This window comes from Cottoperca gobio, chromosome 1 (genome assembly GCF_900634415.1).
Source record: "Cottoperca gobio chromosome 1, fCotGob3.1, whole genome shotgun sequence".
Taxonomy (NCBI): Eukaryota; Metazoa; Chordata; class Actinopteri; order Perciformes; family Bovichtidae; genus Cottoperca; species Cottoperca gobio.
In genome coordinates, this window is record NC_041355.1 from 14,196,736 (window position 1) to 14,268,824 (window position 72,089).

Consider the following 72,089-nt stretch of genomic DNA (forward strand, 5'->3'; position numbering starts at 1 on the left):
GCAGAGTCCACGGGCCATAAGTTTCATTTATGTTGCCTAATTAGACCTAGTACAGTTTGGTGACCTCATGTGATTACCAGCAGAGCTCCACTCAACTTACACCTGACTAGAGGATTAATCAGCCGAAGTGAAAACACCTGGGTGGGTGAGGAGAGCCTTTCAAATCTGTGCATTATAGATTTTCTTGATTGCTATGACATGCTTAATAAAACTGGGATCATCACCTTCTCAGCACAACAGAAGTCTTTTCTTACAAATGTGTTTTTCCTTTTCATTTGTTTCACACACTTTTCACACCCTTTTTCAAAACAGTTAACATGTCATAGAAAGACCCGCAGCTATATTAGGTTAACAACAGGGAAACATCTACTCACAGCAGAAATGACTTGCATAATTATGAATCTCTTGTGCAAAACACTCATTAACCCTCATCCCTCTAAAAAAACTATGCCCCCTTTGTGTTCTAAGTATTTCTGAGTTTGGGTGAAATTGTTAGTTGGTTCTTTGGTTAAGAGAGAATGTAGTACAAAAGCTTACTCTAGGTCAAGGGTCGGGAACCTTTTTGGCTGGGAGAGCCATAAAAGCCAAATATTTTTAAATGTATTTCCTTGAGAGCCATATATTTAATAAAGTTGAGTTTTAAGCATATCACGTCTCCGAGTACTAAAAGTGCTATCAGTGTTCAATAAATGTGGACCGTGTTTGGCCCTCGACGTAGTCCCAGGTTTTCATTTTGGCCCTCTCTGTGATTGAGTTTGACACCCCCGGTCTACTGCTTGCTTTGCGCAGTTTCTCCTCTGTTCTGTTTCGTGAAGGGCGGGGCTCTAGTGTAGGCATATTTGCAAATTCGTGTATTGTTTTTGTTAAAAGCAAAAACTCACTTGATTTTGTAAGAAGGTATCATAAGCTTTAATACAAATTAGGGTGGCATTTTTTCTGAACATTCTACACTATCCATCCATCCATCCATCCATCCATCCATCCATCCATCCATCTATCTATCTATCTATCTATCTATCTATCTATCTATCTATCTATCTATCTATCTATCTAATCTTGTTTTTCAGCTATCATATGTATTTGTCTATTCATTCTTAGCATGATGGTTTAATATTTCAGAGATTTTTCAACATAGCTCCTAACAAAACAGGAAGCATTGCTATGCACCTGCAAGAACAGACAGGTAAAAGTGGTCACCTAAAATAATTCATCCCACCAGACCTCAGTTTCCTTTAAAGCAGAGAATCTCATGCATGAATAGTGTGCTGCCATCTGTGTTACTATATTTGTTGCCTCGTTGGATCATTTGTCATTTCACAAGCACACTCTCAAGAGGACCGTTGAGGACCAAAGTGTGCATCGATACAGCTGAACATCATGGATCAACTGATGGACATATATGTCAACAAACAGGGACCATCAAGTAGTCTTGGCAAAAGGAAGAGTTTGTCAAAAAGTTCAGAAAGTATTTACGAAAATGTGTTTATCCACACTCTGGAGCAGAACAGAACTGGACCTGCTCTCTCAGGTAAGGAACACTATCAAACAGGCCATGTGTTCACATACTATAACAGGATGTTGACTGCCGGTTCATGCAAATGTGTGATCATTCTTTACTCACTAACACAGGAAATAATATATGTTTTTAAAACAAAGACTAATATCAGGAACAATAATGTGGAGGGTCAAAGAGCAAGAGAGTGAAGGAGAAGAGGCTGGATTGCTCTCATTGGTGTTTTAGCTCAGTACTTCACTAATAAACTTTAAGACTACACCTAAACATAATCGTATATGTACAATAATTTTTCAGCAAAAACTAGATTCTCCGTATGTGGTCTCTTTATACATCCATGTTGTTTACGCATCTCTACTGGCGATAATAATACATATATTAACTGCCGTTATATTCCAAAAGTCATAAAGAAAGCAAATGAAGTACATATAATAAAACCTTGGGGAGAGTAAGTGGATGAATGACCTGGTTAAGGAGTAACCGCCAGTCAGGGACGCTCTAAAACTAAAGCAAATGTGCTCACAACGAGGCAGGGACCATTTCACTGGTCAAAACTACACCTGGCATTCTATTGGTTTGGGAATTTTGACAGTTATTGCACAAAAAAAACGAAGAGCAGAGGAGAAATCCGATAGCAGACGATTCACGCGCGCACAGAAACAACATGTGGGGAGAAGGCCTGAAGCTGGAGCTCAGGAAATCTGTGCAAGCAACAATATATCTGAGTGCAAGCATGAAGTTAGAGCTGAAGCAGAGCAAATATAAGCGCAAGGGACTCAGGGAGTCATGCTCTCAAATTGAAAAACACCCTCTTTAATAAAGATAAGAAAAAAGCTCCACAAGCTTCCTTAAAACACGATCATTTTTAGCCTCTGGTACAATAGTTCCACATTTCCAATCTGGCAACACTGTAAAGCTGAGTCCTTATCATTTAAATCTGACCCGTGGCCCTTCGCCAACATTGAAAGCCCTTTGATGTCGTCCCCTCTCTCCCCCTTCCCTGTCTGTCTTCTGCAATATTATCGATGAAGGCAAACAAAAACAAAATGTCCAAAATGTCTGCTGTAAAAAAGGTGTGTAGCGGAGCTTTGTGCTAATGCTATAGTAAGCATCCAAACATGCTCAAAATTAAATGTTTACAGTTGCTAAGGTATAATGTCTCATTGGTTAGCATGATAAGACCTGATAATTAGCATTAAACACAAAGTACAGCAAAGGCTGATGGGAAAGTCATTAGTTTTGTAGGTATTTGCTCATAAATGCTGGTGGCTCAAGAAAATCAGGGAAAGTCATTTGGATAATGTCTACTGCCTCTCCTGTGGCTAAAACATGAACAAAAATATGTGAATTTGTTGATTTGAATTGATTTCACGTTGAGGATCAAACACATGATAAATACGGACTTCTACCTTCAGGTGCTGAAGAAGTGAAGAAGAGTTCCTGCAGAGCTGCTGCAGTGTGTCTGGGTCTGTTGTGTCTTCTCCTTCTTACTGGACTCGTAACTCTGGTTTGCATCTGTGAGTACTTTATTAGCAAAATGATAAAACACTAAGTAGATGATACTGGTTGACAGTGTTTCTTTTATTTGTTTATGTGTCAAACAGTCACCAAGAGCAACTCTGAGTGGAAAATGGAGATGTTCCTGTTACACAACAGTTACACCAACCTGACTAAACAACAAGACCAATTACAGAGCAGTTACACCAACCTGATTAAGGAACAAGACCAGCTGCATAAAAGAGTTGAAGACATGACCAAAACCATAAATAATCTTCAGAGAAGGGGTCAAGGACAATTTGGGTACAGGCCTTACTGAATCTTCTCTTAATCAATCTTCTTCATGATTAAGCCACTTGAACTACGATGGACAAGTAACATCACTTGAGGCAAGCAAGAGGGAGAGAAGGTAGTGAACTCTTGTGAGGGTGTGGAGGTCGATGTGGTGGATGAGTTGGACTCATGTTGGAGACTGGAGTCATGTCACGTCTCAGGCTTACGAATAATATTCACTTAAAAAATATATGAAATCACAAGCCCTGAATATATTTTTAATTTTTCAATGTTTATGCTTACAGTAATTTATTAAATGTTTTCAGATCATTTTATTTCAGTTATGCCAACTTTTAATCACATTATAGTCTTGTGTCTTAGAAATGTTTTGACTTGGAAAAATATGGAATTTCTTCTGCTGATTAAAATAAATGCGTTAATTTCAGTTATTCATATTTTAATTCTCTGCTTAATAAATATCTTGATACAAATGTTTTGAAATGTTTTATTTTGTTCAATAAACTATATGATAAAACCAACAATTGCTCCATATCCAATATTTCATAATCAATTTCCTACATGCCAGAATTAGTCCCAGAAAGATCAGACTTAGTGTTCATGTTCAGATGAGTTAACTTTGCCTCCTTCTGCGTACACGTGTTGACACAATGCAGCACGAGTCAAGCTTTGCCTATAACTTCCACTGAAACAATTCATCAAGTTAGGTATGCATCTGCTCTCATGAAGGTCCAACATCATCTCCAGGTTTACATTTTCTTTTCCTTATTCAACTGTTCAAATGTTATTCTCTGTGTGACGTAGTTTGTTCTGCTGCACCCTCGGGTGGTGGATGAGTGCCATGACATCCTAATGGAGAACAGCTTCTCCAAACAGGGACCACAAGTGCTGAAGAGAAAGTTGACTTCCTAAAGGCCCTGTTACACATATCCGTATGACAGAAACGTATGCCGGCGCATATGAAAATTTGTCAGAGTCCAAATACGTCCAACTTTTCATCGGATCGGAAAAGTGAACATATACAGATACGCATGTCTAACCTATTGATAGAGTATCACTTACTAATACAAAATGTATCAGACGAATACCCAACGAATGCATAAGATATACAAAAATATGGCGTTTACAAAATATCGGCAAAACATACTGGTGTACGTAGATATAAGGTAAGGTATAAGTAGTATTCGTTAAGAGCTCACTGTGTTACGCTGGGGTGCGTTGTTGAACGCTGATGTTTTGAGCATGTTCAAAATTACCGGACGTACCCGACGTGTGCTTCATAAGATATGCAGACGTTACGTGACGTTAGATATACGTGAATACGGAATACGTATGTGAATATTTACCTACTTAAATATAGTACGTGAATACTTACGTGACTACTTTAGAGGAACGCTAGATATAGGCTACGTCGGCTGACGGTGAATCCCACAGCCGATGTATTGATAACGAGTGGATAACCTATTCCTACCCTATGTTAAGATGATGCCTGACGACGGAGTAACTTATTAAACGTGTTTCTACAGTACAGCTAGCGTTCAGCATTCTAGCCGTTCTCCAGCATCAGCATGTCGTGAACCAGATGGTACTTTTCCAGCTCCGTTGGCCAGACGCTCTGATACGTTTTAAATAGGTAAGTTATAAGCTATCAATTTTTGACATACGTATAATAATTTGTTATGTATGCGTCAGCTACAACACCGCTGTGGAAAAGTTCAACGTATTTGGACTCATTTTTAGCAAATTTTCATATACGCCGGCATGTTTCTGCCATACGGAACTGTGTATGTCCGCCGTGTTCGGCGTAACGTCTGCGTCTTTCAAACGATCACAACTTACCCTTAATTTATATCAACCTATTGCCGATATTTCGTATGCGCCGACATACGTTTCTGTCATACGGATATGTGTGACAGGGCCTTTAACGACTGACGTCATTATTAGGAGGGAAGACTTGTGCTGAATGTCCACTTTTACTTCATTCTCTAGGACAGGGGTCAGGAACCTGTGGCTCTCGAGCCACATATGGCTCTTTCGATGACGCAAAATGGCTCGCAGACAATTTTTAACATGATTAACAAGTAATAAATAATTATACTGTGTCATTTTAAAGTAAAACATTTAGCAGTTGATTTTATTTTTTTGTTCTCAGCTCTGTCTCTGACTGTAGGTGTGTGCGCATGTGTGTGTGTCGGCAGCCTCACCCTTCGCGAAACAGAGCAGAGGAGAAACTGCGCAAAGCAAGCAATAGACCAGGGGTGTCAAACTCAATCACAGAGAGGGACAAAATTAAATACTGGGACTACGTCGAGGGCCAAACACGGTCCACATTTATTGAACAGGATAGACATATTGGATAAAGTTTAAAAAGCTATGGAACATATTTAGGTAGGCTTCATTCTACTTTTATGCAGTCAGAGCCAGATGTTTGCAATCTTTTCTGAGCTGCCAGTTTAATGTTTGGGGTTCTTAGCTGTGGAAACCCTCAGTGAGTGAAGGTGTGCATCAGTGAGACAACTCCTGTGTGGGTTTTTGTTCATCTTCATCACAGAGAAAAGCTGCTCATACAGGTATGTGCTTCTAAACATGCAAAGCATCTGAGCGGCATGAAGGAGGGTTGAGGCATCGTTTCGGGGATTGAAGCTTGGAAACTGTGCAGCGCCCACAGAGTCATACTTTTGCCTTGACTGGGTTACATTTGTCTCAGTGTGCTTTACAGACTGTACAGGATACGACACCCTCTGTCCTTAGACCCTCGCATCGTACAAGGAAAAACTTCCGAAAAGAAACCCCATAATTAAAGGGGGAAAATGTTAGTAAGTTATTAATAAAGGGTCTTGAGTTTTTCACTTTCTAATAAGCCATCAGAAAAAGCTTGTCAATTATAAATAAATCATTAATAAAGGATTCTTATAGTAATCCAATAATGTTGCAATTGTAAATGTTGGATTTCAATAACAAATGGAGGTTTCAACTAAAAGCTAGTGAAGACAATCCTCTACCAAACGATTACACAATTATAATTTAGCAAAACCTTTAAACAAAATACCTCCAAGTAACAGAAAGTCTGCCACACAGCGTACCACATACTGCAGTATCCAAAAGTATCACCACGTTGCACAAAGTAGCATCAAATTCATTGTTATCTTTAATTCTCAAGAGTTTAGTTTATTTTCCCATATTTCATATTTTATTGATGTTATTTGGTTGTGACAATCAGTTTTTATTCAGAATTGTTTCAGTTGTGAACTCAGTTCTGCTGCTAAAGCAAATCTATATATAAAAACACATAATATTATGTTCTGAAGCTGAAACTATAAACATGGATCTTTCTCACAAAGCCGGGACGACGAAAAGCAATAAAGGGAAAATACAATATGAATTTATATTTGTATTTCTGTTTTATGTATGCAATTACTGTGTGATAATTAAAAATATATGATAAAAGTTAAATATTTAGATTTTCTTGTAATAACTGAATTTATTCATTTTCATTGTAACAAGATTTCTTCATGCCACATTAAAATCAAATCACAACACAGAAAACTATGTGAAGAGGTGTTTTACATCAAGCACCGTCTGGATGGGGATCCTGATCTCTTTTTCTGGATGGATCTGGATGGATCTGCATTGACCGCGTGATGTCTGGCTTGCCATAGATATCTTCAGACATGCTGTTTTCTCACTTCACCTAATTCAACTCAGAAGTTCTGCTGAGACCAGTCCGGCTGTATTTTAGCCTTTATATCACCATGCCCTATAGGTGACAGGGAAGTTACAAAAGGTCTCTTGGGTTTTATTAAAGGAAAGATAAAAGAGGAACTGGGCCACATGACACACAATTACTGAATGACTTGGATAATTGCAGTAAACCTGGAAGAGGTGACAATACAAGGCACTAAGCCATCATAACGCCCCATCATTTATCTCTTCTTTGTTTAACTATTAAGTAAAAACCTTCTTGTTTAGTCTACACCATCTATATTGCCAGGGTTATTATTCAGTAAGTCAGAAATACACAGTACATGCTCTATCTGTCTGTTTGTCTGTGTGTCTGTCTGGGTGTCTGTCTGTGTGTCTGTGTGTCTGTCTGTCTTGTCTGTCTGTTGTTGTGGAAGTTTTCCTGCTTTACTCTGGAGAGATGTATATAAAGGTAAATAAATGGTGATAGAGACAAAGTCGTCTTTATGCATTTATTTGAGATCTCAAAGGCACCAGTTCTACAGAATACAACGTAGTCTGTAGGAGGGCACAGTTTGAATGAAGATAACATAGATAATTATACACACTTGTTCCTGCTCAGAGTAAACTTTGTTGGCGGTGCCAGGCTTGGCGTACAGGTCCCCCGACATCTTATGGCTATTACAACTTAACGGTTGCGCCACAGTATTACAAAGTTTGTTTTAATTTTGATATAATAGCTGTGTATGTTTTCTGAAAGAGGCTGGATATCCGCACTGATGACTCCGTATAAAAGAGGAAGAGCAGTAAATCAGGAAGTCATAAGTAATGACTGTTTGGGCCTATTGTTCCCTCTAAATTCACCTGATCCCCATTGACCTTTGATATTTGATTTGTTTTGCATAACCAGAGATAATGGTGAATGTTCAGTGACCATTTATTGTAAACTGAAAAGCAACCATACAGGAAATGCGCCAAAACCCAGACAGGTAGCAATGAGTGGGCTCTCTGTGATTGTAGGGAAAACCCTATAATGTATTGTTAAATGTTTATTTAATCATTACTTTTACCATGTTGAAGAGATTGTAGATGTTGTGGATTTAATATATAAGTAAAATGTAGATAATTTTACTTTAAATTAAACATTTTCCTTCGTTTTTATGTTATGTTTTATGTTGCTTTTGCTTACAATATGCACTTTGTAACATTGTTTTGTGCTGTATAAATAAAGAAATAATTTTAATTTATTTTTAATTTAAATTAAAATGTCCTTTATAATACACATACATTCTAGTTTTGCACACATTGTCTACAATGTACAGAATTGTTTTTTTAGAAAGTTACATTTCCACTTGTCAGGCAGCACACACTTGTTTACTGTGTAATGTCACCAAAACTATGCACTCTGTTATGTTATATATCCCAGCATTAAAGCCTGTGCACATGCAGAGTCCACGGGCCATAAGTTTCATTTATGTTGCCTAATTAGACCTAGTACAGTTTGGTGACCTCATGTGATTACCAGCAGAGCTCCACTCAACTTACACCTGACTAGAGGATTAATCAGCCGAAGTGAAAACACCTGGGTGGGTGAGGAGAGCCTTTCAAATCTGTGCATATAGATTTTCTTGATTGCTATGACATGCTTAATTAAAACTGGGATCCTCACCTTCTCAGCACAACAGAAGTCTTTTCTTACAAATGGGTTTTTCCTTTTCTTTGTTTCACACACTTTTCACACCCTCATCCCTCTAAAAAACTATGCCCCCTTTGTGTTCTAAGTATTTCTGAGTTTGGGTGAAATTGTTAGTTGGTTCTTTGGTTAAGAGAGAATGTAGTACAAAAGCTTACTCTAGGTCAAGGGTCGGGAACCTTTTTGGCTGGGAGAGCCATAAAAGCCAAATATTTTTAAATGTATTTCCTTGAGAGCCATATATTTAATAAAGTGAGTTTTAAGCATATCACGTCTCCGAGTACTAAAAGTGCTATCAGTGTTCAATAAATGTGGACCGTGTTTGGCCCTCGACGTAGTCCCAGGTTTTCATTTTGGCCCTCTCTGTGATTGAGTTTGACACCCCCGGTCTACTGCTTGCTTTGCGCAGTTTCTCCTCTGTTCTGTTTCGTGAAGGGCGGGGCTCTAGTGTAGGCATATTTGCAAATTCGTGTATTGTTTTTGTTAAAAGCAAAAACTCACTTGATTTTGTAAGAAGGTATCATAAGCTTTAATACAAATTAGGGTGGCATTTTTTCTGAACATTCTACACTATCCATCCATCCATCCATCCATCCATCCATCCATCCATCCATCCATCTATCTATCTATCTATCTATCTATCTATCTATCTATCTATCTATCTATCTATCTATCTAATCTTGTTTTTCAGCTATCATATGTATTTGTCTATTCATTCTTAGCATGATGGTTTAATATTTCAGAGATTTTTCAACATAGCTCCTAACAAAACAGGAAGCATTGCACCTGCAAGAACAAACAGGTAAAAGTGGTCACCTAAAATAATTCATCCCACCAGACCTCAGTTTCCTTTAAAGCAGAGAATCTCATGCATGAATAGTGTGCTGCCATCTGTGTTACTATATTTGTTGCCTCGTTGGATCATTTGTCATTTCACAAGCACACTCTCAAGAGGACCGTTGAGGACCAAAGTGTGCATCGATACAGCTGAACATCATGGATCAACTGATGGACATATATGTCAACAAACAGGGACCATCAAGTAGTCTTGGCAAAAGGAAGAGTTTGTCAAAAAGTTCAGAAAGTATTTACGAAAATGTGTTTATCCACACTCTGGAGCAGAACAGAACTGGACCTGCTCTCTCAGGTAAGGAACACTATCAAACAGGCCATGTGTTCACATACTATAACAGGATGTTGACTGCCGGTTCATGCAAATGTGTGATCATTCTTTACTCACTAACACAGGAAATAATATATGTTTTTAAAACAAAGACTAATATCAGGAACAATAATGTGGAGGGTCAAAGAGCAAGAGAGTGAAGGAGAAGAGGCTGGATTGCTCTCATTGGTGTTTTAGCTCAGTACTTCACTAATAAACTTTAAGACTACACCTAAACATAATCGTATATGTACAATAATTTTTCAGCAAAAACTAGATTCTCCGTATGTGGTCTCTTTATACATCCATGTTGTTTACGCATCTCTACTGGCGATAATAATACATATATTAACTGCCGTTATATTCCAAAAGTCATAAAGAAAGCAAATGAAGTACATATAATAAAACCTTGGGGAGAGTAAGTGGATGAATGACCTGGTTAAGGAGTAACCGCCAGTCAGGGACGCTCTAAAACTAAAGCAAATGTGCTCACAACTGAGGCAGGGACCATTTCACTGGTCAAAACTACACCTGGCATTCTATTGGTTTGGGAATTTTGACAGTTATTGCACAAAAAAAACGAAGAGCAGAGGAGAAATCCGATAGCAGACGATTCACGCGCGCACAGAAACAACATGTGAGGAGAAGGCCTGAAGCTGGAGCTCAGGAAATCTGTGCAAGCAACAATATATCTGAGTGCAAGCATGAAGTTAGAGCTGAAGCAGAGCAAATATAAGCGCAAGGGACTCAGGGAGTCATGCTCTCAAATTGAAAAACACCCTCTTTAATAAAGATAAGAAAAAAGCTCTACAAGCTTCCTTAAAACACGATCATTTTTAGCCTCTGGTACAATAGTTCCACATTTCCAATCTGGCAACACTGTAAAGCTGAGTCCTTATCATTTAAATCTGACCCGTGGCCCTTCGCCAACATTGAAAGCTCTTTGATGTCGTCCCCTCTCTTCCCCCTTCCCTGTCTGTCTTCTGCAATATTATCGATGAAGGCAAACAAAAACAAAATGTCCAAAATGTCTGCTGTAAAAAAGGTGTGTAGCGGAGCTTTGTGCTAATGCTATAGTAAGCATCCAAACATGCTCAAAATTAAATGTTTACAGTTGCTAAGGTATAATGTCTCATTGGTTAGCATGATAAGACCTGATAATTAGCATTAAACACAAAGTACAGCAAAGGCTGATGGGAAAGTCATTAGTTTTGTAGGTATTTGCTCATAAATGCTGGTGGCTCAAGAAAATCAGGGAAAGTCATTTGGATAATGTCTACTGCCTCTCCTGTGGCTAAAACATGAACAAAAATATGTGAATTTGTTGATTTGAATTGATTTCACGTTGAGGATCAAACACATGATAAATACGGACTTCTACCTTCAGGTGCTGAAGAAGTGAAGAAGAGTTCCTGCAGAGCTGCTGCAGTGTGTCTGGGTCTGTTGTGTCTTCTCCTTCTTACTGGACTCGTAACTCTGGTTTGCATCTGTGAGTACTTTGTTAGCAAAATGATAAAACACTAAGTAGATGATATTGGTTGACAGTGTTTCTTTTATTTGTTTATGTGTCAAACAGTCACCAAGAGCAACTCTGAGTGGAAAATGGAGATGTTCCTGTTACACAACAGTTACACCAACCTGACTAAACAACAAGACCAATTACAGACAAGTTACACCAACCTGATTAAGGAACAAGACCAGCTGCATAAAAGAGTTGAAGACATGACCAAAACCATAAATAATCTTCAGAGAAGGGGTCAAGGACAATTTGGGTACAGGCCTTACAGAATCTTCTCTTAATCAATCTTCTTCATGATTAAGCCACTTGAACTACGATGGACAAGTAACATCACTTGAGGCAAGCAAGATGGAGAGAAGGTAGTGAGCTCTTGTGAGGGTGTGGAGGTCGATGTGGTGGATGAGTTGGACTCATGTTGGAGACTGGAGTCATGTCACGTCTCAGGCTTACGAATAATATTCACTTAAAAAATATATGAAATCACAAGCCCTGAATATATTTTTAATTTTTCAATGTTTATGCTTACAGTAATTTATTAAATGTTTTCAGATCATTTTATTTCAGTTATGCCAACTTTTAATCACATTATAGTCTTGTGTCTTAGAAATGTTTTGACTTGGAAAAATATGGAATATCTTCTGCTGATTAAAATAAATGCGTTAATTTCAGTTATTCATATTTTAATTCTCTGCTTAATAAATATCTTGATACAAATGTTTTGAAATGTTTTATTTTGTTCAATAAACTATATGATAAAACCAACAATTGCTCCATATCCAATATTTCATAATCAATTTCCTACATGCCAGAATTAGTCCCAGAAAGATCAAGACTTAGTGTTCATGTTCAGATGAGTTAACTTTGCCTCCTTCTGCGTACACGTGTTGACACAATGCAGCACGAGTCAAGCTTTGCCTATAACTTCCACTGAAACAATTCATCAAGTTAGGTATGCATCTGCTCTCATGAAGGTCCAACATCATCTCCAGGTTTACATTTTCTTTTCCTTATTCAACTGTTCAAATGTTATTCTCTGTGTGACGTAGTTTGTTCTGCTGCACCCTCGGAGTGGTGGATGAGTGCCATGACATCCTAATGGAGAACAGCTTCTCCAAACAGGGACCACAAGTGCTGAAGAGAAAGTTGACTTCCTAAAGGCCCTGTTACACATATCCGTATGACAGAAACGTATGCCGGCGCATATGAAAATTTGTCAGAGTCCAAATACGTCCAACTTTTCATCGGATCGGAAAAGTGAACATATACAGATACGTATGTCTCACCTATTGATAGAGTATCACTTACTAATACAAAATGTATCAGACGAATACCCAACGACTGCATAAGATATACAAAATATGGCTTTTACAAAATATCGGCAACATACTGGTGTACGTAGATATAAGGTAAGGTATAAGTAGTATTCGTTAAGAGCTCACTGTGTTACGCTGGGGTGCGTTGTTGAATGCTGATGTTTTGAGCATGTTCAAAATTACCGGACGTACCCGACGTGTGCCTTCATAAGATATGCAGACGTTACGTGACGTTAGATATACATGAATACGGAATACGTATGTGAATATTTACCTACTTAAATATAGTACGTGAATACTTACGTGACTACGTTAGAGGTACGTTAGATATAGGCTACGTCGGCTGACGGTGAATCCTACAGCCAATGTATTGATAACGAGTGGATACCCTATTCCTACCCTATGTTAAGATGATGCCTGACGACGGAGTAACTTATTAAACGTGTTTCTACAGTACAGCTAGCGTTCAGCATTCTAGCCGTTCTCCAGCATCAGCATGTCGTGAACCAGATGGCACTTTTCCAGCTCCGTTGGCCAGACGCTCTGATACGTTTTAAATAGGTAAGTTATAAGCTATCAATTTTTGACATACGTATAATAATTTGTTATGTACAGCTACAACACCGCTGTGGAAAAGTTCAACGTATTTGGACTCATTTTTAGCAAATTTTCATATACGCCGGCATGTTTCTGCCATACGGAACTGTGTATGTCCGCCGTGTTCGGCGTAACGTCTGCGTCTTTCAAACGATCACAACTTACCCTTAATTTATATCAACCTATTGCCGATATTTCGTATGCGCCGACATACGTTTCTGTCATACGGATATGTGTGACAGGGCCTTTAATGACTGACGTCATTATTAGGAGGGAAGACTTGTGCTGAATGTCCACTTTTACTTCATTCTCTAGGACAGGGGTCAGGAACCTGTGGCTCTCGAGCCACATATGGCTCTTTCGATGACGCAAAATGGCTCGCAGACAATTTTTAACATGATTAACAAGTAATAAATAATTATACTGTGTCATTTTAAAGTAAAACATTTAGCAGTTGATTTTATTTTTTTGTTCTCAGCTCTGTCTCTGACTGTAGGTGTGTGCGCATGTGTGTGTGTCGGCAGCCTCACCCTTCGCGAAACAGAGCAGAGGAGAAACTGCGCAAAGCAAGCAGTAGACCAGGGGTGTCAAACTCAATCACAGAGAGGGACAAAATTAAATACTGGGACTACGTCAAGGGCCAAACACGGTCCACATTTATTGAACAGGATAGACATATTGGATAAAGTTTAAAAAGCTATGGAACATATTTAGGTAGGCTTCATTCTACTTTTATGCAGTCAGAGCCAGATGTTTGCAATCTTTTCTGAGCTGCCAGTTTAATGTTTGGGGTTCTTAGCTGTGGAAACCCTCAGTGAGTGAAGGTGTGCATCAGTGAGACAACTCCTGTGTGGGTTTTTGTTCATCTTCATCACAGAGAAAAGCTGCTCATACAGGTATGTGCTTCTAAACATGCAAAGCATCTGAGCGGCATGAAGGAGGGTTGAGGCATCGTTTCGGGGATTGAAGCTTGGAAACTGTGCAGCGCCCACAGAGTCATACTTTTGCCTTGACTGGGTTACATTTGTCTCAGTGTGCTTTACAGACTGTACAGGATACGACACCCTCTGTCCTTAGACCCTCGCATCGCACAAGGAAAAACTTCCGAAAAGAAACCCCACAATTAAAGGGGGAAAATGTTAGTAAGTTATTAATAAAGGGTCTTGAGTTTTTCACTTTCTAATAAGCCATCAGAAAAATCTTGTCAATTATAAATAAATCATTAATAAAGGATTCTTATAGTAATCCAATAATGTTGCAGTTGTAAATGTTTTATTTCTATTAATTCATATATTATGTTGGATTTCAATAACAAATGGAGGTTTCAACTAAAAGCTAGTGAAGACAATCCTCTACCAAACGATTACACAATTATAATTTAGCAAAACCTTTAAACAAAATACCTCCAAGTAACAGAAAGTCTGCCACACAGCGTACCACATACTGCAGTATCCAAAAGTATCACCACGTTGCACAAAGTAGCATCAAATTCATTGTTATCTTTAATTCTCAAGAGTTTAGTTTATTTTCCCATATTTCATATTTTATTGATGTTATTTGGTTGTGACAATCAGTTTTTATTCAGAATTGTTTCAGTTGTGAACTCAGTTCTGCTGCTAAAGCAAATCTATATATAAAAACACATAATATTATGTTCTGAAGCTGAAACTATAAACATGGATCTTTCTCACAAAGCCGGGACGACGAAAAGCAATAAAGGGAAAATACAATATGAATTTATATTTGTATTTCTGTTTTATGTATGCAATTACTGTGTGATAATTAAAAATATATGATAAAAGTTAAATATTTAGATTTTCTTGTAATAACTGAATTTATTCATTTTCATTGTAACAAGATTTCTTCATGCCACATTAAAATCAAATCACAACACAGAAAACTATGTGAAGAGGTGTTTTACATCAAGCACCGTCTGGATGGGGATCCTGATCTCTTTTTCTGGATGGATCTGGATGGATCTGCATTGACCGCGTGATGTCTGGCTTGCCATAGATATCTTCAGACATGCTGTTTTCTCACTTCACCTAATTCAACTCAGAAGTTCTGCTGAGACCAGTCCGGCTGTATTTTAGCCTTTATATCACCATGCCCTATAGGTGACAGGGAAGTTACAAAAGGTCTCTTGGGTTTTATTAAAGGAAAGATAAAAGAGGAACTGGGCCACATGACACACAATTACTGAATGACTTGGATAATTGCAGTAAACCTGGAAGAGGTGACAATACAAGGCACTAAGCCATCATAACGCCCCATCATTTATCTCTTCTTTGTTTAACTATTAAGTAAAAACCTTCTTGTTTAGTCTACACCATCTATATTGCCAGGGTTATTATTCAGTAAGTCAGAAATACACAGTACATGCTCTATCTGTCTGTCTGTCTGTGTGTCTGTCTGTGTGTCTGTCTGTGTGTCTGTGTGTCTGTGCGTCTGTGTGTCTGGGTGTCTGTCTGTCTGTCTGTCTGTCTGTTGTTGTGGAAGTTTTCCTGCTTTACTCTGGAGAGATGTATATAAAGGTAAATAAATGGTGATAGAGACAGAGTCGTCTTTGTGCATTTATTTGAGATCTCAAAGGCACCAGTTCTACAGAATACAACGTAGTCTGTAGGAGGGCACAGTTTGAATGAAGATACATAGATAATTTATACACACTTGTTCCTTGACTTTTTAGTGACTGAGTCATAAACACAGCAGGGGACAGGGCACAAACTGCTGATGACCTATAGAACAATAAAACATCCGTCAATAGGTGATTGATCAGCACATCTGTTATTCACTGTAAACAAGCAATAAACCAAAGATGATCTCTGTTAGATTAGTTCCTTTTGATGTTTGTAAGGTTATCTCCTCCAATCTGATGAACCCAGTCCTGGGAAACTCCATCCTTTTATCTTTGGGTATATAGACATTTGTTTCTTGGAGCAACATAGTATCCTGACCATCTCCTTGATAACAGTTATGTAAACACTAAAACAAATGGCACACCCAAGATTCTTTCTCAGAGAGTTAATCAGTATGTAAATCTAAAGAGAGGACCATCTGTGTCCTGTCTTACAATGCCTCCCCCATTAAGACAAGAAAAGGCAGTTGACCCTGGCTTGATAAGGGAACTTGTAAAGTTGTGCAAATGCATGAAAAGAGAAATAGGCAGATCATCACTTGTAACATTATTAGAACATTATTTAAACAGTAGACATTTCAATTGCTATTACACTGTGTGTGTGTGTGTGTGTGTGTGTGTGTGTGTGTGTGTGTGTGTGTGTGTGTGTGTGTGTGTGTGTGTGTGTGTGTGTGTGTCTGTCTGTCTGTCTGTCTGTCTGTCTGTCTGTCTATCTAATCTTGTTTTTCAGCCATCATATGTATTTGTGTATTCATTCTTAGCAGTGATGGTTTAATATTTCAGAGATTTTTCAACATAGCTCCTAACAAAACAGGAAGCATTGCACCTGCAAGAACAAACAGGTAAAAGTGGTCACCTAAAATAATTCATCCCACCAGACCTCAGTTTCCTTTAAAGCAGAGAATCTCATGCATGAATAGTGTGCTGCCATCTGTGTTACTATATTTGTTGCCTCGTTGGATCATTTGTCATTTCACAAGCACACTCTCAAGAGGACCGTTGAGGACCAAAGTGTGCATCGATACAGCTGAACATCATGGATCAACTGATGGACATATATGTCAACAAACAGGGACCATCAAGTAGTCTTGGCAAAAGGAAGAGTTTGTCAAAAAGTTCAGAAAGTATTTACGAAAATGTGTTTATCCACACTCTGGAGCAGAACAGAACTGGACCTGCTCTCTCAGGTAAGGAACACTATCAAACAGGCCATGTGTTCACATACTATAACAGGATGTTGACTGCCGGTTCATGCAAATGTGTGATCATTCTTTACTCACTAACACAGGAAATAATATATGTTTTTAAAACAAAGACTAATATCAGGAACAATAATGTGGAGGGTCAAAGAGCAAGAGAGTGAAGGAGAAGAGGCTGGATTGCTCTCATTGGTGTTTTAGCTCAGTACTTCACTAATAAACTTTAAGACTACACCTAAACATAATCGTATATGTACAATAATTTTTCAGCAAAAACTAGATTCTCCGTATGTGGTCTCTTTATACATCCATGTTGTTTACGCATCTCTACTGGCGATAATAATACATATATTAACTGCCGTTATATTCCAAAAGTCATAAAGAAAGCAAATTAAGTACATATAATAAAACCTTGGGGAGAGTAAGTGGATGAATGACCTGGTTAAGGAGTAACCGCCAGTCAGGGACGCTCTAAAACTAAAGCAAATGTGCTCACAATGAGGCAGGGACCATTTCACTGGTCAAAACTACACCTGGCATTCTATTGGTTTGGGAATTTTGACAGTTATTGCACAAAAAAAAACGAAGAGCAGAGGAGAAATCCGATAGCAGACGATTCACGCGCGCACAGAAACAACATGTGAGGAGAAGGCCTGAAGCTGGAGCTCAGGAAATCTGTGCAAGCAACAATAAATCTGAGTGCAAGCATGAAGTTTGAGCTGAAGCAGAGCAAATATAAGCGCAAGGGACTCAGGGAGTCATGCTCTCAAATTGAAAAACACCCTCTTTAATAAAGATAAGAAAAAAGCTCTACAAGCTTCCTTAAAACACGATCATTTTTAGCCTCTGGTACAATAGTTCCACATTTCCAATCTGGCAACACTGTAAAGCTGAGTCCTTATCATTTAAATCTGACCCGTGGCCCTTCGCCAACATTGAAAGCTCTTTGATGTCGTCCCCTCTCTCCCCCTTCCCTGTCTGTCTTCTGCAATATTATCGATGAAGGCAAACAAAAACAAAATGTCCAAAATGTCTGCTGTAAAAAAGGTGTGTAGCGGAGCTTTGTGCTAATGCTATAGTAAGCATCCAAACATGCTCAAAATTAAATGTTTACAGTTGCTAAGGTATAATGTCTCATTGGTTAGCATGATAAGACCTGATAATTAGCATTAAACACAAAGTACAGCAAAGGCTGATGGGAAAGTCATTAGTTTTGTAAGTATTTGCTCATAAATGCTGGTGGCTCAAGAAAATCAGGGAAAGTCATTTGGATAATGTCTACTGCCTCTCCTGTGGATAAAACATGAACACAAATATGTGAATTAGTTGATTTTAATTGATTTCACATTGAGGATCAAACACATGATAAATACTGACTTCTACCTTCAGGTGCTGAAGAAGTGAAGAAGAGTTCCTGCAGAGCTGCTGCAGTGTGTCTGGGTCTGTTGTGTCTTCTCCTTCTTACTGGACTCGTAACTCTGGTTTGCATCTGTGAGTACTTTATTAGCAAAATGATAAAACACTAAGTAGATGATACTGGTTGACAGCATTTATTTTATCTGTTTATGTGTCAAACAGTCACCAAGAGCAACTCTGAGTGGAAAATGGAGATGTTCCTGTTACACAACAGTTACACCAACCTGACTAAACAACTAGACCAATTACAGAGCAGTTACACCAACCTGATTAAGGAACGAGACCGATTACAGAACAATTACACCAACCTGATTAAGGAACGAGACCGATTACAGAGCAGTTACAACAACCTGATTAAGGAACGAGACCGATTACAGAACAATTACACCAACCTGATTAAGGAACGAGACCGATTACAGAGCAGTTACAACAACCTGATTAAGGAACGAGACCACCTGCATGGAGTTGAAGACCTGACCAAAAAGTTAAATGATTTTCACAGAAGGCTTAAAGGTAACTATTTGTTTCTTAATTCTGGCAGGCCTAACTTAATAACTGAATCCTCTCTTAACAATTATTCTTCATGATGAAGCAACTCTACCGCCAACAGTTAAGTCAGATATTCAGGCGCGTAATGCTAGTAGCGGCTAATTTAGCCACAAGCAGCGATGAGGAGCAGCTACAGTCGGAGGTCTGGTAAGATCACTTCTTTCCAACTCCACACCAACAGACTTTTTTTTTCATTTTTGTTCTTATAATCTTCCGACCCAACTGATAAATTGACAAAAAGTGACATCACTTTAGGAAATTTATCAGATTTCATGAAGCTCAACAAAATGTTTTATACAACTTTTTCCAAATATTTAGTTTTACTCCCCACGACCCATAAACAGACTTTGATGTGTAAAATCGGTGGAGTTACTCATTAAAGACAGAGAGAAACATCCAATCACAGAGATTAAAATGATATGATTCTAATGGTAGATGAAAGCTAAAACACTAGTGTTAAGAAAACTTAATTATTTCACTTTTGTGGTTTTTTTTAAACAGATCAGTATGGATGGGTGTATTTCAGTGGTAGTTTCTATCACATTTCATCACTGGAGAAGTCCTGGCAAGAAAGCAGAGAGGACTGTTTGCAAAGAGGTGCAGACCTGGTGATTATCAACAGCAAAGAAGAGCAGGTGTGTGTGTGTGTGTGTGTGTGTGTGTGTGTGTGTGTGTGTGTGTGTGTGTGTGTGTGTGTGTGTGTGTGTGTGTGTGTGTGTGTGTGTGTGTGTGTGTGTGTGTGTGTGTGTTAGAGATGTAGTGAAAGGAAAAAAGAAAAACGGATTGAATGTAATGTCACAGAAGTGGATGACAGCATGAAACTGTTTATATTGTAGTTATGTAGATGTCTTGTTCTCTCTACATCAAGGACTATATAACAAGTCTCCGTCAGCATGTGTGGATTGGACTCACTGATCGAGACACAGAGGGGACATGGAAGTGGGTGGATGGGACTCAGCTTACCAAAAGGTTCACATATCATTTAACTTTTCTCTTGTCACGGTTCACTGTGGCAGCCACTTTAAAGTTCACTCACTCTCTTTAGCTTCCTTCCATCATTCATTTGTGTGTTATTAACCCACCAACCTCTTTATACACAACAACATTGTGGGACCCCTGTGATAAAGGGATGATGAATCTTAAAGTGTTAATTGTTAAATATTACGGCTTTGAGGTCTTGAAAAGCGCTATATAAATGTATTATTATTATTATAGTTGCACTGATACAGACCACAAGACTTTAAGCTTCTCTCAGTTAAATCACACACCTGAGATATAACATAGATATTGATAACACTATCTCTATCGATCAAAGAAACATTTTGATTTAGAGTTGTTCTTGGGTTTACATTTAATTGGCTGTCTATGATTTGATTCTTGGTGTGAGTTCTTTAATTAAAAGAAAAAATAAGAAAACGTATTAATTTTTTTCAGCTACTGGGCCCCTAATGAGCCAAATGGACATCAAATCAGAGATGAAGACTGCGCAGAAATAATCAACCATCATTCAGAAAACAACTGGAATGATGACATTTGCCACAATAAAAAATTATGGATATGTGAGGAGAATTCTCAGCATAATGCTCAGTAGCTCTGTATAGGGGTGAGTGCGTGTCTATTAACATATATAGACATACATATCCAGCTTGGTTCGTTGCTTTGAATGTTGATGTTTTATTGTTGTGGGCTCACCAACATCTGACCCTGAGACCTCACCAGGATCTACGAGTGTTACATCACAAGTCTATGAGCTGCTCCACAAAGCACCGCACAGGATCTGACCTCATGCTCCGTCTGCATCAGAGGAACATCAAGATTCACAGTCCATTATCCCTGGAAGACATTCATATTGTACTGGTCTGGAGTTTCTCAATTAACATCCAATACCAAAATCGAGCGCCAATGGAGAAAGTAGTGAACTCTTGTGAGGGTGTGGAGGTCGATGTGGTGGATGAGTTGGACTCATGTTGGAGACTGGAGTCATGTCACGTCTCAGGCTTATGATTAATGTTCAATTAAAAAATATATGAAATCACAATCCCTGAATATACACTTCCTTTTTTTTATGATTACAGTAATTGATTAACTGTTTTCAGATCATTTTATTTGAGTTATGTCTTTTAATCACATCTTAGAAATGTTTTGATTACATTTTCTATTGGAAAAATATGATTAAAATAATTTCTTCATCAGTTATTCATATTTTAATTCTCTGCTTAATAAATATCTTGATACAAATGTTTTGCAATTATTTATTTTGTTCAATAAACTATATGATAAAACCAACAATTGCTCCATATCCAATATTTCATAATCAATTTCCTACATGCCAGAATTAGTCCCAGAAAGATCAGACTTAGTGTTCATGTTCAGATGAGTTAACTTTGCCTCCTTCTGCGTACACGTGTTGACACAATGCAGCACGAGTCAAGCTTTGCCTACAACTTCCACTGAAACAATTCATCAAGGTAGCTACGCATCTGCTCTCATGAAGGTCCAACATCATCTCCAGGTTTACATTTTATTTTCCTTATTCAACTCCCAAATGTTATTCTGTGTGATGTAGTTTGTTCTGCTGCACCCTCGGGTGGTGGACGAGTGCCATGACATCCTGATGGAGAACAGCTTCTCCAAACAGGGACCACAAATGTTAAAGAAAAAGTGACCTCCCTTAATGACTGACGTCATTATTACGAGGGAAGACTTGGGCTGAATGTCCACTCTACTCCATTCTCTAGGAGATACATGTTTTATCTTTTCCATAAGATCTGTGTAAATCACATGCAGCCCTGGTCACACTGTTCAGGGACCCAGAGAAAAGGTTTAATGCTGGGCCCACATTGATCACCCCCATGTGCCGCCCTCTGTGCATGTTGATAAGCCTGCTGCCCCCCAACAGTTACCTTTATCTAGATTTACAAATATATAATTAAGGAATAAATATGAATATCTTACTATGTAATTTACCACTGATACACATTTCATTGGTACATTGCTAACAGGCTCTGCCATGAACCGGCCACATATTTCCCCTCATAAGAGAAGAGGAAGATTTGAAGACGTTTTTTTTACAACTTTCACGTGTTGTTCCTTCACTCAGGCTGTGATATGAGCTCTTAGATTTTCCTGCTTTTTTGCTGTCGGAGCCAAAGCGATCTTAAAAAATTAATAACAGCCCAAATAAGCATTCAGTGGTAGATGATAGCCTACTTTTATTTTTTAATGAAGTTAAATATATGTTTCATGAAACTCTAATGTGGTCTGTGATGATCGGCCTTCTGTGCAACGACAACAACAGGTCTGTACCACTAATGATGCAATAACAAGTGCTTTCATTAGTTTTATTTATATATAGATAGGCTATATAAATAAGTATGTGGATAATGGTGAATGAGATTCGCCTCCATGCCCACAATATGTCTCTGCTGCAAATACTGTGAGTTACATCTGATCAGGGACGTGCGGACAGGGGAGGCAGAGCCTCTCATGTCATCGTGAAAAGTAAAAATAACAAATATTGATAATATTAATATTAATAACAAAGCCTGCAGCCTGCAGACAGTATCCATGCTGCAGAGACGAGCAGGTGAGACATTTGATTCCAGCGCTCTCCTGCTTCTGCAGACCTTCCGCAGAAGAGGAAGCGAACCTTCGTGTCTCGTCCTTTCAAACCTGCAGAACATCCAGCTGTCTCAAACGTGGCCCCCAGGCCCCCACTGCTGCACTGCACGTTGACAAACCTGTAAAGATACAGAACCGCTCAGTGGAGGAGTACCAGCAGCTCTACTATGAAGTTGTGGATGACATGCTGAGGTATGTTGTGTCAACAATCAATCAGATAATTAACACATTTTCCAATCACTGAGAAATATATTGCAAAATGTTTCATTCATCTTTCTGATTTAATTTCTGTGTCTTCTGCTCCTCACAGGTTCAAGAGTGGTCGTCTGCGTCCGTACAGTTTGGATCTGGGACGTCGTATCAAGCAGAAGCTGTGGGAGAGACTGGACGGTCCCACCTTGACAGAATCAGTGGATGAAGACGGACTGGTGCTGGTGGACGTTTCCTACTAGGTTGCTGTCTATCCTCCTCTTTATGACCTGGATGTTTCAGGAGAGCCAACTCCGCCTGTCAGCTATCTGCAGGCATAGCCTCCACCTGCAGATTCCTGCATACAGCTTTAGCCAAACCTCCACCTCCAGCCTCTATCATTAACATACAGCCACCGCCTCCACCTGCCGATTAAGGCATACAGCTGAGACAAAACCTCCCCTTACAGCCTCTGTCAGCAACCTGCAACCACCACCTCCACCTGCAGATTCTGGCAGAGAGCTGCAGCAAAACCTCCACCTACAGCCTCTATAATTGACCTACAGCCACCATCTCCACCTGCAGATTCTGGCAGACAGTTTCCATTCCGAAGCCTCCACCTTCAGCCTCTCCCGGCAGCCTGCACGGCCAGCTTCTGTCCTATTGCCATGTGAAGACCTCAGCAAGGATCGGAGATACACACACAACTATGATCTTTCAGTTAACATGCAAACACATTTATAGCTGTCTGGACAGATAGTTTAAAGCTGCGTTTCTGTTTCTGTTCTGTTTACCTCTTCTTCTTTTACATTACATTACAGGTCATTTAGCAGACGCTCTTAACCAGAGCGACAGTCTCCCTGGAGCAACTCAGGGTTAAGTACCTTGCTCAGGGAACAATGGTGGCAGCCCTGGTATTGAACTCACGATCTTCTGGTTTGTACTTCTTCTTCTTCTCTAGACCCTGTTGGATTTCACAGACTTCAAGATCTACCAGAAGATGATCGAGGGCTGTCAGGATACTTTCCTTCTACACAAGCTGTGTACCAGAGATGCTTCTTCCTCCTCCCCATCCTGCACGTTCACCACCAACTCCTTCTCCTCTCCCTAACTGAGAGCAACCCTCCCTATCTCAGTTCCACCAGCAGTTTCTCACCAAGCAGAGTGATGGAGGTCTGAAGAAAGCAGAGACGCTCCACCTGAGACTTCAGTGCTTTACTTTTCCAGCACACTTTTATTGTTTACTTCTGATCCTTTGCACTGTTCAATAAAGTTCATCATTATCTGCAGTCATCAGTTCAGTCATTTGAGTCCACATGAATTAGCATAAAACGGATTTTTGGGATCTGAATAAATGAGTGTAACTTTGAATGCTGTTGTCTCGTCACACGTTTCTAATTTCTTTATCTTTTCTATTTGAGTTTGCCAGCAGACAACCTTACCAACTAGTTACTTTCTGATAAGTCACCCCTAATGAATGGTTTATAATAATTATTTCATATCTTAGAAATGCTCATGTGTCTCTCTTTCTAGCAAGTCATCATGTCTGCAGCTAAAAATGTGAGTAAGTTATTAATAAAGGGTCTTGAGTTTTTCATGTTCCCTCTTTTGCTCAGTGTTTTCTTCAAGATTGAGCAAATAAACCCATGACAACAGTTAACAGATTTAGAAGAGGTCAAATAGAGGAAGAAACAATTCTGTGGAAATACAACATATGAATCACTAGAACTGAAATATATTTATAATTGTGTAATTCAAAACCTTTGATAGATGCCATTTCTTTATCTCCCTTTTAACTTTGTAGTTATACTCTAATGTACAGAATCATTTAAAAGTCATCTTCATGCAAATATGGGAAAAGTATGAAATGGTATTGAAAATACTGAAAGGGTCCATAGAAATGTAAAAAACCCTCTGTGTTATTGTTGTCATGATTTTTTCTTTGTGTGTGCCAAAAGAACAACTAATCAGAATAACAGCACAGTCAGCAATATTCTCATGTGTAATGGGAGAAGGTGCCTGCATCTCTGCAGGTAAGGGTTTAATGTGACCGTTTTAGGTTATTTTCCACGTATTTTGGTAACAATGAAACTGAAGCATAAAATGAAGCCATGAGCCCAAGTGTAAGGGAATAAAGAGAACATGTATTGATTAATGGTATACATTGCTTAACTTGAAATGTTACTTTACATTACAATTGCACACAACCAAATAAACTATGTGAAATATCTCAATAGTCACAAACACTCTAAGGAAACTGGACAACTCTGTACATGAGACTGCCAACGCACAAAAACAAAAGTATGCATATACTTCTTTATATCAGATTTCAAATTAACAGAACCACAGAGGAAGGAAATGTGTCAATAATAAAATTAAAGTATGTAAACGCACTCCGATTGACTTCTTGATTTTCCCTGTGTAGACTCCAGAAAAGCTTACAATTAGAGAAATGGGCTAAAATAAACTATGTTTTCATTATATAGTTCAACCAAAGCACACACTGAGGCACAGGTGACCAATAATCACAAAGAACAACTTCTCAACCTTTTGTAGATACATAAATCCAAAAAGCATTTTAAAATTAAAAGTATTTTATAATGATGGTGACATACATTTCACAAAAGCAGTAAATTCTCCGCAGACCTTTCCAAACATTTTCTGTTCCCCTTTTCGTGTATACTTCTCTGTTTCTCTAGGGACAGTTAGGCCTATTAGCATGTGAAAAACCAAATGTGTAAAACATGGTCTGTTTGTCTTTTTCCAAAACCTTGAGATCAATCTTTTGGGGTATTATATAACATTTAATTTCCACTTCATCATATCACTCTCATATTATTATTATTATTGTTATTATTATAATTCTAATTATTATTATTACATTATTACATTATTATTATTATTATTATTATTATTATTATTATTATTATTATATTATTATTATTGTAAACAACTAAGTGGTGTATTTGATCAGTTGGTTCATAGAAATGTATATTTACTGTATACATAGCGCCAAATCATAATAAGTAATCTCAAGACACTTATAATTGACATCATGTTAGAATTCTGTCTACTATAGAGAAGTGTGTTTAGTGATTTTACTTTTTGTAAGTTGCTTTGGACAAAAGCGTTAGCTAAATGAACTGAAATGTAATTTCCAAAAACTGTTGGGAATGTGCATTTGTGCAGATCTTGGTGAGTTTTAATAATTGTGCTTTATGGGTCATTTTAATGTGTTAGCTGTAATGTTTTTAACACATCTGGTCCCAGCTTTAGTAGCTTAGATAAAACTACCATATGCACAACTGTTAAATTGTTGATGGCACTCTGTGCTCCAGTAACCAGAGTGAATAAACTCAAATGTTTTAAATGAATCATGATTTCGCTTCCTTTAACACGGTGTGAGCTTGACATTGAACTCTGAGCAATAATTTTAAGAACTTCCTTTTCTTTCTTCTCCCAAATTGCAAGTCTTGGTTATAGTTTATATCTACGACAGGAGACAGATGGAGGGTAGATACAAAAAGCACTCAGAGATAAGATACCTGAAAAAATCTTTGGCAAATGCTTCATAACTGATAACCATCATTTGTTGTGGCACACTTCTGCTTCGTGTCAGAAAACAGAAAAATTTGGCAACAATGTTGCACATTTTCTATTCATGACCACAGCTCAGTGATGACATTTTGTGTTTAAAAATTAAATATTTTTAATTGCTCAGACTCAAAGTGACCAGAGGGCTTATGAAGTATTAGAGAGTTAAGCAGTACACTTTTTGTACATGTAATAGTTTTGTAATATTAAAGAAACAAATGATGAAAAGATTATTCTGCTCAGTTCATTTGTAGAAGTTCATTCATAATTCATAAATCTTATCAAGGAAGACAATTATATAAAAATAACCTTGTCTCAAAGAGTTTGACCCAAAAGTGTAGATTAAACTCTATGACCATTTTGTTAAGTGACAAAAACTTTGCTTTGCGAAAATAACTCAACACAGAATCGACTTTAAAACTAAAGAAATTGAAGGTCTCTTTGACGTGTGAAGATCTTCAACTCCGCAGGTGATTAAGTTCTGGCTGGAGAATCAAATCAAATAATCAAATCAAATGTATTTATATAGCCCAATATCACAAATTACACATTTGTCTCAGTGTGCTTTACAGACTGTACAGGTTGCGACACCCTCTGTCCTTAGACCCTCGCATCGCACAAGGAAAAACTTCCTAAAAGAAACCCCAAAATTAAAGGGGGAAAAATTGAAGAAACCTCAGAGAGCAACTGAGGAGGGATCCCTCTCCCAGGACGGACAGACGTGCAATAGATGTCGTGTGTACAGGATAAACAACATAGTACAAATACAACATTTGACAGAAATTATGTTGTGTTGAAAAAGAGAAAGTATGGTTGAATCCAGGAAAATGTCAATAAGGCTTCCCGGTGTCCAGCAGGACCAGGGCAGCAGGCGCAGCCACGATTCCTGATCCTGATTTAAACTTTATCAGTGGCAACCTGCCACATGAGACACAGAAACTCCGGGGATGATGCCCCGGATGATGAGTTAGTAACCCACATTTACATAAATGCATACAGATAGAGAGGGAGGGGAGGAGAGAGAGGAAGAGAAGGAAGAGAGCAGGGAGGTGTCCCCCGGCAGTCTAAGCCTGTGAAGCGGTCAAAGAATTTAGAATGAAGAAGTTGTTTAAAAGAAGAAGAACATGTGAAAGAAGAAGTGGATTACTCATCAGTGTCATTCTAAAGAAAACACATTCTCCATCTCCATTGTCACTCTCCAGTCAGTGGGTAAAATATGGCGAGGTTTGTCCATAACAAGGAATCTGAGATCACCATGGACTATGTAAATCTACCTGACGCTTCAGCCAGGACTAACTCCCTACACAGCTGTGCTGGAGGGACTGCTGCAGTGCCTGGTAAGACAGAAAACCAGTTTTCAACATTTTAACATTTACCCTAAAAGTTAGTTAAAAAAATAAAAGTTTTAATTTGAGAATGTATAATTCAGAATTCAAAGAAAGATTCAGTAAGAATCCATTTCTCCAAGTGTATGTGAAAATGTATTCAAATATTATTGATCTGTCAGTTTATACGTGCTACGTCCTTGTTTGACTTGCATGTACATAACGTTTATAATGTGCTGCCAGACTTTGGTCTGCACACATTTGAGTAAACTCAGATACAATTGACGCTCATACGGTCATCCCAAAATGCAAACAGCGCAAAATGACGATAAATCTGCTTCTTGTCTCGGGCTGCCGGGCACTTATTACGTGAGTACGTCTGTCTGATTTCTTTTCACAGGGAGAAAACTGTACAGACTGGTTGCTGTGAGCTTTGGACTCCTGTGTATCCTACAAGTTGCTCTCAACATTTCGCTGCATCTCACTATCGGTGAGTGTTTTTTAAACTGTCTCCACATTCTCATAAGACCAGAACATGTGGTTACCACCGCAGTTTAATAATTGCCTTTAAAAGATATTACACTTTATTTGAGTGGTTTGTAAGTATATTTTCTATCAAAATATAATTTTAGATCACTTCAGTGCTTCTGGACAAAATTGTTGATTTAATGTATTGTAATTCTTGACACATGATTTCTCAATGAAATGTTTCTGCTCTTTCAGACGCCAGTTGCACAAACCTGACTCAAGAGACTGACAAGAGGGAACTGATTAACTTTGGTCAGTATTAGGAATGAAATGTACAAATAATGAGTAATGTAATTTTTAATTCAGCATTTAAAGACTGAGGACATGTACATAGAATTATCAATCAATTGATCAGTCAATCAAGTTTGATTTATACAGCCCAATATCCCAAATGACAAATTTGGCTCAGGGGGCTTCTGAAACCTTCTGTCCTTAAACTCTTGCAGCGGATAAGGAAAAACTCACCAAAATAAAATCACTTACCATTTTTATCATCTTTTCTTTGCGCTTTATAATGCATCATTTGTATTCAATTTTAATTAATCAATTCATAATAACTTTTTAAATTGGTAAATTCTCACAATCACATGTGGTAATTCATGCTATATCATGGTTCTCTTTGTTGTAATCCATAACAGATCACTATTTCCAACAAGGCTGGGTGTATATCCGTCCCAGTTTCTATTACATTTCTTATATCAGGAAAACTTGGCATGAAAGCAGAGCTGACTGTCTGCAGAGAGGAGCAGACCTGGTGATTATCAACAGCAAAGAAGAGCAGGTGTGTGTGTATTAATGTGTGAAGGAGAAAGAGTTTGAGGTTAAGAGCGACAATAATTAGTGACAGAGTGAAACATGTAATGAATGTGAGGCCACCTGTGTGGCGGGATTTAAATCAAGTCTATTTCTATTGATTAGTGATGATTACTGTTTTTCTCTGCAAACAAGGATTTTACAAGACAATTCCACAAGAACACGTGGATTGGACTGACACCACAAAAAACAAAGACACGTGGAAATGGGTGGATGGCACTCCGCTGACCAAAAGGTTCACACATTAGTTTTTATTTTCAAATAACATAAAATGAAACTAAAAGTTTCTTGTAGATGTTGAATTACTAAATCAATCTATATTTAATATTGCCACTTAAACCTGTCCATCAGATGCTTCTTCCGTTGTGTTCTTTGTTTAAAGATTATTTGTCTTTTGGTTTCAGCTACTGGGGGCCTGAGGAGCCAAACAATTTTGAAGGCAATACCGAGGACTGTGTAGAAATAAGGTTCTTTGAAACTGAGAACAGCTGGAATGATATACAATGTGGGGATCAAAACTTCTGGATCTGTGAAAAGATGTTAGCTTTATAACTCAACACATTAAACCCTTAATAGTTTAAATTCACTTCATGTTTAATCTGAATGCACAAATTCACATTTCTCAAATCTATGACTTGGATTTTGAATGGAGGAATGATGTAATTACATGTACATTACATTACAGTTCATTTAGCTGACGCTTTTGTCCAAAGCGACTTACAAAAAGTGAAAACAATCATGGATATACAACTCCGAACAGCAAGAATCTTGTAAGTACAATAGATTCAAATAGGTACAATCGTGTAAGTGAACACTGTCGTCAAATAAGCCAGTTTGAAGTGCAACAACATAAGAGCAACATACAGAAACAATAGAATACAAATTCAACTATTAGCTATGAATAAGCCAAACCAATATAAGTGCAACATACAAAGAACAGTTAATCTGTTTCTTCATTCGCCGAGGTGCAGTCGAAACAGGTGAGTTTTCAGTCTGCGATGGAAGGTGTGAGGACTGTCTGCTGTCCTGACATCAATGGGGAGGTCGTTCCACCATTTTGAAGCCAGGATAGCAAACAGGCGGGTTTTGTTTGAGGGATGGCCTAAATGTAACCTGTGTCTGGGTTTTTGACCTCTAGTAATGTTACGGAGACGTTTTCTTTATGACTGGTTCCCTGTTTTGTGTACAGCGCACACATTTACAAATACAGATGTAGATGTGCTCGAGAACATGAATGCAAACAATGCAGCTTTACACGTGTTTTATCAGGAAAGAAATGTACTCAACACATATGTTAAACCTCAATGATACACTCAGTGCATGTAAATGTTTGTTTGTTTACAAGAAAACAATCACACCAGGTTATTTGTATGTATAATGTTACTGAAAAGTGAAAGCAATGCATGGAGTAACCTAAGCTGTACTCATGTCTTTATGGAGATAATAACAACTGAGCTAGACGTATGTTTAAAGTGCTATTTCCACAGATGCTCTAAACCCTGATAATACAATGGATGGCCAATTAATTTACCAACATTTCTACTGTCCTCGTCTGATAATAAATCTGTTAATATGAGTGAGATGATTGCTTGGTTTTATGTTTGGGGAGGAGAGGAATACTAATAACATGTAATCTAGCCTCTGCACAATAAATGGCTTGTTAAATTCTGCGACTTGCGCTGAAGAAGTGACTCAAATGAATCAATAAGCTGTGATGGAATGATTCAGATGAGGGAAGGTACACATGCAAGAGTTTGCTATTGGAAAATAATTTTGAATATTGGGGCTTTTTGTTAAAATAATAATTCACTGAAAGCTGTCGTGGAACTATTCTTCAAATAAGTTCAGTTGTGTAACAGTTTATATGTCTGGTTGCCATTTTCAAACGGGTGTCATGTTGGAAATAGAAAGATTAACGAAGTGCGTGCTACAGCTGAATACTGACCTTCTGACCACATCTATCTTTCAGTCTACAGACAGATAGTTGTATTAACTGTGACATTCAAGAGGTTTTGCAACATACCACAAACCACAATGGAAAGCACCATTGCAGTTGCAACTTATAAAGTAAAGGTGGTCACCTAAAATGTTTCACACCACCAGCCCTCAGTTTCCTGATGATGTGAGAAAAACATGCGTAAAGAGAAACTGTCTCTTTTATAAGTTATAGTTACTCAGTACAAAGTTCAAAATGATGCATTTCAAAAGCAGACACTACAGACTTTGATGGCTTCAGGCAACACAGGACCAAACTGCACCGTCAGTTCAGCGGACGTCATGGATGAGATGTCCATCTATGTTAATGTAGAGAGACCATCAGGTTGTCACAGCCAGAGGAAAAGGAAGATAAACATATCAGAAAGTATTTATGAAAATGTGTCTCTCCTCACTCTGGGGCCAAACAGAACTGGAACTGCACCCTCAGGTAATAAACACATTACATGTACACTACATATTTTACACACAGGCACACACACATTAAAGACTATATCGAAAACTTGTCTCAAGGTTTACAAAAACTTAAAAACAATAATGTGGAGAGAGCCAAACAGCGAGGGACTGTTAATATAGAAAGAAATTACATACACAGCTATGCAGATGTATGCTTGAATATAAAAAATGTCGAATATCATTCATTACTTTTGGATTGTTGAATTTCAATGGGTGAGTTTTGCTCTTTTCAACATGATTACATTCACAAACCCCCCTACTCTTGGTAACTCTATCCAAGCACCTCTTTGTATTTCAGTGTGTTTACTATGAGAAGCTAAAACTTAAATGCTGACTTGACTTTATTTTATTTGACATTGAAATACGAACAAGCAAATGACAAACATTGCATTTTACCTTCAGGTGCTGAAGAAGTGAAGAAGAACTCCTGCAGAGCTGCTGCAGTGTGTCTGGGTCTGTTGTGTCTTCTCCTTCTGGCTGGACTCATAACTCTGGTTTGCATCTGTGAGTACTTTAGTTAGCATGCTGCAAAAACACAAATAACTCAATATTGGTTGATAGTGGTTTTTATTTGTTTGTTTATGTGTCAAACACAGTCACCAAGAGCAACTCTGAGAGGGAAACAAACATTATCCTGTTACACAGCAGTTACAACAACCTGACTGAAGAGAAAGACGAGTTACAGACCAGACACAACAACCTGACTAAAGAGAAAGACGAGTTACAGACCAAATACAACAACCTGACTAAAGAGAAAGACCAGTTACAGACCAGACACAACAACCTGACTGAAGAGAAAGACCAGTTACAGACCAGACACAACAACCTGACTGAAGAGAAAGACGAGTTACAGACCAGACACAACAACCTGACTGAAGAGAAAGACGAGTTACAGACCAGACACAACAACCTGACTGAAGAGAAAGACGAGTTACAGACCAGATACAACAACCTGACTGAAGAGAAAGACGAGTTACAGACCAGATACAACAACCTGACTAAAGAGAAAGACGAGTTACAGACCAGATACAACAACCTGACTGAAGAGAAAGACGAGTTACAGACCAGATACAACAACCTGACTAAAGAGAAAGACCAGTTACAGACCAGATACAACAACCTGACCAAAGAGAAAGACCAGTTACAGACCAGATACAACAACCTGACTGAAGAGAAAGACGAGTTACAGACCAGATACAACAACCTGACTAAAGAGAAAGACCAGTTACAGACCAGATACAACAACCTGACTAAAGAGAAAGACCAGTTACAGACCAGTTACAACAACCTGACTAAAGAGAAAGACCAGTTACAGACCCGTTACAACAACCTGACTGAAGAGAAAGACGAGTTACAGACCAGTTACAACAACCTGACTAAAGAGAAAGACTAGTTACAGACCAGATACAACAACCTGACTAAAGAGAAAGACCAGTTACAGACCAGATACAACAACCTGACTAAAGAGAAAGACCAGTTACAGACCAGATACAACAACCTGACTAAAGAGAAAGACCAGTTACAGACCAGATACAACAACCTGACTAAAGAGAAAGACCAGTTACAGACCAGTTACAACAACCTGACTAAAGAGAAAGACCAGTTACAGACCAGTTACAACAACCTGACTGAAGAGAAAGACCAGTTACAGACCAGATACAACAACCTGACTGAAGAGAAAGACCAGTTACAGACCAGTTACAACAACCTGACTGAAGAGAAAGACCAGTTACAGACCAGATACAACAACCTGACTGAAGAGAAAGACCAGTTACAGACCAGTTACAACAACCTGACTGAAGAGAAAGACCAGTTACAGACCAGATACAACAACCTGACTGAAGAGAAAGACAAGCTGCAAGAGAGATTTGAAGCCCTGACCAAAGACATAAATGATCTTCAGAGAGAGAGAGGTAAGTAGAGAATTACATTTCTGGAGGAACGGGGATAAGATTGCTGGATTCTGAGAAGCTGAGAAGCTGAGCTGTATTGCTTCATGTAGAGCTGGGAGCTAAACAGGCTTAACTTTATGTGACGAAGCAAAGAAGGAGCGTGATGGTAGGAAGAATGGTAGTGAAGGGATAAAGGGTCAAAATATAGTGTAAGCAATGAAAGGTGTTGAAATGAGTGTTAGTGTAAGGACTTAAAGTGGCAATAGAAAAGTGTTTTGCTTTAACTTATCATTATGAAGTAAATGTTGATTGCACAATGTAATGTAATAGCGACACCATCAGGGTTTAGATTGGTTCCCTCGCCTTTACTTTCTGTCTGCCTCCAGGTTGTTATATCCCAGGAAAATGAAGGCTCGATTTACTGCACACAAAGGAAGAGGATCGCGCTTGAGTTGTACCTATCTTTCACAATGAAGGCTGTAGACATATACACTGCATCATTGCTTACCAGAGAGCATTTTGCAAAGAGGCGACTCAACAAAAAAGCTTAACTCAGGTGATGTTAAAAAGCAACTTTTTTTTTATCCATGTATCTTTTCGTTTTATCAGAAAACAATCCTTTATTAGTCCCACAACGGGGAAATGTATCTTGTCACAGCAAAAGAACATATGAAGTAAAAAGGCAGTACACAATAATGAAATAGAATAAAAAATAAATAAAGTACCAAGTGGTTGATAGAAAATAAAGTGAGTATTGCACATGGCAGTGATAATTGCACAGCAGTGGTGGAACAGTCTGTTCTTGGTGCGGTGGTCTACCTCTCTATCTTTCCATGTTTTCATGTTCCGCTCTGCAGAGAGCTGCTTGTTGGGCCAAACTCCGCCGAAGAGCGTCAACTTTATCCAAACGCACTCGTCCTTTCAGCTCGTGCAGTTCGGCATGTTTTGTGCAGTAATGACGCTCGAGATTATTTCTCCTGGAAAGTGCGACATTCCACATCCAGCTTTCTTTTGTGTTTTACACACGCCGTGCTGCGTTCACTGATGTTAATGACAGTCTCGTTTAGAATTGAAGTTTTTTGACATGACGTGACCACGCTCGTGTTGTGTTCAAGGACCCTGACTTTGGCCAGGAAAAACAGTCAGTCCCCCATTAAAACTATTGCCGTCTAGTTTTTTTTGCGAGTGGATTTTGCGTGCGTTTTACGAATGACCTCGGGGGTCGGATCAAATGGCCTCGCTGGCCGTATACGGTTCCCCACCCCTGATGTAAATCATAAAGCTTAGTTTTACATCGATGCCAACAATTTTCAAAACAAAACTTTCAAGGTGAGTGTAAAAAAGGCACAGAGAAGACAATACAGTTTATAAAATGATGAACAATAACGTGTACAAAGCATAAAACATATAATTATTTTGTCCCACTTAGGTTCTTCTGTCTAAAAACTCTACTCACTTGCCCATATGTACATTGAAACAGGTTCCTGCCATTAAAAGATGCCTTCCTAATGTGATTTCAAATTGAGTGATGGCGAATCTCAATCTGTAGCCTGTCGAGCTTTTGTAGACTACTTGTACAGCACATAATGCCATTTACAATGATAAATATTGCAGATTTTTTAATACTTTCTTTATTGTTTTTTAGCATAAGTATAGCATACTACATAAGACAGTACAAAACCATCCACATCCAAGATATAACAAAATGAAGTACATTAAAAGTTGCACACATAACATATATAAATTCAATTAACTACACAAACATGTGGGTAGACTATGTAAGGAAATATACAAACATGTAGGCAGATATGAAAGACTTCCATCCTTCTCCCAACATAGGAACACTAATCATCTCCAAGTTGCTGACCCAGAGTGAGACACATGCAGACAGTTCTTTTAGCCATTTACCAATACTTGGACTGTTTACATTTTTCCATGAAAGTGCTATCATGCGTTTTGCCTGTAGCAGACATAAATTTAAAAATATTTGTTCTTTCTTCCTTATGTTGTGTTCTTTTGGGTAACACCCTAACAAAACAAGCCTGGGCTCCATGCTTAACTTTAATGGTAAAATCTCTTCTATCATACATTTAACCTCTTCCCAAAACGTTTTTATCTTGGTACACTCCCAAACACAATGGAAAAACGTTCCTTTGGATTGTCCACATTTAAAATTAGTGATAGGGTTAGTGGGTTTTTGTGTAAGTTTCTTAAGACTAGTTGAGTACAAATACATGGGAAGAGATAGCTCTAAAAATCGGGATTCCATCTCTCTCCAGGCAGGGAGGTTTTCGTTTGTAAAATAAAACAGCATACTCCTTAGCTGAATTGCCCAGTAGTACCAGAGAGGATTAGGACACGCAAGGACCCCTCTATCATAGGGCATATTCTTCGTGTGCAAATACGTGACAAAACTGTGTGACGTATGCGTACGACGCCATGTTGGCTGGTATACAAATCAACAATGGCGTCTAAAGCGAACAATAATACAACTCTACAACTTCTTCAAAGTATTGTGACTCTCTGGAGTCCTCTGCAAAGGCAAGATTCAGAGAAAAAGTCAAAATTTGCGGCCGTGACCCGTACACGCTAAAGCCGTCGGATTATATTGAGGATTTGGAGTCATTACCGCCGATTGAATATCCTGATATTGTGAACTACCTTGTGCTACAAACGTTGTGGGCAACCAACGCACAAATGAAGGCATACAAGAGCGTAGATGCTTATAATGTCTTTGTTTCTGGCTGGGTTGGTAGTCTTCTTACCAAACCACTAAAAAATGACAGGGTGGTCGTCCATGCCTGTGTAAATCACTCTCAAAGAGCTCGAGATACACCGCTCAAGCCGTGGTTTGTGAGTGAGAAGAGCGGCGATGTTATCCTCGCACACTGTGATTGTATGGCTGGATTAAGCGAAGCATGTTCTCACATTGATGCTTTGCTTTTCGCAAGTGAAGTAGGCTCAAGAATAAGCAAAACAAAAACATGCACAGAAGAAAAGAGCAAATGGCTGCCATCACATGTAAAGAAAGTGCCTTATTTACCAGTCAGCGATATGGATTTTACCTCGGCCAAAAAACGACAAAAAACACTTGGTTGTGAGGTGAGAGACAGCAAAACACCTAGTCAGTCCAGAGGTAAAACGAGAACAAAGCTGGTGGATTCATCGAATGAAGATATTGATACAAAGATACTGAGGTTTGGGCTGCTTCTAATTTTGCTTTCTTGGCAGATCTTTCCTTCGTCCTGCTGCTTCTTGATGCTGCGAGATGAGCATTCGTCCTGATCTTTTCGTGTCCTAATTTTTGTGTTGGCGCCCAATCTGGGTTTTGTTTTATCATAAAGCTTTGCCGCTTCTCCTGGTGACGAGAAGTAAGGTCTTCCAGTGTTCGGGTATATCATAAGCACAAATGTTTAACGTAAACATTGAAAACATAGCTTTAGCATGAGCTCTTACCAGATATAAAGTGGACACTACACACATGGGTGAATTGTGCTTTTTCTTCTTAAATCCTTATGAGTTATGTTGCTAAACCACAGTTTACGGCGTTCGATAGACAGCAATTCATCCCTCTTTTGTGGATCGTTGTTTTTGATGATTTTAGGAAATCTAAAGAATCGTTTCTCTGGGTCACGAGTAGCGTTATTACAACAATTATACACTGTGCACACGTTTGGCATTTTCTTTCAATCTTAGATGTTTAAATACAAAGAAAATTACGAAGCGCTGCGTTGCAGCAACTCACACGTGAACGGCCGCCGTCTTGGTTGTGTATAACATCCAACATGGCTGACTTCCGGGTTGGGAAATAAGCGTGACGTCACATGCACATGATCAATACAGGCGGGCTAAGCGCAAGTGGGCTCGTTTATTGTTCCACAGAAAATTAAAACATTTTGAAAATTGAAAATAAGTTTAGAGGAGGAGGCAGGGGGATGTTTTGGAATAGATACAGCAACTTGGGGAGTATGTTCATTTTTAATATATTAATTCTCCCAATTAAAGAGATCAACATAGGCTTCCATCTATCAATTGTGCTGGTAATTGATTCCATAATAGGCTCGTAATTAGAAATCACCACATCTGTTATATTGGGCACTATTTTTACACCCAAATATGTAAAATGATCTGCAACTTTAAACTGGGAGACTGGTGCAGTCGGACTACTTCTCTCTTTGGAGTTCAATAACATTATGGAAGATTTGGAAAGATTAATTTTGTAATTGGAAAATTCACCAGATTTTCCTATCACTTCTAATAATACTGGAATTGATTTCTCCAAGTCCCTCAGAAACACGATGACGTCATCAGCATATAAAGCTAAACAGTGGTCCCTTTGACCTATAGTTATTCCAGAGATCTTTGGATGAGACCGAACAGCTATGGCCAGCGGTTCTATTGCCATTATAAACAAAAGTGGTGATAGAGGACAACCCTGACGGCATCCCTTGTGGATCTTAATTGGTTTCGAGGTTGTATTATTTGTAAGTATTTCTGCAACAGAGTCAGTGTACAACAATTTAACCCATTTACAAAAAGATTTACCACATCCAAAGCGTTCGAGGACATCATAAAGATATGGCCATTCGACCCTATCGAATGCCTTCTTGGCATCTAACGATAAGAGAGCAGTATCTGGCATTTCCTTTTGGCTATGTAGAATGTTCAGTACCCTCCTAACATTATGAAACCCTTGGCGCCCCTTAATAAACCCATTCTGATCTTCCTTAATCATTCCTGGGAGCAGGCCTTCCAGCCTTTTTGCAAGGATTTTACACAACACCTTTACGTCCGAGTTGAGAAGGCTTATTGGTCTTAGATTTTCGTATCTATTGCAGGGTTTCCCTAATTTTGGTAACAATGTGATCAAGGCTTCTCTCAGTGATGGCGTAAGGATTTCATTTTTAAAAGATTCTAACAACATATTTAAGAGGCACGTTTGTATTTAATATTTAAACTTTTTGTAGATATCTATAGGTAGGCATCAATTGCATCAGAGATCTCTTGTAATGATAATTCAGCTTCCAGACTAGATCTGAATTCTGCTGGGATACTAGGTAAGGTAGGAGAGTGTCTCATTTATTTCTATAGGATCGACTATATTATCTCCCTTATTATTCTGTATTGACATAATGGATCTTTCAATTTGTAATTGTTTAATGCTGTCACGGCCACGCCTCCTGTCACTCCTTGTGTTTTCCCTGTATCGCCTGCTTGTTTCTCTCTCTGTGTATGTGTCTGTGTTGTGGGTGTGTCGCCCCCTCACTCTCCCTTGATTGCAGTTCAGTCAACTCACCTGCTCCAAGCCTCACTCCTGCCATCCATTAACTCATCAACCTAGCAGTATATCAACCCCAGTCTTCAGCCACTTGTCGCTAGATCGTCTACTCAGCTACAGTGGTAGTTTACGGCTCTGGCTGCTTGAATTGTGGATTCAAGTACATTTGCTTGTGTGTTTTTTGTATTAACTCTTACTGGTTTTTGTACTACAGGATCCCTGGCTTCCTGTCCATCCGCCTGCCTGCTACCTGCTACCCACTTCACCCTCTGCCTCCACAAGCAGGATGTTCTCTGTCCTCCGAACCCTTTCCCTGGAAACCCCTTAAATATACCTCCTATCTATTGTATTATTAAGTAATACTTCCCTGCTTTTGGTGTGTGATTTATCTATGCCCCTGACCGATCCTTTGTTGGATCCAATACACAATTAAAATCCCCTGCTATAGGGCGTCCCGGTAGCTCAACCGGTGGCACAGGCGTCCGATATACAAAGGCTTAGTCCTTGCCCACAGCGGCCACTGGTTCGAGTCAGACCTGTGGTGTTTGCTGTATGTCGTTCTCTCTCTCTCTCTCTCTCTCTCTCTCTCTCTCTCTCTCTCCTTTCACAATCTGCACTTCTCTCTCTCTCTCTCTCTCTCTCTCTCCTTTCACAATCTGCACTTCTCTCTCTCTCTCTCTCCTTTCACAATCTGCACTTCTCTATCATAAAGGCATGAAAAAGCCCAAAAATATAACTTAAAAGAAAATCCCCTGCTATGATGTAATTTCCAGTAAATGTTGAAAGCGTATAAAAACTTCAGATCATCATTATTGGTATATACATGTATGTTAACTAGATTCAAGTTTTCTATTAGAGTACCCTGTACAATTAAGTATGCCTTGTCCTTGATTAAATGTGTTACCTGAAATGGTACTGATTTGTGAATTAATGTCATAACACCCCTAGTCTGAGTAGAAAATGTTGCTGAATACACACATCCCGTCCACTTCCTCCTAATTCTAATATCATCCTTTGCCAGTAAATGTGTCTCTTGCAAAAAAAACTATTTTAGATTGCAGACTTTTAACTCTATTCATAACTTGTTTGATTTTTTTATAGTTTTTGCAGGCCTCTGCAATTCTAGGAAGTAAATGTAACCTCCACACCCAATCAATCATGAACTTTGACACAGATTCTGGTCCTCTTTGGATCTACCTACATATGTGAACAGACATTCTCAGTGATGAAGTTCAACAAATCCAGATACAGATCCTCTATCACTGATGATCACCAGTCAGCTGTCCTGCGCATATCCACCTCAGACATTCAACCAGATTTCAGTGCACTTGTTCAAGCCCAAGACAGACTGGATTTTTCTCACTGAACAAGTAAAGTGAACTGAAAAACATCAAAAGCACTTATTGCACTTATTGCTTTTTGTAGAGTCATTCAGTATTGGTTTGTGAAGATTAACATGTTAAAAATAAAATACTGATGTAATGATTGTTTTTACTGTTTATTACTTCTCTAGGAGTATTTTCCTATTTGACCCACTCCACAATTTTATATATTTATTGGAAGAGAATATCTTTATTCTTTTGATTACCAGTAGCAGCTAATCAAAATATATAATGTACTGCTTTTTACAATGGGAGAAAATTAATATTGAGCAGAATTAAGTTCAATTTATTGTTGATTTGGCCCTCCAACACAGCTCGGGTTTCTCATGTGGCCCCTTGTAAAAATGAATTGCCCACCCCTGCTCCAGAGCGTAACATACAAACGTGGAAAGATAGATAGGTAGACCACCACACCAAGAACAGACTATTGCACCACTGCTATGCAGTTATCACTGCCATGTACAATACTCACTTTTTATCATTTGTGCAATATTCACTTTGTTTTCTATCAACCACTTATATTATTTTTTATTCTATTTAATTATTGTGTACTGCCTTTTTAATTCATATGTTCTTTTGCTGTGACAAGATACATTTCCCCGTTGTGGGACTAATAAAGGATTTCTGATAAAAAAGTTGCTTTTTTGCACAGCGAAATTAATTGTGAAATGAATGGGCTGTGTCTTAAAAACAATTGCAGAGGTTATGAGTTAAATAATTAATATGGCCCTCGAAGGATGTAAAAAAAAAGGCCCTTGATAGGAAAAAGGTTTCCCACCCCTGGTGTACAGGGAGAAAAGCAGAGGAGAAAGAACGCAGCCTTGGGGGGATCCGGTACTGATGGTCCCGAAGTCAGAGACATGTTTCCCCAGCTTTACGTGCTGTCTCCTGTCAGACAGGAAGTCTGTGATCCACCTGCAGGTGGAGTCAGGCACGCTCAGCTGGGAGAGCTTGTCATGTAACAGAGCTGGGATGATGGTGTTGAAGGCAGAGCTGAAGTCCACAAACAGGATCCTGGCGTAGGTTCCTGCGGAGTACAGGTGCTGGAGAATGAAGTGGAGGGCCATGTTGACAGTATCGTCTACAGACCTGTTTGCTCTGTATGCGAACTGCAGGGGGTCCAGGAGTTGGTCTGTGATGGTTTTGAGGTGGGACAGGACAAGGCGCTCAAAGGACTTCATTACCACAGAGGTCAGGGCGATGGGTCTGTAGTCATTTAGTCCTGTGGTCCTTGTTTTTTTGGGGACAGGGATAATGGCGGAGGCCTTGAAGCATGCTGGCACGTGGCATGTCTCCAGTGAGGTGTTACAAATGTCTGTCAACACTGGAGACAGCTGATCAGCACAGTGCTTCAAAGTGGAAGGAGAGACAGAATCAGGTCCGGCTGCTTTCTGCCTCTTGAATAGGCTGCTGACGTCCCTCTCAAGAATAGAGAGAGGTGTCACTGTGTCTTCAAATCTCATTGGGACTTACCTGGTTAAATAAAAGTGTATTCATAATAATAATAATAATAATAATAATAATAATAATAATAATAATAATAATAATAATGATAATAATAATAATAATAATATAGTTTGTATGATATAAGAATGCTGTTTTAGTAAAAGAATAGATTTCATGCGATAAGGACAGAGCATGAAACTGATGCTGCAAAGAGTGTTTAAAGCTATTGGTAACTTTCAGAAATCCAATAAAATACACATCAAATAATGCACTTACCACAATACAGGAATACACATACATACAATATATACACAATACACTTTGTGAAAAATAGGTACAGCTCTGGTTTGCTTTTAGCAAACACTTAAACAATTAAACAATGTGCAGATTAAACTTTACATCAACTTTATAGGCCAGTAGTTCATGGTGTTGAATTGACTCTTTTGATGAAAGTAAACAAACTCATATGACGATGCAGTTGTTGTCCTTTGAATGATAAAGCTGAGGAAAGTTTGCCTCCAAGTTCAAGGTACCCAAGGATCTGCACAGGTTACAAATGGAGTAGCAGTCAAAGCTTCAAGTTATGAGTTGAGGAACAAAGACAAATGACTGAAAAATGAGGAAGAAGAGAGTGTGAAAAGGAGAGAGGTGTGGGGGGGGGGGGAGAGTATTGCTGTGTATGCAGAGAATAAAAGAAGAATCGGATTAGAGTTCAGATCCATTTAAAAAACACTTTGACCAACACCTTCATCTCTCTCCAGTGGCTGAAATAAAGAGATGGATTTCCAAGAAGAGCAATCTGATATCTCTATGGATTACGAAAACTTCCATGATGTCTCAGCTAAGAATGTTGCATCACGCCGCTCTGGTGAAGACCGTAAAGTGCCTGCTGCAGTGACTGGTGAGACAGAAATCCAAATTTAACCATTTTGATGTTCAGTTTTAAAACATGGACAACTAACGGTAATCTTATCTTGTATATTAAATTGTAAACTTCTAGGTCATAAAAAGTATAATTACTATTATAAATTGTTTTACATATAAATCATCCACAGAAAGCAAAGGCAACATGAACATCTTAATGTCAAGTGTAGATGTGAAAATATCAATATAAATATATAATAATATTTTTATCTTTGCTTTTGCATCGACCACATTAGTTCATATTTTGCTACCTTCTTGTTTGATTATTATATTTTTTTCAATATAAGTGTGATGTTTACTTTAAACAAATGTTAAAGGTAATGAAGTAGGCTCCGTTTTAGTAGTTTATATATTTTTTATCATAATATCAGACATTAATACATGTTATATTAATCAAATGTTTAGAGACTTTAAGTAATATGATTATAGGAGAGACAATAGTAAAGTGGTCTGCGTTGATCAGCGTGTGTGTGTGTGTGTGTGTGTGTGTGTGTGTGTGTGTGTGTGTGTGTGTGTGTGTGTGTGTGTGTGCGTGTGTGTGTGTGTGTGTGTCTACACAGGTATAAAACCTATCAGACTGGTTATCGTGAGCTTTGGACTTCTGTGTATTCTACAAGCTGTTCTCAACGTGTCCCTGCGTCTTGCTCTCTGTAAGTCTTCTTCATTTGAGCTTCTCACTTCTGTAACTGGAGAGTGCAAATAGTATCCCCCTTGTTCCAGTAATCCTTTTACAAGCTTTTTTAAGCACTTGCCCTGAACGCTTTTGAGAGACATATCACTGTGCATTAAGGTTGGAAAATATGACCTGAAATTTATATCAAAATTAATTTGCACATTTAACTCAATAAAAATGAATGAAACAATATCCCTTTGAACACGTGTACTCACAGTAAACTTCTTTGTAATTCTTTGTACTGAACAATCATTTGTGCTGGATTAACTTTCAACAGTCAGTTGGACATTTTTTAATTAATTTTTTTAAATTAACCATCTCTTTATTTGTGGACATAATCAAATTGTGTTGGTAACCTCTCCACTGGAAATGACAGTTTCACAGCAGAATTCCCTGACTGAAGAGAGAGACGAGTTGAGAATCATCTTCGGTAAGTATGACGATGAAACTAATACAATAATTGGGGTTTTGATCTGAAGGGGAGTACATTAAACCTAATCAGGGCTATATATAGGTGTGACAAGTGTTTAATATAATATGAAAACTCCCATCAGTAAGAACTTAAAGTGTCTTTCTCAGGCAGAACACTGAAGTGACACAAAGGGAACACAACTTTGACTTTTAACAAAGGTCAGGGTTTTGTGTCTGTTAGCCTGTTCCAGAAGTCTTCTGCCACCAAGTGGCCAGAATATTAATCAAAGGTGTCGCCTCGCTCATAGCTCCTATGGCAAGCCGCCTCGCTCTTTAAGATGCATTTTAGGAATTGGGACGTCCTTCAAGATGAAGAGCTGAGATCGATTTTCTGGTCACAAGCTGGAGGAGACGAGAAGACACGGAATCAAGAAAAGAGAGAAGCCCTGTGTATTTATTTGCTCCTGTGCAATGCCTGGATAGCCTGCTGCTGTAACACAAGAATCAAACAAACAATCTCTCGCTCTAACTAACAGCAGGGCAAGAATACACAAAATTTAAATAACATTTTGATCGGTTCTTTTTAAATCGGCTTGGGTTCGGGTTTGCAGAGACAAGGAACATTTTCGTGTTTTTTTCCCGCCTCTCTTCTGCCGGGACTAAAGCGTGCAGCAGCTCCAGGGAAACAGCTTATTGTTGACAAGCCCTCGAGTCTGCTCGGGTCGGAGCAGCTCTAGTTCTTCGTCCTTTGGATTGAGGACAGACAGACTGGCACTACAGTGTCTCACTATCACCTCTCGAGGAACAAGTGGTATTACAAGACAGGATGGGCCGGGGCTAGTCAGTTAGCATGCTAAAATCAGTAGATATCTTTGCAACACAATACATAGACGTCTTTGATATGACGTCGACACTGTTACCTCTTCACAATCTGCTGATAATGTTACTTAATTGTTTACATTTTTTACATTTTAATTCTGGCATATTTTGCACATTGAACCTTTAACACCATAGATAATGGTAATTCTGTTTCAGATATTGAGGCCCGTTGCAACAACCTGACTGAGGAGAGAGATGACCTGAACAGAACTCTGAATGACTTTGGTAAGTATGATGATGAAATAAATAGTTAAAGTGAAATTAAATCCTTGAGCTTTGGACTTCTGTGTATTCTACAAGCTGTTCTCAACGTGTCCCTGCGTCTTGCTCTCTGTAAGTCTTCTTCATTTGAGCTTCTCACTTCCCCCTTGTTTCAGTAATTCTTTTACAAGCTTTTTTAAGCACTTGCCCTGAACGCTTTTGAGATACATATCACTGTGCATTAAGGTTGGAAAATATGACCTGAAATTTATATCAAAATTAATTTGCACATTTAACTCAGTAAAAATAAATGAAACAATATCCCTTTGAACACGTGTACTCACAGTAAACTTCTTTGTAATTCTTTGTACTGAACAATCATTTGCGCTGGATTAATTTTCAACAAAGTCAGTTGGACATTTTGTTTTAAAGTGAACTATCTCTTTATTTGTGGACATAATCAAATTGTGTTGGTAACCTCTCCACTGGAAATGACAGTTTCACAGCAGAATTCCCTGACTGAAGAGAGAGACGAGTTGAGGAGAATCAATTTTGGTAAGTATGATGAGTGTGTGATGTGTGTGTGATATATGAAAAATATGAAAACTCCCATCAGTGAGGACTTAAAGTGTACTTTCTCAGGCAGAACACTGAAGTGACACAAAGGAAACACAACTTTGACTTTTAACAAAGGTCAGGGTTTTGTGTCTGTTCCAGAAGTCTTCTGCCCCCAAGTGGCCAGAATATTAATCGATGCATTGAAATGAATTTCCTGTCACATTTTCAGCCAGTAAACCTTCAGTCAGCTCACATTAAGTCACATGATGCTAGATGACATCTGTGCATATTTAAAGCTGTATAACATAGATGTTGACAAGTATTAAATTAACTACCTATCATTAACAGCTGATTTTATTATGCAAATTATCCATCTATCCATCCTACCCAACTAGCAGAAGGGCAACAATACCCAAAATTTGACCAAACTGCTGAAATTGAGAGCCTGTCCAAATAACACTGCTATTTTATAATCTTCATGTGTGGCGTCAGATTATGAGCTTCAGTTAGCGTCTGTGGGGGCTCGGATGCAGCTAGTGAAAACCGTAGCGCCGTGAATCACAGAAGGCTGGGTCTAACCTGTGTAACGGCAGCAACAGGAAGGTACTGTATGTTCATCCGGTGGGATGTCGGTGCAACTACTAACTACTAAGTGGAGCTCGATTTGACAAGCCCTCATGTCTGCTCGAGTCTGGGCAGTTAACTCACTATTGCCTCTCGAGGAACAAGTGGTATTACAAGACAGGAAGGGCCGGCGCTAGAAAGTTAACTGCTAATTTCAGTAGATATCTCTGCAACACAAAACATAGACGTCTTTTACACAACAGGTGCCGTAACCACACCCCACTGCCGCAACAGGATAGATATAATATATAATAATCCACTGTTTGTGGTTTGGATTGATTGCTTACTTTATTACCCTAAATACAGAATGCTTTTATATAGCACTTTTCCAATCTAATCACTCAAAGCACTTTACAACACATTCACACAGAGTCAGAGGCTACCATACAAGGTGCACATCAGCTCAGCAGTAGGGATTCACACACACTGTTTGAAGATACTGGAGCAATTTGGGCTTCAGTATCTTGCAAGAAAACATGCTGACTGGACAACCACTCTACCTCCTGAGCCACAGCCGCCCATTGAGCTGGTTTGGCAGAAAACTGATTATGACTATGTTTGGCTCCAGCTTCAGTGACATCAGACCATTTTAAGACCATAAAGTGTGACCACGCAGATTGAATAACAAAAATATTTGCTCTGACTGCTCTCTTAATATGTGGTTATAAATATCTACTTTATTTTTATTGAAAGAGAATGTGTGCTACGCTGACATTCGTAAAGAGCATAAGATCCAAACACAAATCATATCAGGATCACTAGTGAGATCATTGTTACAGTTACAAGAAAGCTAATGATACGGTTTTAGAATAAGAGGAAACAACCACCCTATCATTGATAGATTAACACTATAGATAATGGTTATTCGGTTTCAGATATTGAGGCACGTTGCAACAGCCTGACTAAAGAGAGAGATGACCTGAACAGAACGCTGAATGACTTTGGTAAGTATGATGATGAAATAAATAGTAAAAGTGAAATTAAATCCATGTCGCAATTTTTCGTTAGCCTTCATATGATACAGCAAAGATACAGATTTCCCATAGATACCACCTTGGTACTTCATTTGGTATCTTAACCATTTGTTAATTCAGTTTTTCACTATACTCAACAAGGATGTGTGTGTGTGTGTGTGTGTGTGTGTGTGTGTGTGTGTGTGTGTGTGTGTGTGTGTGTGTGTGTGTGTGTGTGTGTGTGTGTGTGTGTGCGTGTGCGTGTAGTGGGTGCAGGAATTCTCTGTGTTTACATAAATATGTGTGTAAGACATGCGAGCATTTATACACACACTCTTTGCTGCAATGATGCCTCCCACAAGAGTCTAGAATAAACAGTTCATGAGTTTGGTCACATGGCACGTGAATCTGTTGAGAAGTTATGCTCCTTTTTGTGATAGACATACCTGTCAACATTGGAATTTCAAAATAAGAGATTGTTTTTGCCGGACTCCGTCCATATTTTAACAGCTCTGAGCCACCAATGTAAACATAAACACATAAGGGACGGTATATACATTCAGGAAATACATGTTTATTTAAAGTATGTATTACTTGTACAGACATGTTTATAAGATTTATGTATTTTATTTATTAGTTAATATCATCAATGTATTTGATGATGGATGAGTTGTGTGGCTCTTGTTTTCCCTGACGAGGACTTCCTTGCGATGTCAGAGTCGGGAAACATGTCGCAACACTGCGACTGAAATCATCGCAGAAGCTGAAGGCTACATTATCTTTAGCGCAAAGCATCGACATCTTTCCCTCAGCTTTGGTCACTTGGTTTGCCTCCGACACAGTTCTTGTCACACATGAAGTCACTGACAGTGTATGTTTTGTGCCTCTTGGCGTGCTTGTGCTTGGACGATTGTTCATGCTGGTGAACATCTCTTATTCCGCCGTGTGCGATGCTAACATCTGAATGGCACACTTTACAAAAAGCACGAGTTTGCCCGACTCTGCTTTTAATAAATAAGGGAAGGTCTCCTCTCATTTGGTACTTACATAAAGTGTTAACTTGTTTGGCAGGTACAACTGCATCTCCATCTATCTCCCGTTCACTGTGACTCTCATCCAAATGTTTTGTCTTCTTCTTCTGTGTTATTGTTCTTGTTTTCTTCTTCTGTGTGTTTACTGCCGGATAACGTTTTTCAGCTCATGTTAAACATAATACTGCCATCTGCTCTATCGGAGGCCACTGTACACTTTTTTTAATACGCCTAAATACGCAGAAATTGTGGCCGCCAAAGGGTGGGGAATTTCTTGTGGATCGACCAACCACCTGCGACTTGTAAAGTTACTGGTCACAGCTAAAAAATATTGAATGAATACAAAGGCCGATCAGGTGGAGAATCTTTTTAAAGCAGGTTTATTTCTGTTTTGTAAAGAAATAAAAATGATAACCCAATGTGGATTGTTCTGGAAATGGGTGGATGGGACGCCAATGACCAACAACTTTACGCAGTTTATTATTCTAATTAAATCCCCGCTTTGTGCTTTTTGGGTTGTGATCGCTGATAAAAGCTTATTTGTTTTCTTTCATTTTAGCTACTGGAATTGTGTGGAAAATAATGACGGGAAATATGACGACCGTGGAGAAAGTTTTATGATAAGGGCAAACGCTGGAATGACGAATGTTGCACCTCTAAAGTCTTCTTCTGTGTCTGTGAAAAGAAAGTCCGCCCATAACTCTGCATTCAAATCCACCAGGCAGTACCCAAAACTCAGGACAATAAATGTATTTCTTAATTTCAGCTCAACAGAATAAATGATTAGCTGTTTTCTTATTGTTTTGGCATTTTAGTATGTATTTAGATCTATACAAAACCAACCCGAATATGCTCATGTGGACACATCATTGTCAGGTGTAATCTGCATTTTCAGAATTGCCTAAAACCTGGTTATGACTGCGCTGCAGGGAGAGTGGCCTGTTGACAAAGAAACAAATATCCAAGTCCAGGTTCCCTGCTTTGGCTACGATAATAAGAATAAGAATAATGAAAGGACTATAATATGTTATGGCCTACATGCTTCGATTCATTGCTAAATAAATGTCTGCTGTTCCTCATTAGTTTACATCATGCACTGACTGAATTTAAATATATAAATGTTTTTCTGTATAAATTGGTGGAACTCAGTCTCTGTCCTCCAGATATCAGGACTAGGTATTTTTACACTGGAAGACTAAAACGTTTGCTTTAATTAAGCAGAATCCATTTAACTTTCCTCGATGCAAGATCGCTTACAAACAAGGTTTTCCAATCTACCAACAGAAATGCATACTGTGAAAATAAACATTTATTGCAAAATGTTAAAATTTGTTAAAATGTTAAAATGTCGCTTACATAACGTTTTCAGGTACAAACATACATTTATAAGCTTTCCAAACTCAACTGGTACAAAAGCACAGATTATTACAGATTGTGTACAGTAGCAATATGGCAATAGTGCATCTTGACACTGTATGCAGTCATGTTTTGATTAAAGGAATAATTGTTATTTTCTGGTGAATTTCCTGCTGGTAATAACACACCCACCTCTCGACTGACGAGCAGCTTCTCAGTCCGTCTTTTAAAAAGTATAAACAATTTTGCTTTTCCTCCTGACATTGTGGGAAATGCATCATATGACCTTCACCTTTTTGAGTATACCTTACTGCACAATATATATAACCAACGACTTATCATAATTACGTCATGTTTTCAAAGTTTATTCTCTCTGACTCTCTTCCTTTAACTCTGTGTCAACATTTTTTAACATGTTTAAAGTGTTAAAAACAAGTAATAAATAATTATACTTTGTCATTTTAAACCGACCCTAACCTTACCGTATACCAGGGGTCGGGAACCTTTTTGGCTGGGAGAGCCATAAAAGCCAAATATTTTTAAATGTATTTCCTTGAGAGCCATATATTTAATAAAATTGAGTTGTAAGTATATCACGTCTCCGAGTACTAAAAGTGCTATCAGTGTTTCCCCTACCATTGTCTGTGCCGCATATACGCACCGTAACACAGACAGGAAACTTTATAAGAGTCAATGTAAGTCTTTTCCTGAGGAGATACATTCTGAACATGGCGGTGCGATGGCTCAGTCGAGGGAAAGTGCTGAATAGATTTTTCGAGTTGCGTGAGGAAATCTGGCCGTTTTTGGAAGCAAAGGGAAACACACCACAGATCTCTGGGACGATGTGAGCTGGACTGTTTGTGCGACATAACGAAGCATCTCACTGTTAAACCTGCAGCTTCAGGGCCGTGTGATCACAGACATGTGTGATGCAGTGACAGTGTTTCAAGCCGAGCTGCCTGAGAGAGACTCTGATGCATTAAGGAAACTTTGGTCACTGCGTGTTTCCGAACACTGACAAACCATTTCCACCGCTGTGTTCCCGACTGCGCATGAACTGCTCAGCAATCCGTTTGCAGTTGACGTGGAAACAGCACATGTGAACATCCAAATGGAGCTGATTGACCTCCAGTGTAACGACACACTCAAGGCAAAGTGTGACTCTGTGGGCGCTGTAGTTTCCAAGCTTCACCCCCGAAACGATGCCTTAATGTTGGCCCTCTCTGTGATTGAGTTTGACACCCCTGGACTGCTTGCTTTGCGCAGTTTCTCCTCAGCTGTTTCGCGAAGGGCAGGGCTCCGCCCCCCCTACACACACACGTGTGCACACAGTTACAGTCAGAGACAGAGTGGAGGAAAGGAGAGGGGAGAACTAAAACAAAATCCGCTGCTAAATGTTTTACTTTAAAATGACACAGTATAATTATTTATTACTTGTTTTTAACACTTTAAAAATTATCACAAATTCATTAATGTTATATTGTGTATAGATTAATGTATTTGTGCTCTGAGTATGAAGACTAAGACATTTTTGTGAGAATCCTGCTGTCTCTAGATACAGTCACATTTGTTTTTTGATTATTTTAAGAAAATTGTGAACTAGTAGTTTGCGTGTATTTTCAGTATTCTTGTGCAGATTTTTAAAACAAGGCCTGCAAAGGAAATTATCCGGATGATCTTGTGATATTTTTTTACTTGACTTGAATCTGTTGTGGAAACCGTCTTCAATTTGCAAAATGGATAGCAAATGCAAAATGAGGAAGTGTGAGAGATAATGACAATGTTAGTTTCAGAAGTTAAATGTTATTTAATTTCAATTAGAACTTCTCCTATGAAGACATATATTTGATTAGAGTAAGTTGCTGTATTTCTTTGATACAGTAGACATACTATAAATTGTACAGTAGCTTACTGGCAAAATTGCTACCAGTGAAATAATGTAATTTTATAGTAAAAGGTTTTACAGTGTGTGTTTCATTCTTATCTGTTTATCCATCAACTTCTACTTATGGGTGACCACAGGAGAAGTTATATTTATTGACAGACATTAATAAACCATGTTTATAGATGTTTATATATTGCTAATAATTGCTAAATAGAGAACCTTAAAAATTTAATAGATGCAGGAATTTACAAAAAATGATGTTTGGACTAAGAAAATAGAGTCTATACGTATATCAATAGATTTATTGGTTTTCAGTTCAGTCCTGTTAAGTACAATCAACAACATCCTATAACATAATACAACTCATTTGTGTTAAATCAATTGAACATATTTGTGTTAAAGCAAAATCAAACTACGTGAAACATGTAACATTTAATAATGTTTATTTTATTTAGAGAAATAGTTCATATGGGAGGAAACCGAAGTTCTCGGAGTAAACCCACACAACCAGCACTCAGGCGTTCACCGCACTGAGTGTTGTTGTCTTGTCATAATGCTCAGGAGTTCACTCTCTGAGTCTTGTTGTCTTGTCATGATGCTCAGGAGTTCACTCTCTGAGTCTTGTTGTCTTGTCATAATGCTCAGGAGTTCACTCTCTGAGTCTTGTTGCCTCTGTAAAGGGATACACATATGATATGGAACTGTCATTGGGAGGGCTGGAGAGTAAAGGGATGGTGATTCATCTGCAACCTCTGGTACAATTCTGGAACTTGGTGGGACAATTTTCTTTACCCATGATCGTACCCTCTGATGTCCTGGCTTTTTTGCCTTTTTAAGAAGCGCTTTGGGTTCTATCACTATCCTGTTGTCATTGTCCACATAGTGTCTTTTGACTTGACTGAATTTGATTTTAAACGCTTTGTCCTCATGTAAAACAGTCATGCATGCCTCCAAGTCTTTCTTGAACCGCAGAATATAGGTCTCCAGGTTCCTGTTGTTAGTCCTCTCCTTATCAAGTCTAGCTCACAGGCCTTGAGTTTGTCCTGATTTCATTGAGAGTTTCACTCAGTTGGTTTACCTTGAGATTTGCCTTATTCAGCTGCGTCTTTGCCTCTTTGTACTCGGACTGTGTCTCTCTCAGTTCCTGCTCTAAACTCTTGCTGGTGCTCTTCACTTTGCTTAACTTGGCAGTTTGAAAAGCATTAATGTAATCTTTGTGAGAGCAAGCCTCTTGCAGTCGTTTATTTTGCTGCATTAAATTAGCTATCTCCAGATCTTTGGTTCGATTTGACCTTCGTAGGTCTCTGTGACTGTTCGCTAATGTAGAGACCGTCATACTGAGATTCTGTTTCTCCATAGCTGCTTTCATTTCTGCGATTTCAGACTGGTGCTTGAGTGTCAGTTCAGCTGTTGTTATCTTGCAGTGATCCTGACAGTCTTGTAGCTCCTGTTGGAGTGTGGCATGGTTCTTCATATGTTCTTCCATCCAAAAGTCCAAACCGATCCACCAAAAAATCTTTATCGTGTTGATGTTTCTTACATTCATGTGAGCTGATATACAATTTAGTTTCCAGTTGCTCCTGTTTCTCCTTGGCAGTTTTCATTTATGTCTTGAGAGTCTGGACTTCAAACGGCAGAAAAACAATTTCATTGGTTTCTGGATGTGAGTTGATGCCATTTTTTTTCTATGAGTCTCTGTTATCTGTTCTGTGTAACTCTGTATCCAATTCCGAGAGACTAAGTAAATTCTGTAGATCTGACGTTTCTTTGCCTTATACAATCCCAGGATGTGAGATGATGGACATCATCAAAGACCTGATTACATCATTCTAGACTGATGACATCATCAACGCTTGCATCAATAAAACAATGACTTCATCTCATTCCGTAGTTGTACTGTCTCATAAATGAGGATAAGGTCGGAGTGTTGTGGGGCATTTAGACTTCCTGCTTGGTTGCCAGGGTTACGTGTGCCGTGGTTATGTTTACCGTCCACCCTGTTGCCATGGTTCCGGGGGGGTCGGGAGATGTGTCAACCGTCAGACTGTCAGGACAAACAGAATGATTTTATTGGAGTTGGAGCTTCTATCTTGAATCAATCCGGTAGACTTCTTATTTATATCAAAGCATTTATTAATGTGATTTGACAAGCATAGAAGATATACCCAACTGAGGACGATTCTGTTTCACTGATTCAAAGACCACATTTTAAGTAGTTAATCTGTCTCTCAGTTTCTCAGAATTGCCCCGTTACAAGTTATAAATTGTTTCATATACTCTCCCGCTGGGGTGTTGTCCTCTTTCCATTGGTTGACTGAGGTCAAGTCCTATTGGCCCCTTGTGGACACATAGGTTGTGTCACGTCCACCCTGTTGCCATGGTTACGGGGTCATGGTTGTGTTACCATCAGACCTGTTGCCATGGTTACGGGTTGGATTAGATTGTCCAATCATCTTGAAATGACCACCACTTATTCATGTCCTAGGGGGATAGTACAGTCCAAGTTTTCAGCCTCTTTACATAAATACATACATACATACAGTAGTTAATTTTATCACAAATTCATTAATGTTATTGTGTATAGATTAATGTATTTGTGCTCTGAATATGAAGACTAAGACATTTTTGTGAGAACCCTGCTGTCTCTGGATACAGTCACATTTGTTTTTTGATTATTTTAAGAAAATTGTGAACTAGTAGTTTGCGTGTATTTTCAGTATTCTTGTTGCAGATTTTAAAACAAGGCCTGCAAAGGAAATTATAGACGTGGTGTGCAATCCGGATGATCTTGGTGATATTTTTTTACTTGACTTGGAATCTGTTGTGGAAACCGTCTTCAATTTGCAAATGTATAGCAAATGCAAAATGAGGAAGTGTGAGAGATAATGACAATGTTAGTTTCAGAAGTTAATGTTATTTAATTTCAATTAGAACTTCTCCTATGAAGACATATATTTGATTAGAGTAAGTTGCTGTATTTCTTTGATACAATAGACATACTATAAATTGTACAGTAGCTTACTGGCAAAATTGCTACCAGTAAAATAATGTAATTTTATAGTAAAAAGTTTTACAGTGTGTGTTTCATTCTTATCTGTTTATCCATCAACTTCTACTTATGGGTGACCACAGGAGAAGTTATATTTGTTGACAGACATTAATAAATCATGTATTTGATGTTTATATATTGCTAATAATTGCTAAATAGAGAACCTTAAAAATGTAATAGATGCAGGAATTTACAAAAAAAATGATGTTTGGACTAAGAAAATAGAGTCTATACGTATATCAATAGATTTATTGGTTTTCAGTTCAGTCCTGTTAAGTACAATCAACAACATCCTATAACATAATACAACTCATTTGTGTTAAATCAATTGAACATATTTGTGTTAAAGCAAAATCAAATTACGTGAAAGATGTAACATTTAATAATGTTTCTTTTATTTAGAGAAATAGTTCATATGGGAGGAAGCCGAAGTTCTCGGAGTAAACCCACACACCAGCACTCAGGCGTTCACCGCACTGAGTCTTGTTGTCTTGTCATGATGCTCAGGAGTTTACTCTCTGAGTCTTGTTGTCTTGTCATGATGCTCAGGAGTTCACTCTCTGAGTCTTGTTGTCTTGTCATAATGCTCAGGAGTTCACTCTCTGAGTCTTGTTGTCTTGTCATGATGCTCAGGAGTTCACTCTCTGAGTCTTGTTGTCTTGTCATAATGCTCAGGAGTTCACTCTCTGAGTCTTGTTGTCTTGTCATAATGCTCAGGAGTTCACTCTCTGAGTCTTGTTGCCTCTGTAAAGGGATGCACATATGATATGGAACTGTCATTGGGAGGGCTGGAGAGTAAGGGATGGTGATTCATCTGCAACCTCTGGTACAATTCTGGAACTTGGGGCCATGAAGGCTGGGTCATGACCGAAAGAACAAGATCACAGGTACAAGCAGCCGAAATAGGTTTTCTCAGAAGGGTGGATGGCGTCTCCCTTAGAGATAGGGTGAGAAGCTCAGCATCAGACTCGGAGTAGAGCCACCGCTCCTTTACGTTGAAAGGAGCCAGTTGAGGTGGTTCGGGCATCTAGTAAGGATGCCACCTGGGCGCCTCCCTAGGGAGGTGTTCCAGGCACGTCCAGCTGGGAGGAGACCCCGGGGAAGACCCAGGACTCGGTGGAGAGATTATATCTCCTCACTGGCCTGGGAACGCCTCAGGATCCCCCAGTCGGAGCTGGAGGATGTGGCCCGGAGAAGGGAAGATTGGGGTTCCTTACTGGAGCTGCTGCCCCCGCGACCCGATCCCGGATAAGCGGTAGACGATGGATGGATGGATGGATGGCTATTCGAGCGAGTTGAAACCCAATACTTACATTTAAAAGTATATCCATTTGCCGCTACTGCTGAGTTGGGGCGCCATTTTTCGTCAGAATTTTATTTACTGGGCGCGCAATGAATCTTGAGATACCTGAAGCTGTGTAGGATACATCAGATGTATCCTGCAAATCTGTCAAAAGAAGATTGCATTTGTCGGTTGCATTTTAAGGAGTTGCCGAAATGGGACACCCCTGTTGCAGCCGCCGTGACGTAATCGGTCTACAAATACAGCCGTGCAGGCTGCAGTGTAGAGGGTGAAGAGAAAAGGTGCCAGAACCGTTCCTTGGGGGGCCCCGTGCTGCAGGCAATCGTGTCAGAGTGACAGCTTGTCCCCCAGCAGCCTGGGTTGAAGGCACTGGAGAAATCAAAGAACGTGATTCTCACAGTGCCCCCAGCCTTCTCCAGGTGAGAGAGGGATCTCTGCATCAGGTAGATGACAGAGTCATCCACCCCGATGCCAGGTTGATAGGTGAATTGAAGAGGTGAATTGAAGTGGATCCATCGATGGTCTCACAAGGGGTCGATGATAGCCAAGGACAAAGCCTCTCCAGGGTCTTCATCAGCTGCGATGTCAGTGCCACCGGTCTGTAGCTGTTGAAGTCCTTGGGGTGGGGGGGTCTTTGGCACAGGTACCACACAAGATGTTTTCCACAGTTGTGGTACCCTCCCTTGCTTCAGGCACAGGTTGAATAATAGCTCCACAATCCCGCACAGTTAGTCGGCGCAGGATTTGAGGAGCCTTGAGCTGATACCATCTGGACCTGCAGCCTTTATTGCCTTACACCTTCTGAGCTCACTCACCTGGTTGGTTGTGAGGGATAAAGTGCAGGTAGTGGGCTATGTGTGAGTGGAGAAGCAGGAGACAGAGAGGATGTGTGAAGTAGCTGACAGTGGGGGGTTGAGGGAGGAAGCAGGATGGAGATGGCAGGGTTGTTCACCGGTGATAAGAACAGTGGATGTTGCAGCACGGGGGAATGAGCCGGGGGAGGGCCGCCTGACTGATCAAATCTATAGTTAGTGTGCAAACACGTGACAAAACTGTGTGACGTATGCGTGCGACGCCATTTTGGATGAAAAACAAATCAACAATGGCGTCTAAAGCAAACAACTACAACAATACAACTCCGACTTCTTTAAAGTATTTTCTCTCTGGAGTCCTCTGCAAAGGCAAGATTCAGAGAAAAAGCCCAAATTTGCGGCCTTGACCCGTACACGGTAAAACAGTCGGATTATATTGAGGATTTCGAGTCATTACCGCCGATTGAATACTCGGATATTGTGAACTACCTTGTGCTACAAACGTCGTGGGCAACCAACGCACAAATTAAGGCATACAAGAGCTTAGATGCTTATAATTTCTTTGTTTCTGGCTGGGTTGGTAGTCTTCTTACCAAACCACTGAAAGATGACAGGGTGCTCGTCCATGCCCGTGTAAATCACTCTCAAAGAGCTCGAGATACACCGCTCAAGCCGTGGTTTGTGAGTGAGAAGAGCGGCGATGTTATCCTCGCACACTGTGATTCTGGATTAAGCGAAGCATGTTCTCACATTGGTGACAGCAATTCATCCCTTTTTGTGGATCGTTGTTTTTGATGATTTTAGGAAATCTAAAGAATCGTTTCTCTGGGTCACGAGTAGCGTTATGACCACAATTATACATTGCGCACACAATTGGCATTTTCTTTCAATCTTAGATGTTTAAATACAAAGAAAATTACGAAGCGTTGCAGCAGTTCACATATGAACGGCCGCAGTCTTGGTTGTGTATATCATCCAACATGGTTGACTTACGCGTTGGGAAATAAGCGTGTAAGGTAAGATGGCGCCAATTCGTACTGAGGTGATTGCCAGCTTTGTGAGTAGGAGGGGACCAAGACAGGGGAGAGAGCAAAAGAAGATAGGAGAGATAAAGTCTGTTGACTTCTCTGACGAAGTTGAAGTCACCGAGAAGTACGAGAGGATTTTCAGGGATGTTGGACAGGAGAACGTCCAATTCCTCCAAAACCTCCCCCAAAGGACCTGGAGGACAGTAGAGAACAACAATGTTTAATGTAACCGGCTTTGTTGTTGACGGCATGAAATTCGAAAGATGAGTGAGTGAAGTCTGGCAGTGGGTAAAGAGAAAAGCTCCATTTGGGAGAGATCAGCAGACCAGTGCCACCTCCTCATCCAGTGGTTCTGGGCGAGTGGGAGAAGAAGTAGGCTGTGGAGAGAGCAGCAGGAGTGGAAGTGTTATCAGGTGTGATCCAAGTCTCAGTGAGAGCAAGGAAGTCGAGGGATTGATGGGAGGCGTAGCCAGAGATGAACTCAGTCTTACGAGTGGCTGACCGGCAGTTCCACAGGCCACCTGTGACGAGGTGTTGGTATGAGAGGAGCGGGTGGGATATACAAAAGCAGAGCGGTTACGATAGTGTTGTGAACATGTGCGAGGTCTATAATATCTACAAGAAGAGACATGGACGGGAATGGAAACTATACACATTTAAATAAGGAGAGGGAAGAGCAAGCAAACCAAAAATAGCCCACTTATCCTCCTCACGAAGACTCCTGCGAAAGACTCCTTTGTCTTTGTCCTCTGAGTCTTTGTCTGATGAGGCTGCCATTACTTAAATTAAGACTTAATTACCTAGGTGGCTACAGCTGTGTTAGCCACACCCACTGTATTCAGTGCACTGATGGCTTACAATGAAACTGACTCAGTAGTCAACACTTCTAAACAAAATACACTTTAGCAGACAACCTATTAAAAGCAACACACTTTAACTTAGTAAAAAACTCAGTGAAACAATATTCTCAGTCTGGTAGAAGATCCTCCAAGATTCAGAAGCACTGAAGCACATAAAGAAGCACATACAAAAGTTACACAATGTACACAACAATGGACTGAATGATCATTAGGATTTCAATTCAGTTCAATTAGAAACACTTTCAAAACTTTGAAAGTGTTCTCTATTAGGTGTAGGTATAATAATAGCTTCTGCCCACACCTTTCCTGTTTGTTTTTGTTTCTTGTCCCTTTAATTTAATGCCTTATTGTTGTTTATTTATTGTTTGAACATTTTCTTTTTATAAATAAGCTATAAGGACTGAAATTATTATTACAGTTGCTTGAAAGTATTACTACTACTATTATTTTGCCTGCGTTATACACAGTAACCAGCAGAGGGCGGTACGCACCCATCAAAGGGAACTTCCGGAAACAAAGAACGAGTGTAACGTCCAATCAAACGAGACTTCAATTTTAAATGAGAGACGATTCCTTCTCCCTGTTACTAAAACCCACAACAAACACCAAACTGACCCCAGCTGTTCTCAGGACGGGGATCTGGGTTATACTGGACTGTTTTCCAGCTAGTCAGTAGATTTTGAGCTCCAACTGCCTCTCGTCGACAGCTGTTTCATGGGAACCCAGGAGGGAGAGAGAGGTAAGGCAGCCGAGACTGTGCTCCAGTCTGGGGAAAGCTAGCGACACGTAACAGCTAATGTTAGCTGCCAGGTTATTGTTGCTTTATTGCTGTCACTGAGCCTGTCATCACATGTACATGCTCATACTTTAGAGATAGGTTACATCTTTTATTTAAGGATTAGAGCTCACCGTTCAACGTTCTCTGATATTGTTCCTGTTAGCAAACAGATCGAAGTAGCAACGATAGCTAGCTACTTTTGAGTTAACTCAACCGGTAAAGTTGTGGTAAAACACGCCAGAAGTGACTTAAAGGTAGCAGGTAACTTAAGACAATAGTTTGCTTGGTGTTCTATCTTCCCAAATCCATGGCCGCCGGTATTATTAGTTAAAAACCTAATGTATGTCATCCATCTGTAACGTTAGTCGTTAACGGTAGCTAGTTCAGTTCAGTTCATCTTTATTGTCTCAAATTCCATTAGAAATGCATACAAAACAAACAAGATACAATACATTCATTCAAATAAAAAGTGTAAAGTTAGTAGTAAGTAGCTAGAGACCGGGAGATATGACTCCCCGCTCTTAAACTTAAGTTTGCCGCGGATGGCATTCATGATTGAATTAACATTATCACCCTTAGAGGAGGTACTAAATAACCAGTGAATGTCACCATAATGACATCACCATTAACTAATTCTTCATACAAAGTACACTAATGTCTCCTTTATTAAGTATTCTGTTTTACTATTTCACTACTCTCTATTTTTATAGGAAAGAACTCTAAATACTAATTCCAAATGTCTGTTTAAGGACTTTACTGTTGTAGATGAACAAGACGGTTGCCTTTCGTTTCTACAGATTGGGTAGATGTGGCAAATGATCTACTCAGCAAGTGTCCCATAAACCTAAGGCTGAGGAAACTGACGGACTGTGATGCAAATGTTTTCATTGCTCTGTATGAAAACATCTTGGGGAGAAAGTTCCAGGTAAGGGAAAGCTGCAACCAAATGTCAACACAATTGGCACCTATTTTGATAAGCGATTAATTGTTTTAGGTTATTTTTAGGTAACTTAAAACATTTTCAAGTAAAAATGCCAAATACTCTCTGTTCCAACCTCTCAGTTTTGATGATGTCAAATGTGATAATAAGAAGAATATCCAAAGATTTTGAATTGCTGACAAAACAAACTATTTCATTTTTGTCACCTGACATTTATAGACCAAACTATTAATGATGTCTATAGCAAATTATCAGCCAAGTAATTGATGATGAAAATAACCATTATTTGTAGCCCTAACAAGGTCATTTTAATTCTCAATCTGAAGTTGAACAAGCTTTGAGGTTTTAGTTTAGAGCATGATCTCCTGAGTGTGCTTAGTATGTCAGGATGCTTCCTAAGAACATTAAACATGCCATTGTGAGACTGTTAATGTCGCTGAGCTGTTTCCTGCATTGTTAAGTACAGGAAAGTGCTAAAGTGAATGCCCAATGTGTTCAAGGAAGTGTGTAAATGCAAGGTGCTGTAAATGTGGCATTGTTGTGAACATTGTTTCTGTGGTCTCACACATGATTGGTTATTCACATTGATCTATGTGTATGTATTTTTTTTTAGATTACATTGCAGCGCCATGCAGTCAAGAGGATGAAGCCCATAACATTCAGTCTGTGATTGATTCACTCTCCCTGGATTACCTTCAGATCAGTCTCTCACACATTACAGGTATAATTAACATTTTCAATCTATACAACAGCATTGATTAAGGCATGTGCGTGTATAAGAGAGGAACAACTATGATTAACTGCTACATACATGCTTAACTTTCACTTGGATCGACTTGACATGGTAGAACATTTCACCATCAAGTTACTTTATTTTGGGCTGCTTGGCCCAATTTCCTTATATCTTGAAGGGGTATGCAGAAACACAAGGGCAATTAACAATCCCCCTTTTCCTTCTGCAATAAAACGGATGAGTACTGAGTATAATGCTGAGAATGGCTGTGTGTTCACAGGAGAAAATGTTTTCAGAGGGGACAAAGAGTCGATCAAGAACCTCCTGGAAATCTTTGATGGCCTCCTCGAATATCTCAAGGAGGAGATAAGCGAGGAGTCGCAGAATGGAGGTAGGAAGAATAAATTGTCACTTCTTCATCAACCAGACAGATCTTTATTTTACAACTTTTTCACATACCATTTGTGTTTTATATCACAAATTGATACATTATTACTTTCATAAATATTTGAAAGCTTCATAATCTATAAATACTGATGATTTTTTTAAATATTCTGCTTTAGTAACTCAAAAAGACGGTTCCATGCTAATAGAGCTGCAAAGATTAGTTGTCAACTATTAAATTAATCTGCAACTATTTTGATAATTGATGAATGTCATTTTTTGGAGAGGAAAATAAAAAAACTCTGATTCCAGGGTCTTAAATGTGAATGTTGTCTTTATTGCTCTATGACTGTAACCTGAATGTATTTCACTTGTGGACAAAACAAGACATTTGAGTGTCATCTTGGGCTTTGGTAGCGCAGCGCCCTCCCAAGACAATGGTAGGGGAAACACTGGTTAGTTCCAGCTCTACATGCTAATGTTAATTAAAGAATATTAACACCAATTTTCAACTGTATAATTGTTTATTTTACAGATATTGAAAAAAAAAAAAAAAACATTAGATTATCAGAACTGGTATCAATTATCTAAACGTATTTAAACTTATCCTTTAAATGGCTTTGCAGACCAGTGGCCTGAGGCTCATTTTCATGGCCGCCTTTAGCGTCTGGTATTCTCAGTTTTCCTGAAACAGCTAATTCTCCTTTCTACTGACTGAAATGTAAGTCTGCCTGTTTGTCCTTCAGCAGGAACAGGACATAATTTGTTCTAAACCCTGTTTAAGACCAGCTGGTGCAGGATTTTATAACGAACAGTCAGCTCTCTTCATTTGGCAGAACTGAGCATACCTTTGTGTGAGGGGGCCGTCCCTCAGACCGCTGCCCAACAGCAATTAGTAGTTAATGACTGTGTGATTTTCTAAAAGGCCTAATCATACGTCCTGCATTTGCAATACTGAACTTGGTTTAGTACAATAAAAGCTAACGGCGTTAAGTTTACTCTAATGTCAATGCTGCATGTTTGAGTTGTTTGGGGCTGAAATGTGAATCTGAGTTGTGGGGACATTGTTACAATGTGGTGTTTATCTTCAGTGTCTAACAATGACCTGTTGTCTAGTAGTTGCTGTATTTGGTTTTTAAATTTTCTTTTTTTGAAAACTACAAGAGGGTCTTAGTTGTTTGTCTGTCTTTTTCGGCGGAGTCTTTTATCTTTTCAAACCGTGAATTTCCATAGCAGTGTTACAGACATTTTGTCAGTAAGATTGTTGAATTAAAGGTTGTGTTTTAGTTCCTCTTAAAATGCCTAAGATGTCAATGTTGTAATCACAAGTATTGCTGTTTTCTCTCTGTGTTGGTTCTGTATTATATTTTTGTAGTTTCTGTCTCTCACTCTGGTTAATTTGTACTGTTCATTTTTTTCAGAGGAACTGAATGACAATCTCAATGAAGATGTTCCTGGTGAAACAAGGAGCCCACATGCTGTAATGCCACAGAGCAAAAGGAGGACTAAACTGGAGAGGAGCACCGTTGTCTTCCAGTGGAGAGTAAGCGCTTCTCCTAGATGCACTGCAAATGCTAAGAAACACACGTTGCACACAAGACGAATTGCATTGGAGATACATTATGAATGTTTTTTAAAATGTTTAATCATAGAGATATTTATTTTGAAAATGCCGTACGTGTAAGAAATTAAGGAGAGAGACTGCATCTTGTTAAAATAATTGAGTAAAAACAACCATCTACAATTATATACATACAGAACAACTTTATTTGAACATTTTCTGATGAGTATACTAGAGTTTGTGCATGTTTACATGTTGTTTTTTTATCATTTCGAAACAATATTCATATGAAGATAATGTATTTTTTTCATGCATGGTAGAATTAACTAAACTCTCAGACAAAGTAAAAGAATATCAACTGTTGTGTTGAGCTCTCACATAAACCAAAACATTGCTGACAGTCAGGTTTGCTCCGCACGACCGCGACACATTCAGCTTCAGAGCAGATCTGGGCTGTAAATCATGTTGACACAACAGCCAGTCAGGCTAACGCAGCAGCAGTAGTGTAAATATTAAAGCTGGAGTGCAGTACTTTTGTCTGCCCCCTCTACCTATGATGATAATCAATCTCACTGTCAGAGACCATAGAGACAAAGCTGCTGTTAAGAGTTTGCCTGAAGCCAAGTTTCTGCAGTGGATTCTCCAGATCAAAAAGAAACTCTGCATTCAGAGTTAATGATAATAAATGTGCTCGGAAAGTCTGGAAGAGTCTGTCGCTTAGCTTTATTTGTTTGGTGGTCTTTGACACTTCTGCTCATATATTATTACATTCATCTTTGGATTCAATTAAAGCAATTGAAATATAAAACCTTTGTAGCGTTGTGGTTCTGTAAGTACCAGAAGAACCACTGATGTAGTCTGTGTCTGAGTAGCGCTATACGGCTATTATACATTAGTGTGTCGAAGCTCCTGCTGTGATGATTTCAATATTATGCTATGTCTTAGTTCACATTTTAACATACTAGACTAATGTTTTTATGTCTTTGTGTTATGTACTCATTACCTCCTTTTTATTATGCAACATTTTTTTTTTAAATGAATTTAGAGCAAGTATATCAAAGTAAACATTTTAATATGTAGTAATTGTGTGACGTTGGTAAATAATATCAAGTCTTATCGTTCAGGGTCCGCTGTGTATTCCAGTAACATTCCCTCCATACCTGGAATGCTGAGGAGATGGGATCAACCAGTGAGCTCATTGGGCTGGGAGTCTCGGCACGCACATTCACAGCCAAACAAGACGGTAAGACACGCAAACGCAGCCCATCTTTACCCACTTACCTTGCTGTCTTTATGCATATACCAATGTTTCTTTCCTCTGGTTTTCCAGATGTTTTCTTCTGGCCAGAATGTTACATTAGAATGTTTCATGTTCCCTTAGTGGCAGATTTCTCAAAATGTTTCTTGTCTTTCTGTTTTAAAAGAAAAGAACATGAGTTATTTTATGCACCAATTTAAAGTTGTGTGTGTGTGTGTGTGTGTGTGTGTGTGTGTGTGTGGTGTGTGTGTGGTGTGTGTGTGTGTGTGTGTGTGTGTGGTGTGTGGTGTGTGTGTGTGTGTGTGTGTGTGTGTGTGTGTTCCCCCCACTAACTTGTTGCTTGTTCCCTAACTACAACCACAAAAATATTCTGAGACAATTTAGTAATTCACAATCGGTGTTTGGCAGACGAGGCATAACCGTGTCTACATAAACCAAATAATTAAACATACCCAACATAAGGTCATGCCCTTATCAGATCATATTGCCTCTCAGACGAGGCTTTAAATCTGATTGAGTTTAATGATTATTATATTGTTGTGGACTATGATAACTCTTTCAATAGATTTCACGATAAATCTAACAAGAACTGGCTTTCCCTCCCCTAACCTCAGACGCAGTCACCACCTCTGGTCCTCTGGACGCACAGGACGCTCCACTGATTGAAGCCCTGCCCTCAGCCATCGCCCTGCATCTCACCCGGCCCAGTGCAACACCCCCCACAGACCTGACCACAGACACACACTCGCCCAGCAGATCCCCATAGCTGCTGGCATCAGCCAAGGGCATGCGGCGGAGGAAGCCGCTCCTGTCACTACAAGAGGTAGCCTTATGATTCAGTATGATCAGGTTTCAAGTTTACCTCTTATTTGCATGCAATGGACAATACATGCACATGTTATCTTCCAAAAAGTTCTAGAGGCAATGAGATATATTACTATACTGCCAGCAATTCAACACTGTTTGTTTGTCACACACAAAGACTTTCACACACTTACACTTCCTATTTTAGTGATTTCAGGACATTCATTATAGGAAGGATAAGGGTATGCTTACTTAGACCTTAGTAACAAGCTCATGTGTTTCACTTTTCAGACTTACTGACTGAATACTGTACTAACAATCAGTTTAAGGACAATTTCAAGTGAAAGTATTTTGAATGTCTGCTGTCTATTAGCTTAGAAGAGACACATTTCTATATATGAGCTTCCTTTATGGGTCAACTGCTGTACTGGCCTGCAACCATGACCAACCACACCCTCACATCGTATGACTAAGCTTCAGCTCTTTTTGTTTCAGATTGTTTTATGTTACCTAAACCAAACCCTGATGTGACTCAAAGGTGTGGACAGTGTAGCAACAGTCTGTTGATCGTAATTTAGGCAGGTGAACTTGAGTAGTTTACATACAGCAAAATTATGGGATATTCGCTGTCCTGTTAGTTTCGTACCGTCACATGTTAAATTTACGTGAAGTCTAGCCACAGGTTTTTAAGGCTCACGGCGAAACAGACACCAGTGGCTCTGTTAGTCCTATTTTATAAACAAACATAAAATCATATTAATTAAGTTGCCATTTTGCTCATTACTAAAGCCATACAAGTTGGATTTAGCGCTGTGACGCTGTCGGGACAGGTTGCTGAGGTTGGCTACTTTTTAATAAGAAAACATCGTGTGATAATGACAAATGGCAGTTCAGTCGGTTTGCGTAAAATCAAACTGGTATAAGCTCTTACACCAGAACTACAAACCCAGTAAGTGACGCAATTCTATTGATTTTTAAAACGTGTCAAAGAAAATGTCTCATTATAAGGAAAACTTTATAATGAGTCAAGGAAAATATTTATCACTTTTTATGCAAATGCCTGAAACCAGGAACTCAAACTTTTACAGAAAGGACGAGGAAGAAAGCAAGCGGCATCATTGCAGCAAGCTGCCATCCTCTCTTGAGCTCCGGGAGGGCGCTATAGAGTCCCTCTGGGAACTAAACATGTGTTATTAACTTAACAAAGTGAAGATTTAAGCCACAAACACTGACAGGAACTGTGTAAACATGTTTTAATGTGTAATATCCCTTTGTCTGCTTTTATATTGGTGTTTCTTTTGTTTGGTAAGCCAAAGACAAATTTCCTCCCTGGTGTAAAGATAAAGTCCCACCTCTCACTTTCTTACCATCCTTCTCACACAGGCCACTAAACCGGTACCTGAGACAGTTGTTACCAATGGACTACAGTTTCCTCCTCTTTCCCAGTCTCCTCGTAAGTAAAACAAATGTACCTTCATTATTATTTCAGATCAAATGGCAAGTGGTGTAACCTCTTAAAAATCCGACGGCCTGCCAGGGGGCTCGGCCAACATACTGTCTTTCAGAGGCGTTCGGATACATTTTGGCGAGGGGAAAAACGGGCATGGCCATATTCACAGGGATCTGAATGAAGATGGGTTCTATGGATACCCACAAGTCTCAATTTTACATGCCCCCTTTCTGCTAATCCAATGCAGTTTTTCCCGCCTATTCTTAAATGGTGTATTTGAATATTTCTGCATGCTTGGGTCCTTAGTATTGTACACATTAGATATAACTGTAAAGCCAAGGCTCTTGTGGATTCAATGAGCCCATTTGTATTCATGTGAGATGATTGTCGTCTCCATAGTAGCTTATCGTTTTTTTTAACCGTGACCTCGCTGTATTAAATGACACGTTGTGATCTCTAGGATAACCACAGCCTCATGTAACTTTACAACCACAATATCGAGCCTGGGGGCATTCAGAGGATGTACGGCTGTACTAGATATATTGATCATTTCTGAGCAGTTTCCAGAACAGAAGTGCTCGCCATCCAATCGCTGAAAAATACATGTAAGAGGTCAGCTGTTTGAAATCCTGAAGTCTGCTATGATTACAGATCATAGGATTAGAGAAGCCTGGTAGCACTTTATTGGATTGATAGTTATGACTGTGGATGTTTGAGTCGACAGTAGATCTCCAGCGCCGCCTGCTATGTTTGTGTGATGGTTAACAAGTGAACATCCCCCATCAGAGTGAGGTGTACCTCAATTCTTAATGTCATGTGTTGCTCAATTTCCAGCTGCAAGTGAGAAGTCTTTGTCCAGTCAGCAAAGAGCCAGGACAGAGGTGGAGGAAGAGACACTTGAGGTGAGAGCGCAACAAGACTTCACTTGTACAGATTTTACAGCAACCTCAAGTATTGTGTCATCTCCAGCAACCCTTGTAAACGACCAGCTGAAGGGTGTGCGTGTGTTACACTGGCTGCTCTGTTCAAAAGGGGTTTAAACTGATGGATTTAAAAAAGAAAGAAGTAAAGAACCCACTGGATGTTATCTGCAAAACTAGGATCACATCTTTTTTTTTATCTTTTTCTTTTGTCATTTTCAGTCTTTCTAAAGTGACTTCTTGAACTGATCTTTCTGTGCATAATTCATAATTTAATGTAACATGTCATTTGAAAGTTGTTTGAAGATTATCATATTGTTATGGGAAGGTAATATAGCCCCTGCTAATCCGTCAGATTCTAGTTTATTCACCTGTTTTCCAATTCAATCCTGTCCATGTTATTAAGGGGAATGGATTCATTTGAACACACTAATGCAAAACATTTATGTGGCTTTCCCTCTTTCTTGTTTTTTGTCAACCAAATTAACTTGATTTCTCTTTTTGTCTAATTTCAGCCGACTAACGGGGGTCCCAAGAGGGTTTTATTCCGCACCAAACCAGATGTGCTCTTCCTCACCCTGCAGGGATGAGATGGCGGCCACGACCCCTTGTCCGACAGACACCGAGGAGGAAGATCAAGATGAGGAGGATCTGAGGTACACATTAAGACAAGCGGACAGAAGGATCGATCACAGTGATCGGACAGGCCTCAGGTAGGACATGTTGAGTTCAAGAGGACAGTAGAAAGCATCAGAATAAGGAATATTATTATGTTATGCAGGGACAACGTGGTAATGCTATTTTTCTGACTGTCTAACTATCTCTGCTGTATGGTGTCTTTGTTCTTCCTGAGCAGTAGCAGGTTGGAGGAGGACGGTTTGGAGGAGCCTCTCTCGTATCGCAGACAGAGGAACAAAAAAGCAGAAGAGGAGCTGCATCACATATCTGAGAACCTCTCCCATCGACTTGAGGAACTTGATCAGTGTGTGTGGTGTGTGTGTGTGTGTAGTTTGTAATTTGTATAAGGTCCCAGCATATTTTCATGACTGTTTTGTATCCAAGCAAATGTGATTTTAAACCTTCCTGCATGTGTGTGTGTTTTGTTGGGGGTGGGTTACACTATGTTTACCTGCTCTTTATTGTCTAAATACAAGTCTGTGCAGTTATGGTCAAATCAATGCGGTTTGCTTTATTTCACTGGGATAAACACAGGCACGCAATGAGTTTTAAAAGCATCTAGGGCTGAACGATTTGGAACTATTTTAACTAATATTGTGATATGATTCACGATATTGGAGGGAATTTGTATTTTTCAAAATAATCTCTTAAACCTGTAGAATACGATTTGTAGGCCGGGGCATACTTGCTTACTTTATACTTAATTCATAATGGTATTTTGACACGTATCTTGCCTTTTTAACAAATGTTGCGCCTCCTGCAATTTAGGTATTTTAGTCTATATTACAATTTCGCAAAAACTTCAGATTAATTGTTCAGCTCGCAAAACAGAGCAGAGGAGATGAATGCAGTAAACACTGACACGTGCACATAAATTAAATAAATAACATAAGCGTTTAGTTTATTTAAAGCGCACCTGTTCAATGTGAAAAGTAAGTTGTGAATATTTAATTAAAAAAATGTAAACACCTTGAATTTCAGGAGGGGTGCTGAAACACTGGTGTATTATCCCTTTGACGCTTGCAACAACATGTGATGTGTAATTCCTGTAGATGCTCAAACGAGTTCTGGGTGAAAGTGGAGATTCCAGTGATGAGAGAAGAGGACAAGCAGTCCCACCACAGTGACAGCGTCATGGAGTGTCGCAGGACTCCCAGACAACACACGGGTAAATACAAATTATGGCTAAGTGTTAACAGTAACCCATTCATTATCTGTAAAGAGCTGCCGATTATCAAAATATTGAACTGTAACATTTAGTTTCAGGAGCACCTGACACTGAATCCACCCACCGGACACGCTCCTTATCTCCCTCCCCTACACGGGTCCGTCGCTCCCTGCAGGGACAGTTAGAAGCTGCCATGGCAGAAGCCTTGAGTCTAAATGATGGGAGACAAACCAACCTTGCGTCTGATCATTCAAGGCAAGGAGAGCTACTCCACAGACCGTCTCACAGAAAACCTAGCAAGGTATTACCATAGTTATTTTCTTTCCCTTTTTTTAATGTACCGTATTGAGCAGGGTTCAGCAGCCCAGTACTTTAATTAAGAACTGGCACACTCTCAATAAGTGTGGCAGTTTTTTATTTTGGAAATGTGCCCTCACATCCACATCCACATGCCAAATGTCCTCTTTCACAGCCATTAGCAGTTGCGCTGTCTGTTATTTAGGGTAGTTTGATAGAGGTTTTTTAATGTTTATTGAAGATGTTCTCATAGAGTCTCTCTCTTCAGTATCTGGGAATAAGGCCTATGAGGAGGAGTTGAAAAGATATGAAGACAAAGAACGGGCAGATCTAGACAAGGCGCGCCTCAAAGCTCAGGAAGCTGTAAGTCATAGTATGTCTAGTATAGCATTACGATAAGGACCCTTGTCTCAGCCTTTCCCCTCCTTTCTCTACATCACATCACTGTGTAAGTCATTAAAGCAGAGATTTGTTCCTTTTTACTTGATTTTATATTACTCGGGGGATTATTGGTCACAAATTGTTGAGACTGTGTTACATCTATTTCCCTTCTTACTGAGGTGCTGCTAAAAGAACAATTTATCCGTTTGTTTTTTACTAACTCTGTGCTTGTCCGTGGTTGCTTATTTCTTTGCTACCTTTTTGTGGACATTAATGACTAACATTTAAAGAGAAAGATCACATTGATCAATTAAACAGATTTGACTGTAACCAAGGTATGACACAGGCAGACATTCAAACCGTGACCTTGAGATAATAGAAGTGAAACACAATCATGTGCACTTGTAGTTGCTGCACTAATAAAATCAATTTGTGATTGCACATTTGTTCAGAGAGAATTCAAAGTTTTAATGTATTTACAGAAAAATGCAGTTAGTCACACCATGGTAAATGCATTCAAACAAATAACATTTCTAGAATAATCCACTTTTGCTATAACAATTAAAATAGCACTTTATTGTTTTTTTTCTTTTCTCTTTTAAACTAAACTTTTTACAGTAATTCTACCTCCAAATGTTGGAGGTAGAATTGCTGCTTTGCAAACTAATATAAGGATATTAACCTTAACAATCCTTCAGCTTGAGAGCTTGAAAATGGAAAATATTGTTAATGGCCGAGTGTTTTGAATGTTGGGCAATTTGTCCCAGTTTACTGACTATTTAATGTGTCTGTGTGTGTAGGAGCGCCAGTACAGAGAGGCCATACTAATGGATGTTTCCAAAGCCTCCAGACTGTCCCCAGCTAGAACAAAGGCCAAGCACAGGTCACAACATAATGCACAAACCACACCGGGACGGAGATGGCAGGAGGCCCCAAGAAAAGCTTCATCAAGTAGGTTAAGACTTGTATATTTACCACATGAACCTTTCTGTTATTGTTCTCGATGTTAATTATGATTTGTATTCAAAATGGTTTATTCCCCAACACAATGGCACCGTACCATATTTGCATTGTAGCGACCAAAACCCTGTTTTCTTTTACTCTGATTGTGTTCCTTGTTAGCATCTCAAATGTTTTTACTTTGGACTGAAGCTTCAGCTCGACAGAAAACGTTACATAATTGTTTGTCATCATCAAGCATCTGCGACAGCTAAATAATGATCCACCTTAAGGCACATCTGAAACTGTGTTCAAGCACAATTTCAGATTCATGTAATTCCCTCACAACTAAGACAGAGTTGACATTAAGCTCCTCAGGTCTCTATGGGTCGTGGGACTATGAGACTGAGGATTCAGAAATGCTTGTCTTAAGCTGAGATGACTGAGCCTTGGCATTTACAGACACCTTGTCCTTTGGCTGACGTTTCCTCTTGGGTGCTGTGTTGGCCTTATGAAAGTTTATATTTCTAGCTTCAGGCTGGTTGGCCCACTTGCGTTGATAATTGCAGAAGTAACAGCTCTGGTAGACTATAAAGTAAGGCCCGCGAGTGTATTTGCTACAGCGGCACTTTCTGTCGCACATCGGGCAGTCCTTCATCAGCTGCAGGATGGCCTCCTCATCAACCATGTGCTGCAGAGCTGGTCTGCTATGGGGCAGAAAAGAGAGCAGAGAGAAATGATAATGACACTTGTTGTATGCAGGCTAGAGAAGCACACACAAGTAGTCACTATGGATACATTGTTGCAGTGGTGAAGGGGGTTTAACCTGCATCATTGTAGCTGAATAAGGAAGCTCTGAATGAATACCATGTATCTGCCAATCAGGGGAATATGATCAAAGATGTTTGTTGACTTACTTCTCCGTGGCTGCAGTGCATGTCTCGGGTACATTGACTTGAATACCTGTGAATTAATATCGGTATGGTCAGTCAAAACTATCTTTTCAGTTAAAAGGAGTAAGTCATTTTCATACAAGGTTAAAACCAACAAACATCCGCAGCCAACAGTGGCTATACAAACTGTCTTCACAAGGTGAGGAACATCAGAAACTTACAGGACAAAAATAGTTTTGGAGTATACAGAAAGAAAACCGGAGCTTGATCAATCCCTATTGATACTGATAAAGTTCACAATATAAAACTGCAGGAGATGTGTATCATTTGACACTTCTGTTTTGCGAGATGTAGATAACTGTAGACCTTCATAAAAACATTGCAATGAACTCGTCAAACCATTGGGGGCCTCTAAAGCAATACTTTGTCTCTTTTTGACAACTCCTTATTCTCAATGCTTATTTATTGCTGCCAATTGTGAATGGTCTGCTGTATGACATTAAGCATGCTGATGAAGGGCTTAGTTTGAAACATTTGTTGCACAGAAAATAATTCCTATACAAGACACTGTTTTCAGGCTCTGTTTGCCAAAAGGAATCAGCTGTTTGCATATGAACCTCTGTCTCTTACACAAGTCTTAAGACCTGGTTTGCTGATCGTCTGCGTTGCATCCACAATGTCCCCCATGAACATCACAGCAGCCACACATGACCATAATGCACTGCTGTGTCTACGTATAGGACATATAGTGTTATTTATTATTCACAAGCA

General features: G+C 39.2%; 4 protein-coding genes and 1 pseudogene across 7 annotated transcripts in view; 4 read left to right on the plus strand and 1 right to left on the minus strand.

Annotated features, from left to right (window-relative positions):
* Positions 1–16,888: 16,888 nt before the first annotated feature.
* LOC115011641 (CD209 antigen-like) lies at positions 16,889–20,959 on the plus strand. The gene is made up of 6 exons (XM_029436812.1): positions 16,889–17,091; positions 18,493–18,594; positions 18,682–19,032; positions 19,570–19,703; positions 19,937–20,037; positions 20,503–20,959. The coding sequence occupies exons 1-6, from the start codon at positions 16,941–16,943 to the stop codon at positions 20,657–20,659; spliced, it is 996 nt and encodes a 331-aa protein (XP_029292672.1). The 5' UTR covers positions 16,889–16,940; the 3' UTR covers positions 20,660–20,959.
* A 6,636-nt stretch (positions 20,960–27,595) lies between these two features.
* LOC115011649 (CD209 antigen-like protein E) lies at positions 27,596–29,930 on the plus strand. Its single transcript, XM_029436826.1, is given in 7 exon segments — positions 27,596–27,809; positions 28,198–28,287; positions 28,521–28,577; positions 28,964–29,106; positions 29,274–29,331; positions 29,334–29,373; positions 29,543–29,930. Coding segments are annotated over 7 exon segments (657 nt in total). The 5' UTR covers positions 27,596–27,688; the 3' UTR covers positions 29,691–29,930.
* Positions 29,931–30,857: 927 nt separating this feature from the next.
* Positions 30,858–39,151, plus strand: LOC115007503 (putative leucine-rich repeat-containing protein DDB_G0290503). The gene is given in 4 exon segments (XM_029430413.1): positions 30,858–30,876; positions 32,186–33,502; positions 33,868–34,037; positions 38,974–39,151. Coding segments are annotated over 3 exon segments (1,359 nt in total). The 3' UTR covers positions 33,891–34,037; positions 38,974–39,151.
* A 19,542-nt stretch (positions 39,152–58,693) lies between these two features.
* Positions 58,694–72,089, plus strand: part of LOC115008156 (centrosomal protein of 95 kDa-like) — a 20,592-nt pseudogene continuing 7,196 nt past the window's right edge.
* LOC115008145 (uncharacterized) overlaps positions 70,424–72,089 on the minus strand; it is a 7,485-nt gene continuing 5,819 nt past the window's right edge. For 2 of the 4 annotated variants that reach the window (XM_029431497.1, XM_029431488.1), the window contains 2 exons: positions 71,343–71,388; positions 70,424–71,132 (listed from right to left, as the gene is read on the minus strand). In XM_029431497.1, the coding sequence (XP_029287357.1) occupies positions 70,823–71,132; positions 71,343–71,388 (356 nt within the window). In that variant the 3' untranslated portion in view covers positions 70,424–70,822. Of the gene's footprint in view, positions 71,133–71,342 lie in introns of all 4 variants that reach the window. The other 2 variants (XR_003832275.1, XR_003832276.1) reach the window with 2 other exon arrangements.

What these genes read in the sequence shown, in the direction of transcription:
- LOC115011641 (XM_029436812.1), top strand. Translation starts at nt 16,941, where the DNA reads ATGGATCAACTGATGGACATATATGTCAACAAACAGGGACCATCAAGT. An exon ending in TCAACAGCAAAGAAGAGCAG is followed by an intron (nt 19,704 to 19,936) that starts GTGTGTGTGTGT and finishes CTCTACATCAAG; the next exon opens with GACTATATAACAAGTCTCCG. An exon ending in GGGACTCAGCTTACCAAAAG is followed by an intron (nt 20,038 to 20,502) that starts GTTCACATATCA and finishes AATTTTTTTCAG; the next exon opens with CTACTGGGCCCCTAATGAGC.